General features: G+C 32.4%; 2 protein-coding genes and 3 long non-coding RNA genes across 6 annotated transcripts in view; 1 reads left to right on the top strand and 4 right to left on the bottom strand.

Moving 5' to 3' along the window:
* The window catches only part of LOC127874066 (uncharacterized), a 5,415-nt gene extending 4,350 nt beyond the window's left edge, over positions 1–1,065 (top strand). Inside the window, exon 4 of the long non-coding RNA XR_008046602.1 lies at positions 1–1,065. This exon is cut by the window's left edge and continues 412 nt beyond it. This is a non-coding gene — a long non-coding RNA (uncharacterized LOC127874066).
* Positions 1,066–17,339: 16,274 nt separating this feature from the next.
* Positions 17,340–23,313, bottom strand: LOC127874064 (uncharacterized). 2 transcript variants are annotated; one of them, XM_052418177.1, is made up of 6 exons: positions 23,170–23,313; positions 22,383–22,493; positions 20,655–20,778; positions 19,559–19,703; positions 18,415–18,733; positions 17,340–18,122 (listed from the first exon to the last, which is right to left on the bottom strand). In XM_052418177.1, exons 2-5 carry the CDS (start codon positions 22,440–22,442, stop codon positions 18,418–18,420), a joined length of 645 nt encoding a protein of 214 aa, XP_052274137.1. In that variant the 5' UTR covers positions 22,443–22,493; positions 23,170–23,313; the 3' UTR covers positions 17,340–18,122; positions 18,415–18,417. The 2 variants fall into 2 exon arrangements, with proteins under 2 accessions (XP_052274137.1, XP_052274136.1); XM_052418176.1 differs by lacking the exon at positions 17,340–18,122 and having other exon boundaries at positions 18,149–18,733.
* A 2,259-nt stretch (positions 23,314–25,572) lies between these two features.
* Positions 25,573–27,278, bottom strand: LOC127874068 (uncharacterized). Its single transcript, XR_008046604.1, has 3 exons — positions 27,148–27,278; positions 26,286–26,399; positions 25,573–25,665 (listed from the first exon to the last, which is right to left on the bottom strand). It is a non-coding gene; the product is annotated as an uncharacterized LOC127874068 (long non-coding RNA).
* Positions 27,279–29,175: 1,897 nt separating this feature from the next.
* LOC127874070 (uncharacterized) lies at positions 29,176–31,801 on the bottom strand. Its single transcript, XR_008046607.1, has 3 exons — positions 31,678–31,801; positions 30,899–30,991; positions 29,176–29,226 (listed from the first exon to the last, which is right to left on the bottom strand). It is a non-coding gene; the product is annotated as an uncharacterized LOC127874070 (long non-coding RNA).
* Positions 31,802–32,200: 399 nt separating this feature from the next.
* Positions 32,201–69,287, bottom strand: LOC127872203 (uncharacterized). Its single transcript, XM_052415532.1, has 32 exons — positions 69,170–69,287; positions 68,502–68,645; positions 67,148–67,258; positions 66,811–66,843; positions 65,669–65,701; positions 64,562–64,684; positions 63,895–64,038; positions 62,540–62,650; positions 61,156–61,188; positions 60,605–60,637; positions 59,961–59,990; positions 59,363–59,389; positions 58,997–59,029; positions 58,295–58,324; positions 55,482–55,508; positions 55,115–55,147; positions 54,408–54,437; positions 49,191–49,217; positions 46,983–47,009; positions 45,909–45,938; positions 45,286–45,312; positions 40,002–40,137; positions 38,844–38,991; positions 38,289–38,372; positions 37,601–37,765; positions 37,077–37,280; positions 35,710–35,795; positions 35,230–35,293; positions 34,313–34,489; positions 33,562–33,812; positions 33,031–33,190; positions 32,201–32,386 (listed from the first exon to the last, which is right to left on the bottom strand). Exons 1-32 carry the CDS (start codon positions 69,285–69,287, stop codon positions 32,201–32,203), a joined length of 2,865 nt encoding a protein of 954 aa, XP_052271492.1.
* Between the last annotated feature and the right edge of the window lie 2,802 nt (positions 69,288–72,089).

Raw genomic sequence — 72,089 nt, 5'->3', positions numbered from 1 at the left:
TTGTGTGTGGGGGAAACAGAAAAGTCACTTGTATGTGATTAAACGTTGAACAGGTTCAAATATGAGCATAATATATATCGTTTATTACATAGTTTGTGTGTTGTCGTTAGCTGTTAGCCTGACACCTGATTCTTTGGAGCATATTTCATTATGCTATTAATCACCAGTATGATATGTATTGCGTGTCGTAATTGAAATGCTAAGCCTACGGGATTGAACTTTTGGTCATTTCTATACTTTTGTTGTTTACTGAATTTATAAATGTTTTTCGAGTGTTTTGCACTACATTTCACATTATGTATATCTACATTTTCAGAAGTGAATATAATAGTAGTAGTGGACATTATTTATCTAGATCACTCATGATAAAGTGCTCAAATAGTCATAGCTGCGTAAATCATATTTATATATTGATGAACTTCATCAGTATCCAACATGAATCCTTGCAAAAAATAATGTAACATTTATTAGTATAAGAACACTATTAGATATAATTAAAGTCGCGAATCGGCAATTTTGTGAATAAATCATGACTTATAGATTAACGAACGATACAGCAATCAGTATTACATATATAACATGACTTTGTAATGACAACATATTTGTTTACTTAATATAGCCTGTGGGTAAATGCATATGTCCTTGTAATGTTCAAGCTACGCTAATCTGTTAACACAGTGTGGGGTGGAGAAGCGTTTAATAGAGCATAGCTAACAGCAAACTTTTTGCGATTATATAATAATACACATTTCGGTCGTAAGTGGACAGCATTCCGTATAATTGCATTACGTATGTTACATTTGTAAGCAGATATCATTCATTTTATGTCTACGTAACTTAATTAATATTGCGTTTTGATAAATGTTATTTATTATTGTAAACCCTTAACATGTTATGTTGTTCCTGACACTGGTTATCTGTGTGCATATTTTCATTCCGCTTAAAATGTATAGTTATATTGCATTGTATTTTTAATGTGTAGTATTGCTGTTTTGATTATGTGTCATGTTTTTTATATATGTCGTGTTTAGAATATGAGTTAATAAAATATATGTATGATTTAAACGAAGACTTTGATCAAAAGTTGCACCTGATCACCATTACAAGACATATCACTTAACCAAATTTTCTCAAATACAGAAGAGAATAAGCAAACCTAAAAATAATAATAGTATAATAATCAGTTATTCATGCAAACATTGTGCGAGTATAATATTCATAGCAAATGAACAAAGTTTCCATATCGGCGCATACATGATATTTAAAGATATCAGCAAAAAACCAACAACCAACGTGCATACATTGTTCGGAATAATGAATTGAAATTCAACATGTTTTAAATACTATGAAAGTAGACTAAGGAGAACGGAATCAGAATGTGTGATACACATAAGCCAGTATATGATACGTTATACGTAATACACCAATAGTTTATATATAAACTCTTGTAGCCACCATTTAAACTTAAATCCCGGCTATAATTGACATTATGATACATCATTCTTTATTGTCAATGAGATAACAACGTTAAAACGCTATTTGGTATGACAGAAATATGCGCACTATTAAATAATTGTATTGATGCCTGAACCGCAAAATTACTTGAGCGCTCGTTTCATAAGAATAGCATTATAGAAATAGGAATGCGGAAACCAATCTGCAATCAAATTGAGACAAATTCCACCTGCAGCAATGTTGTTTTTTTTTTAATCGCAAGCTTTGGTTTAAGTTAAACATATTAATAATACCATTCTCGTTGGAGTTTGTATTCTTCTGGTGTCTTTTAAATATATTTCTGAAAGAAACTCAAACTTTTAATTTTGTCATTGTGAGGCTTGAATGTATATTGTTCATCATATCGGCAGCTGGTTTGTATTGCTCATTAAATAAATAAATCTGTTTTAAATTTAAAGTGATTAAAACTCTCTAAGGCAAATGTAAAACATTGACAGTAATTTGAGTGCAACTGTAGTAACTTGTTTGAAATATGACATATAGATCATCATAATGTAAATTAATCAAAACACAACAAATTACGTTCACATCATTGAACTGATAAATGCTTCCCTTATATTAAGTAATCCCAGTGTGCCGATGACAAAGTATTTTGTTTATATAAATTTTTGTATAACCATACCACTGGATCGTGTGCTCTAATTGTATTTTATTAAAATGATCCAGTTACTAAGCTATTCGCTAACCTATACCAATGTATCTTCTCGTTTGTTTCTTGTCATATATGCATAATTCAATAACAATAATCCATCAACATCATTCATTAAAAAAGCAGGTCTTTTGCTTAGGAAAGATGTAATAGTATGTTTCGATCATAAATTTCATATCTTGGTATGTCGTGTCATAAGTTATGCTACGCATTCCGTCTTCTCACGTAATATGTTTTAATTTCTCAAAACCATTGTGCAATTACGAATACAAGGTTCCTAGAATTAGCAAGTCTCTTTAGAAGAAGTTTGCTCAAACAGTTTCAAGTAGACGAATATATTAAACTTCAAGATATAGATAGTAGTGGTATTTTGTTGGTGTTTTTCTGCCAATAAACAATATTTTGTAGTTCTCGTACATTATTATTTGAGACACAGACTCCTTAACCGTATTGCTACTTGTAATCATATATAAAAAATCACACAGAAAATAAATTCATGTTCATATAAATGTTCATTATTGCAGTACTGAGTAGGTATTAACATTTTGAACATTAACGATAACATCTATTTAGTTAAATAGTATAACCCTACATCGGTGTTAAGAGCAGGCTGGATTCAGAGCTCGAAGGAGCACAGTGGAACAGATTTTCAACTGCAGAAGCATCATTAAGAAACACCTACAACACCAACGTGAGCTCTTCCACAACTTCATTGACTTGAAAATAGCTTTCGACCGCGTGTGGCATGACGGCCTATAGAATGTTATGAGAGGATTCAACATTGACGAAAGAATGGTGAAAGTCATTCAATAACTTTACGGAAACGCCAGCAGCGCAATACTTCTCAACGGACAACAGGGGGACTTTGTCAGGTCATCAGTGGGCGTCCGTCAGGGATATCTGCTCTCTCCCGGCCTGTTTAACATTTTCATTGAGAAGATAACGCAGGAGACTCTCTATGACCACCACACCTCTATTTCCATCGGTGGAAGACCCATATCCAACTTGAGATTTGCTGATGAAATTAACCTCATGGGTTGCTGCAGCAGTGAACGTCAAGATCTCACCAAGAAACTATTTGAAGGAGCAGGAGCATATGGGATGGAGGTCAGCACAAAGAAGTCCAAGATCATGGTAAACAGCACGACCAACACCAGTGCAGACATCACAATGAACGGCGAAAAGCTAGAAGAAGTTATCAGCTTCAAGTACTTGGGCGCAACCAAGGATGGTACCAGTACCGCTGAGGTCCAAATAAGAATAGCCATGGCGACCGCAGCGATGACCAGACTGAGCAGGTTGTGGACAAGCAGTTCCATCAGCTTCCCCACCGAGTACAGGCTCTACAAGTCCCTCGTAGAATCCATCCTACTCTACGGCTGCGAGACCTGGTCGCTTCACGTGGACAAAGAGCGCAGGATACAGGCATTAAAACATAAATGTCTCCGAAATCTGCGCCGCATCTCATACACGGAGCACAAGACCAACGAGTACGTCCGAAACATGACTGCAACACTTGTTGATCCACAACAGCCCCTACTGGCGACCGTCAAACGACGAAAGCTGACTTGTTTGGACATCTCACCAGGTACGACTCTCTGTGCAAGACTGTTTTCCACGGAACGCTAGAGGGGGGTAGACGTCGAGGCTGTCAGAGAAAAAAGTGGATGGACAATGTAAAAGAGTGGACATTCCTACCCACGAATGTATTACTCTCAGCAACACACAGCATACCTGACTGGAGGAGGACTGCTTTATCGTCGTCCCTCATTTCCCCTCAATAGCCAAACCGGTCAAGGGATTGATGATGATGACAACGGTGTTTATAGTAATCGAATTTGCAATGTCTTAACATGTGTACATTTCATTATGTAGTACATATGAACTAATGAACAAAAAATTACGATATTGATGAAATATGTACCGATAATTAATATTTAAATAAGATATGTATATCATGATGGATTACAACCCCTCTAAGTAAAGTACTAAGTCTAGCTTATAATTGAATAACTTATCACTATCCCTAAAATATCCACCAAACAAGCAGTTTTCAACTTCACCGGTAGTGTTAATTGACAAACATCATGGAGGCAAAAGCTTCAAAGATGTATTACAGATGAATTTAATTTAATATTATGTATTATTGGGAATGCATTGATCAAAATAAGATGTAGCTCATATTTAGTAGACTCTTTCTGTACGAGGCATACAGCTGCTAAGTTAATTATAGCAAGAGGTACATCGTGTGATTGATAAAAACGCAACGAGTTTAGGAGTGGATTTATGTGCGGTTATATATATATACACGGACTTGTAATTGCTTTCCAAACACATTTGGGTGTTTACGTTGAAAAATTATCATAATTTATTTCAAGAATATATGTAATGGTATGCACCAAACATGTTAACATTGACAATTCGGGAGTAGAACGTCGCTTGGAGTCGTTTTGCAAGCGTCCTTCAGACTACATCAATTGATCTAACATTTCTACACATCAGACGTTACATACCCGCTCCCGTTCTTGTCAGTCGTTACCAGAATTAAAGAATGTAAAATTTTGTAAACGCACTGTACAGGGCACAAGTTCTGACGATGGTTATCGTTCTTTAAAGTGCACAAAATCCGACAATATTTATCGCACTGTATAGTGTACAAGATATTTGAATATTAAACACATTGTATAGTGCGAACGATCTGATAATATTTGTCGTTTTTGGACACGATCTGATAATATTTATTCTATTGTAAAGCGAACAAGATGTGACCAATTTTGTCCTGATAATGTTAAGTGTACCACTTCTTGTAATATCTATCGCAGTGTGCTCAGGATCTGACAGTATTTTTCGAGTTGTTAAGCTCACATAGATTTGAAAAAATATATCCTCAAAATGACGTCGACTAAAAAGGCAATTCGTTATATTTGTAATTATATTATCTGGTGATGATGAAAAAGTAGTAAATTGCCTTCTCGAAAACAATTATTTTCAGATTAAATAAAATTGCAAAAATACACAATTGATATTAAATTGACTAGGTGAACGAGTATCAATTTTACGACGATATGCAAATAAGTATAATCAGTTTAGGTTTTGGATGTAACTCGTGAAATGTGTATTGTGGAATACATGAACTATTGAAAGCTATTGTATGCACATTTTGGAAGTACTTTGATATTTTGTAATTAATAAAAATATTGTTTTATAATGATGTATTGCCAACATGTCAAAGTTTGTCTAATTCACGTAATTAATAACCAATTTATCTCGCATTTCACTGCGGACGCTTGCTTGGTAGATGCTACCATTAGCGTAGTTCATCTTAATCACAACTGTAGACATTTTTTACCTTTAACAAATCTTAATAAAACAAATGCTTTATGTATGCAAATGGAACTCATGTTAATGGTAATGTCAAACATGGTAAAATAAATGAAAAACAAAAATCTGAATGAAACGTAAAAAGATATAATCAGAACGTCTCAGAAGTCACGGTTTTCTAAGGATGCAATGGGCTACTTGAACGAACACATTCCTGGATGGTAAAACAACTTCAACCGAAGGCTTATCTTCGAAAAGAAAACGCCATACAGAGCAATTGAAACAGCAGAACACTTGTGTCGTACGTTTAATTTGGCATTTTAGTAATTGAAATAATAACTATCGTATACGTACAAATAATAACTACCATATAAGTAAAATAATAACTATCACATAATACAAATATTAACTATCATATAAATACATTAATAATTATCTTATAAAAAAATATATTACAAGTAAAATAATAAATTTCATGTTGATACAATAATAACTATTCTGTAAAAACAATAATAAATATCGTATACGAATACTATTGCAAGATTCCTATAAGTGCAATAATAAATGTACTTTAAGTACAATAATACATATATTTTATGTACACTTATAACTAATCTTATATGTACGATAATAACTATTGTATAAGTACATTATACACTTATTTCATGGATGCGCGGTGAACAGTCAAAACTGTTTCCCAAGGTATCAGGGATGACTTTGGTACTGTTGTCCGAGGCCGATAGGCCGAGGGCAACAGTTCCAAATGTCAGCCCTGATACCGAGGGACAACAGTTATGACTGTTCACCAAGCATCCATGAAATAAGTGTTTTATTACATGATCAAATTTCCAACATAGAAATAACAGCAAACTAAATTTTTATTTACACACAACAGTAATCGATATAATAAATAATTTTGACTGTTTAACTGTAAAATGACGTCAATTTTTCGACGAAATGACGTCATTATTCCAGCGGGCAACAGTATACACTTATTTCATGGATGCGTGGTGAACAGTCAAAAGTGTTTCCCAAGGTATAAGGGATGACTTTGGTACTGTTGCCCGAGGCCTATCGGCCTCGGGCAACAGTTCCAAATGTCAGCCCTGATACCGAGGGACAACAGTTTTGACTGTTCACCAAGCATCCATGAAATAAGTGTTTATTACCTGATCAAATTTCCAACATAGAAATAACAGCAAACAATATTTTTATTAACACACAACAGTAATCGATAAAATAAATAAGTTTGATTGTTTAACTGAAAAATGACGTCATTTTTTCGACGAAATGACGTCATTATTCCAGCGGGCAACTGTTCAAACTGTTGACCGGTCAACAGTTCGATATTCACCGGTAACAGTTTAAAACATTGCAAATTTCTTTTTCGACGAGGAAATAGCAAAAAATAATTAATTATCATTTATATAAGACATCAGGTAATAATTCAAACTGTTGACCGGTCAACAGTTCGATATTCACCGGTAACAGTTTAAAACATTGCAAATTTCTTGTTGACGAGAAAATAGCAAAAAATAATTAATAATCATTTATATAAGACATCAGGTGATAATAAAAACTATTGTATAAGTTCAATAATAACTATCCTAAAAGTACAATAATAAATATCCTATACGTACATTAACAGCTATCCTAAAAGTACACTAGTATAAATTATACGTACAATAATAAATTACATATGAGTACAACAATAAATATCATGATTGTTATCATTAAAACGTTCTGCGAATGATATAAATATAACTACTAGAAATAATATAATGCATCATTCAGTGATATTTGAAATGAAACAGTAATATATGACCTTTTAATTATGCTTAACATGCTTATCGCATTGCCTTATGTCATACCATCAGTCATACATGTTAAATTGTAATGACGAGGTAATAATTCACATTATTATCATGAACGCCCAGCGGAAATGGTGTTCGACATTGTTGAAATTTTTATTGCATTCTAGAACTGAATTAAAAAGAACCTCAAGACATGAGTTGATTAACTGTAGCAATATATATTCACTCATGTTTTTTTCTTCAAATTGGTTGCTGTAATTGTTTATGTCTTCCAAACTGAAATGACCAAATAACTTGCTATGTTTTCCTTTTTAACTTGTCGTTCTTACAATACATTCGTGGTAATATATCTTAATATGATTCAACAGAATAACTTTTCCGTAACTTTCAGATAATCTTCTCATTTCCGATTTGATTTTGTTGTGTACATTTAAAACAAATCAGACAGTGTCACTGTACATTCGATTCGATTGATCCCCACTTTATACAAAATATTATAAGCTTGAATTAGGTACATCTCACAGCATTAAGAAGACGCTCGCAATATGAGTATTTGTTAAGAATCAACTTAGTTTTATTTTAAGCGTAAACGCGGTGACCTAGTCATTTACCTCCATTTACCAGATTTTCACAAGGCCTAGATATTGTAAAAATTATAAATCTGACCTAGTTTCATCAAAATTTCGTCACAATTGTGTCGTGAAGAGTTTGTTCTAACGATTTGGTCTTGTTTTTGAACAACCTGAATCGGATCCGAACTTTGCCTGTAGGTTGAAAAGATTAAATGTTAACACATTTTGAAAATGGTTGAATCATCAATGTGGCTTCTAGAGAGGCAACTAATTTGTTCTATAAAGTTGATCTAGTTACCTAGTTACTGATTCCAAGTTACCCGGATTTAAACATGCCCTAGATATTGTCAATAAAAACATACTGAACAAGTCTCATGAAGTTTTGTTAAATGTGTACTCTAAAGTGATTACGAGTTTACACAATTACGATAACAGGTTTATCTAAAAATTAACCTAGTGACCTAGTTGTGATCCCAATTAACCCAATTCGAATAAGGATATAATTGAAATCAGTCAAATCGCTACGGGGAGTTTGGCAGATAAGCATTTAAAGTCATAGAAATACAAAAGAATATTATATTATCTTTACATCTCCCTAATATGTAATGTACAATTACTTAAAATGCAAAATATAAATAAACAATTAATTAAGTTAATTCGTTTGTTATTGAACCATAGGTGTATTAACATACCAAAGACGGTGATGATGTAGTAGTAGTAAGATGTGTTTTATGACCGTTGTTTAGACAAAATTAACAAAAAAAAGGTAGCCATACACGCATATTATTTCGACAGTTTGGTTATTTGTAAAACATAGAAATGTGACTTTAACTTCAAATGTAGTCAGTATATAGTATATGATAGAGGATTTTCATGCGTCATAATCTTTTAAATCATTTCATGTTATTAATTATCATTTAAACGTATGTATATATCCACATCTTCTCCTGGAACTGGAAGTAGTTCATATATATCTGACTCATACAAACATTTATATAAATAATTAAAAAAGGCTCACTGAGTATTACATATAACACATATGTTAAAAAGCCCGCGACTTATAACTTAAGTTCCCCGTTGTCAAGCCTTTGTTTACATTAAACATAACTCATGACTACATTGTGCTCTTTCCTTGCAGCACTCTCTACAAACTTCCGCCTCCTTTGGTGACTTTAAGGCCGAATCAAGTACCGAGTCCGGAAGCTCATACATGCGAGGCACTTCTTATTCAAGCAAACAGAGTAAGAGTGTTTACTCCTTAAGATCGAACGATAAATACCACACGGATATAGACGATGAAACCTATTCAAGATTTCGAATAAATTATTCGTCAGGTCGTTCAGAAGATTCTTATAATTTCAGACGACCGTCTCCTCAGACTAAAATGAAGCAGTCTAAAACCAGTCTACACTCTCGTTTTGACTCTAACTCGAGCATGAGCGGCTGTGTACCCGCAAAGAAAGTGTCCAGTTTTGACAATAAGAAGAAATAAATCGGCAAAATGAACTCAAATAAATGTTCTCACAAGGAGAAAATAAGCACGCCGACCATTTGAAATGTTTCAGTGAAAGTAAATAACAATGTGAACTATGAGCCAAATGATCCATTTTCCTTTATTCAACAGGTGGAGGTTCCGTTTTATGAGAAGGTTGGACAAATTGCTGCTGTTTTGTTACTGGTGATATTAGCTGGTTCTGTTTGGGCCACTATTTACTTCGGTTCAGTTCTTTAAGGTATGTGCCCTTTTTCCACACAGGGCTTGCAACAGCAAACCAAACTAATATATACCTTTTATAAAGTGTGTGATTTATTATAATTGTTACAGTAAGTGTTCGTTGTAATGCCATGCATTGTAAAGTTAATTGTCCGCTAACTAGTTACCTATACATATTAGCGTATGAAACATATAATGAGCCTTCTTATATGTTTTTGATGTATCGTTCGCCATATGTTGATATGCGTAAGAAATGAATGTGCTTGATATAAAACTTGAGTTTTATCATTTGACAACTGTCATTTGTCGATGAGAATTATCGATATAGTTAGCATTTAAATTTTAATTAATGGGTTCAAATAAAAACACAAGCGAAACAAATTGGTTGGCGTTTGGATACTTAAAACAATCAAAGTTGTTTTATGTTAATGGTTGTCTAGACCAGTAAAGAATGTTTTGATTGATTTTTATTGAATGGTGAGTGTCACATTTATTTAATATTCTTTTATTAATGGGGTCGAACTTGATCAATATTAAAGCATTTTTAAGCTCAACCAAGAAGTAAGGATTTAAGAAAACATGGTTAACTTATTATCACATTTATGGAACATAACTAATGCTGTAGACAACCTATACATTTACAAACCTGTATCACTGCAGGATTTGAAGAGACTCTACAAGTATCGTATTACTCTTTTCATATGTGATTATATGTCCATCATTGAACGTAAACTGCTGTTATAGACACTACAAATTCGTGTTTATTTATCAAATTGTACGGATATATTTGTTCAATTCCTAACTGTGCAACTTTTTTTCTTTTTAAGTCGTGAGATCATGATCATGTATAGACAAATCTTCGACAATTGCAGTTATGTTTTACATTATCACTGATATTCTTCGCGATAACAGAGCAGTGAAAATAAGGAATATTGAGAGTATAGATAATATCACTGTACTCAGGTACAATATATGTATAAAACAGATTTGACCATGTTAATCTTACCAATTTTCTTTTCAGATGGACCGATGCATTACAAAGCACTTTCAGAAATTGCGTTGGGGTCGCTATTAGGTGAGTAACAAACACATGTACATTAATAAACCTTACCTCTGATTGTGATATATTTCGTTGTTGGTGATGTTCATAAGATGTCTTTTCATTGACAGTACTTACTTCACACTCCCTTTTAAACTTAGATATTAGGGACAAGTTATATTGACAACTGATTCAAACTTAAAGGGACGGTAAACCATGAATAACGAAAAAAGAAAAGTTCTAAAACACCATATTTTTTACAATTATTAGTTTCTATTGATTAAAATATCACGACTGGTATATAACATTACTTGAAAAAAGTTCATATTTTCAGTATATTCGGTAATAAAATTTCACTTCGCGATGTGAAATCGAAAGTACATCGCGAAAATAGGTGACATAACGATATACAAATAAATAACGCAAGTAGATTGATCATTTTATAAATAAAAAATATACAATTCACTACGCATTCACAATTTGCATTCCTGGATTTACCACGTGACGATGATGATCAATCTACTTGCGTTATTTATAGTTAACTGGTAGTTACCTGGTATGCATACCCAGTTAAAATTAATAAATACAAATATAAAGTAAAAATAAAAAACAACTTTTTTCAACTCATGTTATATACCAGTCGTTATATTTTAATCAATATAAACTAATAATTGTTAAAAATACGGTATTTTAGAACTTTTCTTTTTTCGTCATTCGTGGTGTACAGTCCCTTTAAGTTTTGGATAAACATGTAAAACTTTTGCAGGTTTATAAAACCAAAACGTCATATACACACGTCCACACATTTTCCGTTCAAGAATAAAACTGAATAAAAAATTCAAGTGACAATTAATATTATTAAATTCGCTAACGCAATCATATCTAAATATTGAATTAAAATAGCTGTGGTTAATGTAAGAGTTTACCGGAAATGTCATCTCTTAACTGTAAACTCATATTAAACAATCGTATCACATCACCTTTGTTATTATTATTGACAGTTTTAAAATATTTTTTACCAGAATGCCATAAATGACGGATGAGGCTGAAGATTTACAATGTTCATAGTTTAATATCAAGAATGTATATCCAAGGAGTAATTAATAATAATTATAATCATTAATTAATAAAATAACTGGTTACTGCAGAGGCTTTCCAAATTATTACACATTGTTTTTCAAAATGCATAACTTACATGCACCTGTTGCAAATTGTTATAGACAATGGACTTGACAAGTCAAGCCTAAAACAGTATTATGCATGAACGTTTGTCTATAAAATTAATCATTCTTGCGTCAAATTGCAAGAACGGCGAACAATTATCTTGCGACATTGGCAGCATCGACATAGATTGCATCGACATATTGGCCGTAAACAAAATTAGAGAAGTGGGTCATACAAACGTTGTTACAATACATTAATTATGTTCCTCTTTTATAAGAATTTAATGAGGCCAATATTCTAAACATCCAAGCAGCATTCTTCTTTATGTAAAATTTAGTTTTGCAAATATGATTGAGTTTAACAAACATAATCGAAAACTTAACCTAAAATACTATAAAAGGTACGTTTCGTTTCGTAATGAAAAAATAGGATCGGTCGATTTAATCGAGAGAAAAAAGCCTAATGTATCTCATCGCATGAATATTTTGTTATTTTCAAAAACCACTTTATAAACTTCACCTTGTTTTGTTGTGTAAAAAAGGCCACCACCACATCATCGGCGGATAAGAAAACCGAGGCCAAGACGCTAGCTGTCGTTGGCAAATTTGCGCTGGAATTGAAAGACGTGGTGATAACAATGGACCATCGAATGTAACCCTAGACGTTTGACAAGAAAACAGGAAACATTGCTACTTCAACGACTACGGTTAAACCAGCAGCTGGGCTTTAATATGCATTATTCTTCATATATAACCTCGATGTTAATAAATATTCCAGTTTGATATATCACCGAGTTGTCAATAATTATTAAAGGCATCACGAGTGAATAAATATAATAAACCAAAGAATTTTAATAAATAGTTTATCTGAATATATAATCATTATGTTTATAATATGTTATAATAGCGCATATAGCTTTCAGTGTGTACCGGGGTTTATAATGTGTTCCACGAAATTGATTAACTCACATATTAGTAGTCATATGAGCCTAATTAAGGGTGAACACTATTCAATATTCTATACCGACTTAAACAGATAAATGAAAGTTTTAGTTTACATTGAAGTATTGATACTCCAATACTAGTTGTATGTGCCGTACGCATTTATTGTTTTCTTAATGATTGACATCTGTATAATTTTTATTAGATGACTTACTAGTTGTGAACAGATTTAGGTATCGTTGATGCTTTTAAAATCAGAGTTCTTTTTTTTATATCATTTATATATGATTCACAAAACCTACATGCACTCATTCTTGGTTCATAATTAATTTAGATTCTGTGTTATTATCTATCTTTATTATTTAACGCCTGATCTGATTATTTTTAAATTCAGTATACTTAAATCATGTACAAGTTGAACGCAGTTCATATTTACGAGCAAATAGTCTATGACGCCCAGACCATATGGTAATATAAAGTATATTGACCGATTTTAGCGTTTTTAAATCGTCAGTTCGCAATAACGTGATTGGTTGATTTACACGGAGAAATTTATTTGTGTCCGTGGTTATCTATTTCTTTATCAAGGTTTTAACGTAAACGCAAATTGTCAATATTTTCGTTTTATTACACACAGTCTCCCGTCACATTTTAAGTACATATCATAGTTTATAAAAGCTGACATAGTTCAATTTATGTCACTCAAGGAACCAACAATACAAGTCATGCCAAACGGTAAATAATGTTCTATATCTGTTCGATTGCTTCAAAAATACATCCGGAAAAATAGTTACTTATAACCGAAACTTAAAAATACATGTGTTTGTGTTCGACAATTGAAACGATATCCACAGTCTTCGGTCAAACATTAAACAAGTGAACAGTTATAAGTCATGCCAAATGTTATAACAAGTTATGAGACATTAATATGTTAATAATCATAATGGTCGATATTTAAAAAAAATAAATTCTTATCTCGTTATAATTAATAATTACTGAAGATCAAACAACGCAATTGCATATGATACATGAAACATTTTCTAACACTTTTCCTAACAAATAAAATAAATGAACGCGATGCATCATAATTTGTTACATTTTACACATAAAATGTATGATTTAATTTCCACCATACGCCCTATTGACATCTTTCTATTAAACAAAAAACACGGTATTTTTTGTTTAAACGATTCATTTCCAAATCATAAAATTTATTTTAAAATACCATAGATGAAACCGCAAATTTGTTGAAAATGTATACTTTAATCATTAAAAGTTTATGGTCGTAAGCGAGTAATTAACTGTTACAGAATTAATATGTTTCATTTTATAAACGAATGCCAAACAAATAAAAACTACACAAAGTTTAATACTTATTTAAAGTAACATTTAATATCAAGTTTTCTACTGTTCCTCGCATGCATTACACGTAAGTGTGTCCATGCGACTAAAGTAAACGTTCAAACATTTGACCTTATGATGATGATTGTGATGATGATTGATTATTGTGGTGGTGGTGGTGGTGGTGGTGATAATGATGGTGATGATGATTGATGGTGGTTGATGATGGTGATGATGATGGTGATGATGATGATGGTGATGATGATGATGATATTGATGATGATGATGAGGGTGATGATGATGATGAAGAAGATGATGATGATGATGATGATGATGATGATGATGATGATGATGATGATGATGATGATGATGATGATGATGATGTGAATGATGATGATGATGACCATACGAGCACATGAACCCGGCATGTGCTTTCGCGCAAAAACATATTTTGTTTCGGAATTTTTCGACATCACCGGAGTTATTGCCTCCTTTTAGCATAATTGGCATATTTAATTTGCGCGGCTCATTGGCGGCTGTTTGATTGATAAAACTTTACGAACAAATTAACCAGCATGTGACACAGAATACCTTCATAATTTGGTTTGAATGTTTTCCTTCGACACCGGTCTTGTTGTATTGTATTAGATTCAAATCCAAAGTAAAAAACGGTTTCAAGAAGTTTTCAGGCATATATGAAAAGATTTACAATGTTAAACCGACTGGGGAATTATTCTCCCGTTATATACAGACGAAACAAATGATTAGCCGCAATGCTGTTCCTGCGTTATAATGTTTCTGAAAAAATGAATTAAATTTATTGGATAGTATCTGGACAATGTTCTAAACAATGCAGTACTATCAAATTGCATGTTAGATACCAACACATTTGATTTAATAAATGTTTAGTCTAAAATAAGTATAAATATAACAGTTACTATATTATTGCGTCGTTATCGGCGACCACACGGTATGTCCAAATGCATTTTAAGTGTATATATTAAAGTTTCTTCTACTGGATACGTGCATTTTTTCTATAAAAAAAACAACGTCATGTGCCTGATACGTTTTTTTATCAAAAGTAAACAAGTTCAATAATTGTTATACAATTTTTGTATCGTCATATGTATTGTGTATTTAAGACAACGTTGTACACGTTTCGCTTTTGTTACAAGTGCATGGTTGGTTTAGCATATAATCATCCTTGTGATTAGGTTACTGTAGATGATTTAAAAGGAACAGAAACGCAACAGACATTGTTTGGTTGTCGTTTTATTTCCAAGTCCGCTGCAGAGAACTGCATTTCAAAAACGCTAATATAAAAATTATGATGTTACGTTTTCATGAAATTGAAAACCTCTTCGTTCAAATGTATTTATATAAGTTGTTTAATCCCAAACGATGCATTATAATTTACAGTCGCATAATGCTAGAAAACTACAATTATATCTTGTATAGCGATTTGCTTTCCATAAAAAGTGTATATAAACATCGTTCTGATTTCAAGTAAATATATGTACATGTTCATTTCTCTAGACACGTTTATTTTCTACAATGTAGAACACAGCGTGCTTGTGTTTACGCGGGACTTGGAAATATACAACGTATTATATGAAAGAAAACACACACACACACAATTTGATATAGGTGAGTATTAAAAGTCTAAAGGTATAAAAATCAATATAAAAATTCTCGACAAAACATGATGGAGCGACGATGTACATTCATATGCTTAATTTACATAACTCATTTATAAATTGGCTGCAATTAATTACCATGGTTTTGCATATTTGAATTTTTTGTTTCAACATTTACGTGTACAATCCAGTAAAATTATTAATGATTCCATCATGCTCAAAATTCATCATACGCTATATCAAAATTGCAGAAAAATAACGATGAAAGGTCACACACATTTTATTTTATTTTTCTCTAAAAATAGAGGCATATGAGTCATTGCATGCTAACTAACACTTTGGTTCCATTACATGCACCTTAGATTTGTCTAACTCTTAACATTCTTGAATAATGAGGATTATTATTATTATTATTATAATCGTTATTTTGGTCTCTTCTTTAAGGTTTTGCATCACCATTCCAAAACTACCTTATATTCCGTTAAACTGATGTGATCCTTTTAAATGCTTACACAGAAAGGAACAAATATGTTAGACAAAAAATATTCAACACAATACATAATATGCTAAATACTCAACTTAACAATATAGCAAATAAAAGGTAAATAGAAGTTACAAGCAAATTGTGGTTTTTAATGTTGTTGTTGTTGACAATGTTGTTTATGTTCTCAAACTCAAAGTTTTCATCGTACTACCATATATTTTTTATGTTGCTGTTATTGAATGCCGTGTCAATGTTATTTAGATTTCTATAATTGTCGACTTCATAAACTATTATCAAATGTTATTATAATAAAAAAATGGATTGGACATCAAGGAAACAAAACAAAATAACGTCAACAAATTTACAATGACAAAAATACATACAATATTACAGAGCAAAATTGTAAATTGTGGCGTGTTCTGAGAAAACTGGGCAAAATGAATGTGCGTAAAGTGTCATCCCAGATTAGCCTGTGCAGTCCGCACAGGCTAATTAAGGACGACACTTTCCGCCTGAATTGGATTTTTGCTAAGAAGAGACTTCGTTTAAACAAAAAATGTCATAAAGCGTAAATTGTCGTCACTGATTAGCCTGTGCGGACTGCACAGGCTTATCTGGGATAACAATTTACGCACAAGCATTTTGCCCAGTTTTGTCAGAACACGACACATATTCCATTACATTCAGTAAAGACATCAAAACAACGTTTATGTATCCAATATAATATGTAACAAAAATCTAACATAGTTTTAAACTATTTACATAAAATTTTAACACAACAAAAGATTGTGTCGATGTTGTATTTGTTTGTGTTTGTATTATTATATTTTAGTATGTTGTGTCAAGTGTTTCTAGAGTTTATACACTGTTGTGTTATATATCTTTCTTATAATTCATTCCAATGTCTCATAGAACTTTTCTATATGTTAATTGACCAAAACCGTAAGCATTAAAACGTTAATCAAGATTTGTTGTAAAACAAATATAATAAAATATAACTTATCTATTGATTTCATCTTTCGTCTGAAGAACACTTCATTTACCGACTTTTAAAAATGTTAATCGATTTACATTGCCAAAAGAGTAATTCCTTTTTTACCGTACGAAAGTGGTTTCCGACTTTCGTTCAAATATTATCCTTCCAAATTCTATATTATAAAAATGTTATTGGACTTTCCTTTTTTATGTATATCACTTCTCATACCAAGTTTATATTCGTAATAGAATTCGTTTAACATTAGTCTTTCGTATTCCAAAGTTGTTTCATCGGCTTTCGTTTCGAAAGTTATTCTACTTTTAGCTACGTCATTAAAGTGTTTAACGACTTTTGTTTCCAAAACAAACTTTCGTTTCACTATGTCATTATCGACTTATGTAAAAATGTTCTTCCTTAACAAGAACCATTGTGGAGCATCACGCCTCGAAAACGAAACTTATTAAGGTACAGGACCAGCCTGTAAACATATCAGGGTGAAAGATAGAGAAACATATAAAGCATAGAAAAGTTGAATATAAAGGTGATTACATTAAGCTAGGTTGTTTCAAAGGCGCTGGGACACAAAATGGGTGACAAAATGAAAAGAACTAAGATTAATATTATACAGCAGTGGTGATATACGTAAGAACCGTTTGAATTAGTCTGAAAAAGGTCATCATACGAATTGTGACCAAGTATCTGTTAATTTATACAGTATTACGCGATAAGAGTTATATTATTAAAAAACAGTCAACAAAAAATGAGTAATCAGTTACTGCAAAAAGGTTAAAACGAACGATGGAGAATTATTTTTAAAAGGATAATACAACATGGGTAACAACAATCATATATACTGAAAACAAAATAATAAAACTTTAATACATTGTTCAGTCAAATTTGGTTGTGTCATCACAGTTTTAGCTTTGGTCTCCGGCTTCGTGAAATATCTCCATCTCTGTAAAGTTAAATAAGAAAAAAAGAGGAAAAATTATGGTGGGGAACAACACACATCAATATATAAAAAAATGCTAAAACTATAATATATTTTTTTAGTCAAATTCGGTAGTTTCATCACAGTGTAAGCTTTGGTTTCGTCGGCAAGGCTTAACATAGTGTTGGAGTGGCCGTAAAAGAAGTCATAGTCAAAGAAAAAGATGAAATAACATGGGGAAGAACAAGCATAGATATCGAAAAGAAAATTATAAAACTATAATATATTGTTCAATCAATTTGAGTTGTTTCATCACTTTTCATTCTTTGGTTTCGTCGGCAAGGCTCAACATAATGTTGGAGCGGCCGGCGCTGGACATTTGTTGCGCCGGGAAAGTGGCTCCAATGGTAGGCACCGTCGGCATTTTAGGGGCCGCGATAGGCGTCAGATTCAACAGGGTTGTCTGGTCGTCGGAGTACAGATTGTCCGGGCTACTGTTCAGTTTGTCCGGGTTAACTTCATCTTTCGGGAGGTTGTAGGGCGTTGCGGGAATCACCGGATCATAGGGTGTGGGCGTGACGCGTGTTCGAAAACGACCGTTCTTTGGTGTTTCGTCGTACAAACTGCCATTCATCCTAAAAAGATTCAATATGCTTTTGATTGAGATTATTTTTGTATTTAAGTATACATCCATTATTTGCACATTTATGATCGCGGAGGTTTAAAGCAGATTTCCCATGCAGAGCATTTATAAATTGCAATAGTTGTACTAGGATGAAACACTGTCAACAAAACATTGACTATTGCTTGGAACAAACTTTAAATAAGCCAAGTCAAAATGTTGGATGGGCCTAACATATGGAACCTAGACACAAAATAAAAACAGTCTGGCTAACATAGAAGATCTACAATGTTTCAGCATTCGCACTATACACAAACACGACTTAGTCATGGTTAAAGAATATTTCAAAGCACATTCTCTTTATATATGCTAAGAAAGTTGCAAAATGCCTCACAATGATTGAATCTTTTAAAACAAATATGGAATCCGAAAATCTCATCGGAAATAAGAAATCGATCTTTAACCGACTATTGTTGGTTAAGTCAAAACCAAACACGGCTTTGCATATGGTCTTCGACATAACCTATTTTAATACATATCTTATTCTTAGGACTAATGTCTAAGTCTATAGAGACGCCATATTACCGCATTTAAAATTCGTGCCATTCAATATTCAACGTGCTAAATATTTCGCCAATTGTATTAAGTGAGGCATCGCCAATTGTATTAAGTAAGGCATGTGTATTTTTTAGTTCATGAACTTTCAGTAAAAGATAGCGGACATAAAAATACAAGAACTATTTCTACGGTGCAAAAGCAAGTACATTTCATTTGCAAATTTAGTCGCTCGAAAACACTCACTAAAGATATCATCTCAGAGGGAAATTACAGCCCGTACCTTGCATCCATTATCTTTTTCGTCTGCATTTTCTTGTAGATGAAGATTCCAGTGGCGATACCTCCCACCAACACCAGAATGGGGACGATCACAGCGGCCGCGATGATTCCTCCAGATACACCGGCTTTTTCTTTAGATTGGCATTCTGAGGCGAAACAATATCTTTTTTTTAAGTTACTTTGCTGATGGAAACGGATTTTAATTTTTCTGAGTGCTGTATTAGTTCAGTAAAAATTAGCATGTATCATTAACGACGCTACACTCATAACACAGGTGTGTATTATTTGCTGTAGCTTGAACTTTTCTATTGAAAACTAAACTAGCAAAGATACACATTTAATACTGTCAAGTTAAGATATACACATCTTGACATTCTGATAGAAGTAATCCGTTTGTAACAATGTTGACATTCTCGTGGACAAAAGCGACATTTTAATATACAAGACAATATCAGTTTGTAGCAAGAGTTGATATAATGATGGGAAAAATTTGATTGCCATTAAAATTTGCCATTATAATGTAAAACAAGTTTGTAGTGACATGAACCATCATGCTGAAGAACAAATAATTTTAGTCTGAAATCAAAGTTACGATTATGATGGCGAACAATATTATTTTTTAGCAAATGTGACGATTTGGTTGGAGAGTATTAATTTGTAACAAAGGTTGACATTCTGGCATTCTCGTTTTTTTGCACGAAACTGTATCTGTTCGTGTAACAAGTTTTAAGCACTGCACATTGCTTTCATAATTAAAGCAAACGCTGAAACGTTTATTTAAGAAAGAAATTACTTTTGTAACGCAAAATATATAAACGTGAATCAGTTGAGCCTCGTTCTGGGAAAACTGAGCTTTATGCATTTGCATACGGTGTCGTCCCAGATTAACCTGTGCAGTTTGCATGGGCTAATCAGGGACTACACTTTCCTCCAGAACTGGATTTGTGTTTAGAAGATTATTCCTTTAAACGGAACATTCCGTACGCGGACAACACAGGATTACTTGGGTTGACATTTTACCAACATGCATTAAGCCCAGTTTGTAAAGAACGAGGCTCAATAAATGAACACACATTTTTAAACTTTCGTATCCTCACCTGTTTTGTTCGTATAAGTCTGCCAGTCGCTGGTAGAGTTTTTGGAGTCACAATACAGACAACCGTTCGATGGATTATCGGCCTTGTCGCTATAGCAACCATCCGAAATAAAGCAGGTGTCGTCCTGTTTATGAAAAAAAAGTAATATAAACTACAATAATAAATACCGAGATATTTAAAACACGTACGGTATATTTATCACACAATATAAACAATGGCATATATCGTTAAGCATATATTCTAATAGTTGTTTGCTACATGCTCAGTTATCATTTCAAGTATACATCTTAACATCAGGATGTTCCGTCAGAAGACCTTCTGTTTTCTCAAATACTATATTATTGTTGATGGAAGTTATATTCAGGGAAAACGTGATATAAATATCGTGTATTTTAATTATAAGATGTTTAAACAAAAAAATAGTAAAACGCCTATCGCGAAACGCACAAAGAGAAAAACTTTCATGGACAGGAGTTTCGGAGTTGTTGGTCCGAAACTGTGGAATGACCTTCCATCAAGAATCCGGACTTCCGCATCAATAAACATTTTCAAAAGGAATTTGAAAACGATTCTCTTCAAAGACTTTTACAACCTATTTTAATTTGAATACCTGTGATTAAAAAAATATTTATTGTACAAGTGACTGGTAACCAAGAATCATTAGGGCTTCTTTGCTCAATGATTGAGGTACATCAACCAGCTGTCTTTTAGTCATGCTTAGGCCTTCTAGCTGTGTCTTATAGTCACGCTGTAATTTTAACCTTCAAGTTGTGTCTTGTAGTCACACTTGGTCAGTCTATTTGTGACTTGTAGTCACGATAGTTCAAATAAGGTTAAAACCCAAAAGAAGTGTCCTTAAGTATGACAAGTGACCGGTAGCTGTGGGATCCGACAGCCATAGTGCAGAAATATCCTTTTACGTATCCTTTTAGTTAATGAAATACAGTGTCTTTATGTTGCCAAATATTTGCTCATATTATCATTATAATTATTGTTTTAACTCTAGTTATATCAATTTATTACATAATATTTTACTTTTACTGTGTTTTAATAGTGTAGCCGGTATCGTTTTATTGCTTAAGTTCCGAGCATTATTATTTATATCACACATTTTAAGATCATTAATCCTTTAATTAATGCTGCATAATATTATCAATACCTCTTATGTTAATCAATTTTATGTACATATATATGTTTTGTACAACGCCATTGAATATAATTATATAAATAGGCGTTTCATCAAATTAGCAAGTTTAAGTTTAAGTTTAATTCGAAACTTATTTAGCCTCTTTCTGGTAAAACCGCGCTGAATGCGTGTGCGTAAAGTATATTCCCAAATTATAATGTGCAGTCTTAACAGACTTATCAGTTGTGACACTCTTCGATTTAAACACTTTTCACAAGAAAGGAGAACGGACACTACAAATATATTATCCTGGCGAAGGTCTGGGCCAAGACGTACTTCGATAATAATGAACATTGTTACTTTAAAGTAACATTATCATTGATAATAATAATAATAATAATGATAGCTAAACGACTAAAGACGAAATTAAACGTTCCAAATATAACAATATTTAGCGTCGCTCTGGGAAAACGAGGCTTTGTTGTTCCAAATTATCCTGTGCATACTGTACAGACTAATCTGGCGAAGTACTTTTCACGCATACATTAACAACCGATTTCCCATAGCAAGGCTTATTTGTAGAAATGTCTTCAGTATCCAACCTTCATTGTCCATGACGTAGCTGTTTTGCCAGTGTTGCAATACCGGCAGGGTGTTGCCATATCGAATCCGTTGTTATTATAACATTGATTATCGATGACACATGTATCAGCCTGAAATAGTGTAAAGAATAACATAAAGGCATGTCGTTCGTCTGCTTTGGTCAATCAAATCATTGACCTATCGTAATAATTTCACTTAGGTTCTCGATTGAGAATTTCAACTAATGATTTTCCCATCGTAAAACAGCATAATATATATTCATTCATTTTCTATGACATTAAATTTCGTGGATTAATCGTTTGATCTCAAATTATTTGATTTGTTTACATTGTTTGATATAAGACTTCGATCTTGAACATTCGTTGCACATTTTATTTCGTGGTTGAGAGGACTCACTGAAATCTAAGACATGTATACTCCGACGAATGCTATTGGTTTGACAGTTAAAGTACTGAGGCTCGTAATAGGTTTTTCCAACAAGTGGATTGAACCACCATTATATGACCCACGTCATGCGAAAATGAGTATTCTGTAATATTCGGGAAGCGTAGCTTCAGACAACAGTTGTTCAGTAGTAACGCTGTTCGCTAATGAAACCTCGATACCATGCGTGACTTTTAAGCGGACAGGGTAGCTCCTGATCAGACTGGGCAGCTGTGAACAACACAATTTAAGTGCATAAATTGAGTTCACAAGAATGAGGTTTGGGTGTATGTTTTATAGCAATATATAGTCATCGTAACAAGACAATCTTAATTGAAGAGGAAAAACATAAGATTTACATACAGTTCGTGGACAAGGTGCATTTCTTCAGAATACATTTGACAATTAAATATAGGCTAAGTAGAAGGTAGAACAATATGTCTCATAAAACATTCCATATATCAACATTTGCAGAGTTATATTGTGTATTCCCTTGTGTTTGACTAATGAAAAGGGAAACTACTCTAACTAACCGTCTGGGTGAACTCTGTTTGACTAATGAAAAGGGAAGCTACTCTAACTAACCGTCTGAGTGAACTCTGTTTGACTAATGAAAAGGGAAACTACTCTAACTAACCGTCTGAGTGAACTCTGTTTGACTAATGAAAAAGGAAACTACTCCAACTAACCGTCTGAGTGAACTCTCTTAAGGTCAAAATATACTAAATAGTTTCCTAATATGTTTCAATGTAAAAGCGACAACTTTGACCGAAAATAAATACAACAATTTGCACATAGAGACCCCCATAACCATACCTTTTCTTAACGGGCATTCTTAGCTGAATCGATTTAAGCAATAAAAAAAAATATGTCATGTTCAAACCAAAAAAAAAAATCGACTCAAATCAAAATCGACTGTTTTTGCACCTTCTTTTTGTTCTGTCGTTTTCTAGTGGATTGTAACCTTTTTCAGTGCCAATTTTTACTTTAATCTCTAACTTCATCCTATTTCAGAGATTTAGTAGTGAACACCTATGCTTACCCTAGCAATATCTCCAGACGATAAAACCAGAACAACAGCCTAAAGTGAAAAACATGCCTTCGAGGAAAATATGATGTGTTTTTTTAGAGAGAGTACAGCCCTTCATGACTCGATTATTAAGTATAGTGTAACCTATTAGACAGCCTGAACTGTTAAAATTGCGTAAAATATGCACTTCTGAATAATAATTTACCTATTTTCAATGTGCATGCCAAATTTCAGATCGATCTTTCAACAAGAAATGCTTGAAAATGCATTTTATAATAACGCCTTATAAGCCATCTGGCTTGTGCTGTCGTTGCTTTGATTTATAAAGGGCGTTCAAGAGCAAAAACACACACCTAAATAATACAAATCAATCAAAATACTGAAATATGTGTATATGCTATGTCGACGAAGAAATAAACTTTTTGTTGTTTTTTTCCACTGAAATATCTGTTGTTTTTTTCTTAAAAATTCGAAATTCTCGTTAAATTCACGCCACAAAACGCACTTATTCCGTGAAACTTACAACAACGCACGAAACCCCGCACAGAAAATGGTGATTTTTTGAAAATACTGATCCTTTGTGACGGGGCCTGTTTTGCGTTTAGGTCAAAATATACTAAATAGTTTCCTTATATGTTTCAATGTAAAAGCGACAACTTTGACCAAAAATAAATACAACATTTTGCACATAGAGACCCCCATAACCAAACCTTTTCTTAACGGGCATTCTTATCTGAATCGATTTAAGCAATAAAAAAGATATGTCATGTTCAAAACAAAAAGAATTCGACTCAAATCAAAATCGACTGTTTTTGCACCTTCTTTTTTTCTGCCGTTTTCTAGTGGATTGTAACCTTTTTCAGTACCAATTTTTACTTTAATCTCTAACTTTATCCTATTTCAGAGATTTAGTAGTGAACACATATGCTTACCCTTGCAATATCTCCAGACGATAAAACCAGAACAACAGCCTAAATTGTAAAACATGCCTTCGAAAAAAATATGATGGTTTTTTTAGAGAGTACAGCCCTTCATGACTCGATTATTTAGTATATTGTAACCTATTAGATAATGAAAAGGGAAACTACTCTAACTAACCGTCTGGGTGAACTCTGTTTGACTTATCAAAAGGGAAACTACTCTAACTAACCTTTTGAGTGAACTCTGTTAGCAAAGGAAAAGAGAAGCTACTCTAACTAACCGTCTGTGTGAACTCTGTTTGACTCGTTGTTGGTACGCAGGTGAGGCATGATAGGGCTAAAGATTTAGCGTTGAACGTTTGGTAACAAATACCACCAATCTCGCAGAAACCAATCTGTAACAATTTGTAGATAGAATTTTCTCATTTAACAATTGTAATTAAACTTCATTTCTCTCATGATAATGGTTTTGAAGTGTCAATATAATATAAAAATGATCTTTGAAATCGAGATTTTTAACTGGAATAAAAGGTGTTTTCTCGTTATTACGATTTTTATAAACAGTGACTTATCAGGTATAATGTAATTATATACTAATAGTAAATTAGTGTTTTCACATATATATATATAGCCATTCATTGCAATATCAATCGATACTAATGAACATATAACATATTAATTGCTTTACTATATTCTGCGTTGAAATCATGTATTTCATCTTTATAAACAAACTTAAAATCACGCGCATAAAAAGTGTAATATTATAAATTGCAAAAAACCAACAATAAGTCAAACGTTACTTACAGATATTGTCCATTTAAATCTGTTGGCCATATCACAGGTATAACAACCATTATTTGATGTGCTCGCAGTAGCATAGCACACGCCGTCAATGAGACAGTATTCAGCCTTAAAAATAGAAATTTTCCCTGCTCTAAGAAATGCTTAATGTATGTGCCTAAAGTGTCGTCACAGATTAGCCTGTTTTGACACCGACGATACTTTTTGCTTTTATAAAATTCTCGTTTAAAGAAAGTTTCTTTTTAGCGAAAATTCAGTTAAGGCGGAAAAGTTCGTCCCTGAGTCTCGCCGTGTTCACGGAGCAAGACTCAAATAGTTGTTTAACACAAAATTAACATGTAACACATATGGGTACTTAAATTGTTAAATATCAATTTAAGGAATACAATGCACTAAAGATATGTAACGGTTTTTTCTGGCTGTTTGGTGCTACAATATAAAACTGAAAGGGGAATAGTGAAGTATTATTCTAAAACTCTAATTCACATGTGAAGGCGTAAATAATAAAAAGGAAATTTAACGATTGATGATAACATTTTATAGTAGTTATTGGTAGTAATTGTAGTATGACTTTTGAACAAGAAACAAATGCACATGTCTTCGAATAGCACTGGGAAATTATAATGTATACCAAATCCCGAGGCACAACATAAACATATACCGCAAATTATGGCTTATATTGTAATAAGGAAATTGTACTGCATTTAGGTCAATATAACATAACCTACGGCGAGCACAAAGTTTGTTCCATCGCTTGTGATGCAAGTGCTGTCCAGAATTATATTCACGGAGGACGCTGAGTCACTGTATGTACTGCCGTCATTGCTGACTGCGACGCCAACCTTTACAGAAAACGAGAAACCACAATTAAACCGCCTTTAGATTTGTTTTTACGTCAACTATATGCGCTAACTCCAGCGAACAACAGTGGGATATTCAGTGGCATTTTACAATGCAACTCAACAAAACAAATAACACTAGGTTTCTGAAAGACGTATACGTGTTCAATCTTATTTCGTAAATGGATTAGTCATTTGTTATCTTATACTGATCACTAATATCGTACAAAGTCTACAAGGTAACGCTCATTGCGTCATTGTCGACCTGAAATGGCTTGAAGTCACCCGGGGGTGACTACATGTAGAAGCCGATTCATGTGACTTCAAGCCGACGCTAGTCACCCTAGGGTGACTTCAAGCCGCTTTATGTCACCCAGGGAATCGGCTTCTAGTCACCCCGGGTGACTTCAAGCCATTTCAGGTCGACAATGACCCAATGAGCCATACTAGCATTCACAATACCGAAATCACTGCGCGATTACATTAGTATTGATGTCAATGTATGGTATAATGTATGCTAACTGAAAATAGGTTCATTTAAATAAAGTTCGCAAACATTACACCCAATACTCGTTCTTTAAAATATCACATACTAGTGGACAATCTGTTAAAAAGATATCACAATGAAACCTTACTATCACTATTTTGTAAAAAGGTTTTCGGGGTGCCAAAAGAGTCACTCTACCTGGCTTCTAATCAAATAGACAGTAAAATATAAGACAGTTTTGTAGATGAAAGCCAACAATAATACCGTTGTTCCAAGAGACGCAGTGTCACTGGATCGACGTCTACGGACACCTGTAAAGGCACTGACGTCATACTCGACATCAAAACCGTTACTACATGTACAGGATTGCTCCTTTTCTGAAGATACTTTTGTTCCATCACTGTAGTGCTATGAAATTCATACAAAATACAAGCATGTGAAATGTCCCTTTACTTGGGTTTATTGACATCTATGAGTTGTTTTATCTAACAAAACACATTCATTTTAGCAGGCAAGTTTGCCTTGACGGAATTAATACAACTGTGTATAACCAAATTGCTTGCCGTGAACTTCCCTTGAAGATGATTTTTTTAATTGTATGTTTCATATTGTGATCGTGTATACGTGTTATTTTGGTAAATTGCCATACAATATCAAGGTCAATTTAATTCTTATAAATGTGACGCATCGATATCAGGTTTTTTAGATTGCAATAAGCGTGTAGCGATTTAGAAAATATAAATTAATAATCAAATGCATCTATATTGCATATAGAATAACGATTTTATCGTAAAACCATTAACCCTTAAACAAATATTTAACAGAAAATCGATGCTTACCGTGGTAACATTCGTTTTGCATTTGCTTAAGGACGTACATCCGCTTGTGGCGATGGTAAACGCGTTGCAGCCGGTCTTCTTCCGGTCACACTTGCCGTCCTTGAGCCCACCACCGCTCAGGCCCGACAGGGTGGGCTTCTGACTGCGGCTCAGGGAGCAGTTCGTCAGCGGGTCGTAGTCCCCGGTGCAGTCGCAGGCGCCTTTGTCTGTACGAGGGTTTAATTAAAAAAATTATCTCCAATTGCACTAGTAGGTTTGGCATATAAATCTTTATAACCATTCATTATCAAAATCATTATAGGTAATTATTTGTTTATGCATAAAATGCGTTACAACACTCTCAAATCAACACAATTACATGTTGTTCGTTTTATTTTATAATCGGTGTGAAGCCAATTATTTATCAAAGGGAAGGGAGGCAACTATAATGTGTATCATGGTTCCCCATTGTAATTATGGAATTTGTTCCCCTTACTGCGATGATTCTTTTCTTTTAAAATGACTTGTTCACAGATGATCGTATTATTTTACAAATGTCATTAAATAAATCCACGAATAAAACTGTAATATTCAGACTAGTCTGAAAGTATAATAACACGGAATTGTGTTTCTCTACCTGGGGTTAGACCCTGAGCATTTTCAATGCAAAAGCTAACCCCCAACCAGTACACTCCGCAGGTTTTTTAATCTAGAGGGTTATGTCAACGGTATGTTGGTAGACAACTTGTTTGCTAAATTTTCGATGAAAAGCATAACACATACTTAAACAAATTTGGCATTCGATTTACGATTATTCATTAACAATTTATAACAAACAAATATTTTTAATTAATATTAATCTTAGAAAGGTGTTTTTACTTGCATTTTTGGAAGTAATGCATATTGTTTTCGAATGTATAAATGTTTTTCAAAATTGTCTTTTTGTCAAACTATGAACAAGTCTGCCTTTAAAGCATTTTGATTTGAATGGTGTTGCTTTTCAATATAAATCACTCAAATGTTATGTTTATAAGTCTGTGCCCAGTTTGTTGTTTAGACTTAATAAAACAGGCTCTTACCCTTAATTACTTTAATTTACCTTTAACAATAGTTCGTTTTTATGAGTGTTTGTTTTGTGGTTTTGTCCTTCATGCTGCGTAAAATTGTTTTGCATGTGTTCATTGGCAATAAATATAGGTACTCCGCTAACAAGACGATTGTCTCTTCTATAAAAAAACTGGAGTTTCACATTGTTTATGTTCCATTCCTCCACTTAATGTATGATTTACCTCGCAAGTAACGCCATATCATGCTGGTAACCTTATTTAGACTTAACATTAAAATGCGTTTGATAAAAATATGTTGCACCGTTACCCCCTTTATAAAAGAAAATGTAGTAAATAACAAACCATTGCATTTCCCATGCCCGTTACATAGTAAATAACAAACCATTGCATTTCCCATGCCCGTTACAGTCGTCGATGCACATTTTCGTTGCCTTATCGAATTGTTCTTTGTATACCTCCTGTAAAACATAAAAAGGAATATATGTAGCGTGTTCTGAGAAAACTGGGCAAAATGCTTGTGCTAAAAGTGTCATCCCAGACTAGCCTGTGCAGTCCGCACAGGCTAATCCTGGACGACACTTTCCGCCTAAACTGGATTTTCGCTAAGAAGAGACATCATTTAAACCAAGAATTCCATAAAATCGGAAATTGTCGTCCCTGATTAGCCTGTGCGGACGGCACAGGCTAATCTGGGATGACAATTAACGCACAAGCATTTTGCCCAGTTTTCTCAGAACACGCCACATATATGTTTCATAGCGTCTGTTTTATGCCAATTGCCAAAGAGAGAGACAGTATCTTTAATTGTGTACACAAGTGTTGAAATGGAACCCAGTTATATTAGTGTCACTGCTTCATGTCAAGAAAGCATCAGCACGTGTTTTAAATGACCAATCCTAATAGAAACGGTTGAATAAATCGTCCATAAAGTTACGGTATCAATTAGGCAAGGTAAAGGATGTTAATAATATTATCTTGAAAACGTTGGCAAATTGATAATTTTTTAAAAACTGTTTAGCATAACTTCTCTAAAGAACTTGGATAGTATAACAGGCACAACATCGCGCATAACTTATAAACATATAGGTTTCCGTTTACATGTATATGAAAATGTATGAGTAAGTGCTTTATCGCATAATTGGTCAACAGGTACCTTTATTTATTTTATGCTTTCCGGTGGTGTGAAGATATATATCAGTGAATAAAAACTGATAATTCACTGTTTCAAACAGTGAAAAATTACAGTAAAAAGGATCAATAATTTCCACTGTTTTACTGTTAAATTACGTCATTTCTTTTTACAAATGACGTCATTATTCCAGCGAAATTCTCAAGTTAAACTCTTTGACAATGTCAATTAAGGGTGGAAAATGCATAAAATAAAACGAAAAATGTGTTGGATTCAGTGAAATGCCAATTTTAATTCACTCGTGATCATAGAAAATATTTGTTGTCTATGATCACTTGTCAATTAAAATCGATATTCCACCAAATCCAAACAATATCCTCTATATCTTAGTAACCATAATTAAGTGATTACCAACTTTTATAAGTAAGTAAGTAATTTAGTCGAAAACAGTTCCCGTTTTGCGTTGACATAACCGTAAAATAGTAACCATAATACTTATTTATAAATCATTAAGAGTGAACAGGAACGATAATAATTAACAAAAATAGTAAAACGTTAATATAAATCGTTTTGCTTTAGCAGTAGCCGTATATACTTAAATAGTAACATTTGATCGTTAAAAATAAGCGTAATACATTAACACTCACCGTATATACATAAACATCAACCTTTTTAAGTTAAAAGTAACTGTAATTCGTTTACAGTAACCGTATATACGTTAACAATATCCGGATGCAGTTTACCAGTCAATATAATATGTTAACAAACACGATAAGTTAACAGTGGCCATAATAGGGCAACAGTAACCGTATATACTTAAGATATATCCGTAACATGTTTAAAGTAATCTAGATACATTAACATTTACCAAAATGCGTTAACTGTTTCTGTAATAGGTTCACAGTAACCGCGATTTGTTAACAATACTCGTAATACGTCAACGGTAAGAGTATATATGTGAACATGCAACCGTAATATGGTAAAATTAACCGATATAATACCTGCGCTTCCTTGTCCTTTACAAAGGTGGTGACTATTGTGGTCTTCACGGCCCGACAGCTGCCTTGCTGGGCATCGGAAGCGTTTGGATTCAGCTGCAAAGTAAGCAACAGCGTTCTTGTTACGGGTTTCTTTCGTGGTAGATCGTCATTTCAATACAAATGGATATATATATATATATATATATATATATATATATATATATATATATATATATATATATATATATATATATATATATATATCTACTGTGTATATACTAAAACCGTATATATATTTTAGAACTGCAACGTTAAAGTAGAGGCGAAAACTATATTATGTTTTCTTCTTCTGAAATTGTATTATTATTGTACATTTTCAAATATATTAATGCATTTAATGCAAATACTATGCATCTTGAATGTTTACGTTAAAAAGTTGTTGCTTATTTGTACCAACACTTTACATGCTTTATATATATATATATTTACCTATTGTAAAATGTTCTAAAATACCCCTGTTGCATAATACACACAATTAAATATACAACTATCGTTTCATCATTTAATATATGATAGGTCGCCGTTCATAGTGGTCATGGTGTCCGTCTAGCGACCAAGAGGTAATGGTTCGATCTCCACTGTGAGAACATTCTTGAGATTTCCCTAAAATACACCAAGTACTGGTTCTACCAAGGAAACGGACCATTTTAATAAGCCTAAGGTTTTATATGCAATCGAGATAAAATATATAGGTTTAAACTAATTTACGATTATCCAATTGTTCATTCCCATGTCCATACCACAAGATCTCTGGCGCAGTCCAAAGAGCTTTTCTCTGTCTTATTTCCAAGTATTGTGATGCCATCCATGCATTCATCTTTTAAGTATGCCTCGCATTTAGCTTTAGCATCGTCTATTTGTGCGGTGGTGTAGTTGGATGGCGTTGCCCTCTACAAAATACGTGGACTGTTAAAACGGATGGTCGAATATTTTTGTTACAAATACAAGCTACTGATCAAGCAACTGAATGACAGCATCCGTATACACATAGCTGCATGTTTGCAAACAAAAAATGTTTTTCAACACGGAATGGGCACACAATATGACAACTCTATTACTGACTAATTACACAAAATAAATGATAAGGTTAAGTATATCAGTTTGTAACTTGTTGGTATGTATTCAACCATATTGCGATGTATTAATTGTTATCCATTGTACACTGCTCATATACACACCAATCATCAATACTAAAAACCGCTCAGCCTTTTCTTATTAAAAATATTTGCATGCATTTAATACTGCAACACGTATCAATAAGCGTCATCGTAGCACTGTTTTTTCACAGGGCGATCTACATCTAATATTGTTCACCTTTTTGCGCTGCAGTTTGTTCATCTCCCTCATTCTACCCAACATCCCCAATCGTTCCGCAATGTCGTCCATGTGCTGGCTATCCACGGACCGCTTCGTCTCTCCAATGATCACCTTCTCCTTGCCAGCGTAGACCTATGGTTTATACACAATATATGTATTGATACAGTACTATACCATAATATATTAAACGGAAAACTTTGACTGTGTCACAAGAACAAAACCTTAGCATTGCACATAAGTGTCCATTTATAACATAACAACACATTAAAGGTCAAATTTATTAACGAAGAATAAACTGAAAACACTGCTACACCTGGAAAAAGAATTATAATTATCGCTTGGTCCTTTATTAATGGTTCATGATTTAAAATAATAATAATAAAAAAAAATGTTTAGAAGCTTCTTAGAGTTGCGATAAACATTTGGAGGATGTGTTTATTAGGCACGGGTTTTAAACTATGTTGGTCGGTCTATAAGAAGCATATTATTACGCTGAAAAACCAAACCATATAAAACAAAACTCGATATTAAAATAAGTAAGAACGTTTTCTTTTAAATTGCTGTGGATATGTAAGTCATGAAAATACGTACACGGTATGCATGATTGAAATAGTTAAGCTATCCGTTACTGGAATAAGTATGTTCACTTAGTACCGGTAAACTACGTAACCCAGAGCATGTTGAAGTAAGGAGTAAGGTAACTAGCCGCCCTCATAAACTGAAATATAAGTTAATGACAAATCCAAACAAGCTTATGAAAGGAACAATCCAAAGACCTTTGACTTTGTGCACGTCTTGTCTTCCTTCCTGTGGCACATTGGTTGACGCAATCCACCCACCAGTGGGCACACGCAGTACTTGGCATTATCGTCCCATGGATTAAGAACGTTATCAAGATTACCATCTTGGGCCAATTTTAATAACGGAATTTCCTCTCTGAAACGACATATGTTAGTTCGCAAAATGCGGCATGTGTGTGTCAATGCAATTGGCTGGATTTCAACAATAAGCTGCGGAAATTATTTTGAACTCAATCACTAATTGTGTGCAAAGGGTATAATGCTTATATGTTCCAAATTCTTCTAAAATGTACGTTCATCTTTTAAACAAAAACAAAACAATTTAAACATGTAAACACGTGAACACATATTTACTATATTGTGATAAGTATGTGTCTTTGTTTTCTCTCCATAATAATAAAACATAAAACAAAATCCATGTTTCGCTTATTTATATATTAAAAGTACTATTTTTTCCTACATTTCACTAAAAACAATAAATCAATTCGAGCCAGAAATATAACCCACCTCCATGACTCGCTGAAATCGTTCGGGTCTTCGAATGAGAAGAACCAATCCCAGTACCTTTCTCCCTTTGGCACGGTGACAGTACCGTTCCTGTGGGTAAAGTCGTCCTTCCAATCATTGTTGAAGTTACCACAAAGTCCTTCGGTGTCGTCCATGTCGTCAGGAGACGGGAAGATCTGAACGTTCATCGTCTTCCAGAACACGCCCACGTGGTAGTCCACGTTAATCATGGTGCCTTGTGGAAGGTAGAACTAAACAACGGAATGAATGATAAGTGTGACATTCACGCAATTCCACTCAGATTCGTGTTTAACGGTAGGTATAACTAAACACAGCAATGAGTGATACAATGTACTTTCAAGCAAAGATTTCCAAGTATATTCGAATCAATGACATCTTATCCTCATGTCTAGCAGCAGGTGGAACTAAATAACATAATGTGTGATAAGTTCGAATATACATATATGGTAAGTGTGGCATGTTGATATTTTCACCTCGGATATTGCTATATAAATTAAGTAATTTCTGGCACAACGTATCTTGTTGTATGCATCATTCCATAAGGGAATGTGTGATAATTATTACTTCCCACAACTTTAATTGGTATTCAATATTATGTATTTTGAATCATTCGCAATGTTAGATGTCCAAGAAAATTACTGAATGAGTGAATTCATAAGTATTCATACAACACTAATTAGTGAAAAGTCGTTCTTATACAGTTTCTCTGAGTAAATGATCCTTCACTTACAGTATGCATGTACCCCGGGAGTTCCCTAACACTCATGATCTTCTCTGTGTTCTGGATCGTCTTGATCATGTGGTATCCCCCACAGTGGTTGATAGCGAACACGTCTTTGCCCGCATTCACCGTCACACCGCATGTACAAGCGCCTACCCCATTGCATATCTCGGTTTCTATTTCGACCTGACAGAGACAAACAATTGAAAATAATCATTATCAAGAACATGCAAAATATATATTTCTTAAAATCTAGATTTTTATAACTAGCTCAACCTTAACCGTTTTTATAAACCCTTTGTACATATGCAGTGCGGCTTCTTCAATTGTTAGACCAGTTTCAGAAACAAAGATCGCCGTTCGTTTTTTTTCACTTAAAGATTTGAATTGAATTGATTGGATAACTAAACTTGCTGTCGTTTTTCACCATTTCACCTTTGGACTCAAGCCCGTTGGCTTATTTGTCAGCAACTTATAAGTTGCGACTAATATTAAAACAACTTCACATTGAACCTTTTCTGTTTCAACTCGCTATAGCCTTTATACATTTTATAATGTATATACTCTCTTTGTTTTATTAGTATAGTTTCAAACTCTATTTGACATGCACATATCGCTGTGACATATCGCGTAGCAACATAAAAATCATACAACAAATAAGGAAATCACAGATAAATAGACATGATTTTAATGTTCACCCATAAGAACTGTTAATATTGCAATTTATCATAAGATACTTGAACTGCAAACCATTAATTTAATTATACAATTTTGTATTCCAGTAATATGTAGTCACGTTTTTTTTCTTCGGTTATAACCGGCGTATAGAACAGAAATATCGGGTTTTCAATAAACCAGAAGTCGTTGAGGATGAAACAAAATAAGATGACGAAACATGTAAACTAAATTAAGTTGGTATGCATTACCCGAATGGGAAGAGTTTTGTGTTTGTACAGCGTATAGTTCCCTGCCATGTTCAAGCTGAAGTATCTGGAAATGTAAATTTTAGGAAATAATGTATAGTAATATTTTTACTTTTCGTCATTATTTGCAAAAAAAAAATCATGTGTTATTTTCAATTTAATATAGTTTATGAAATAGTGAGCGGTTATGGTAAATAAACCAAGGGATAATATCATATTTAACATTTTCTGGTCTTTTTTGAAAATCAGCGCAACGCATATACACATATTATAACTTGAAGAATCATATAAGAACAGCATATAAAAATATGTGTTGTCCTAAACAGTTTATTCATTTGGTTTTATCTTGCACGAAACCCATTATTTTTCATAGAACAAGTCACTTGCATTGTAAGCAAATAATTAATAATATTGTTTAAATCAGAGAAACAAACGAATGATTCGTTACTAGCACAATGGTTTTTAAATTATAAGTAAACTTACGCCCCGTCGAAGGTTCCAATTCTGGGATCGTTATTTGCGTAACAGTAGTTATGCATCCAGTAGTTTTTGTAGTCTTCGACATGGACCTATCAAACAATGAACTATATTGACTGAATACATTGTAACTAGTTATTGCTTATCTTACAAGTATAATCTTAACAATTAAGTTAAGTACTTTTTGTTGAAATGTGGCGTCCGCTGAACTTCTAACGAAAGAAAAAACACTGATCGGAACTTATACAACTACACAAACATAAACCTGGTGTTTTAATAAAACTGTTATCCAATTCTAAACAGCGATAACATTATTGACTCAAATAGTAACTCATGCATTTGATTGCAATCATCTCAAGATGTGATATTACGGTGGACAGTTTTATACTTAAACCCTAAACATAAAAGTCTTAAACAAATGCGTTTTAATAAAAAAAGTATAAACCGCATACTTTGGCGTTTATTATATATTCATTAATGCACTGCACTAGGTGTCGTTTCAAAGCTATTCAAACATGCAATCGCAATCCGTCTGACACGGCCGATTATAAATACGTTTGAAAAATATTTTTTACCTACAAAAGGGCATGTCTTTAACGGTTATAATACTTTTAGGAACTTACTGTTGCTCCTGACATTTTTTTAATTAAGGTGCATAGATCATCAATCATTTTTTCATACAAATTGAATACGATTCTCGTTTTATGAACGTTCTTAATATAACTACATGGAGATACACTAACTGTATAAAGATTATATATCATTTAATCCAATGCAATTTAAGATGCCAGTAGTAAGTTCATACATCACTACATGACTGGTTGACCTAATGTGTCGTGTTCTGAGAAAACTGGGCATAACGCTTGTGCGTAAATTGTCATCCCAGATTAGCCTGTGAAGTCCGAACAGGCTAATCAGTGACGACAATTTCCGCTTTTATGCAATTTCTCGTTTAAATGATGTCTCGTCTTAGCGAAAATCCAGTTTAGGCACAGGCTAATCTGGAATGACACTTTTCGCACAAGCATTATGCCCTGTTTTCTCAGAACACGACACTAATTGGTTTGATTCCTCGACAAAGGGCTAATATTACTAAGATTGAGTAAGTGTCGGAAAAAAACGTGTTTTGCGTATATATTTATAAAAGAAAATCTCAACGTTGAAAATAACATATTATGATTTTATCAGCAGAAATATTTTACATTTAAAGGCGCATTTATAGATTCATATAAAACGTATCACCAAGCGTCAACATGTAAACAAAATATAGCAATCTTCTTGATGTCAAGGCTGTATTTAAGATACAACTAAAGTCCCCGTTTTAAGCATTTTGTCAGTTATTGTGTTCATTGTCAATATGAACGAATTAATACCTTGACTTTCGTATCAAGTTTACAGTTGTCCCAAAATTCATCTACTGTTCCAAAGCCTTCAACCTCCATGGTAAGCGTAAAGTTGTCCTTGAGCTCAAACCAGTTGTTGTTCTTTGTGGTTATCTTGATCGAATTCGTCGAACTGTTTGTTAATTTCGTTGTAGCATTGGCACCCGAAACGACATCTCCGCACATTTTTGTGTGCTGAAAGAAGGAAAATATAATTTCATTAAAATAATTTATTTAGATTATAAGTTTGTAAACGTAAAGGTGGCTTAATTGGATTTTACTGTTCGTTTTATTGTACTGGTTTAGTTCTTATGTTTTAGTTTACATGATTTCTATTTACGTTCCAATGTCAGATACTCGATTGGAAAACATTCTCAACCTTAGAAATACGCTGCTTCTTTGGTTGACTAGGGTCTTACGAGAAGTTGAATAAGATGAAATTAAAAAAAAATACACATGCTTTTATTGGCCGTTTATTTTTCGAAAAAGAAATATCTGTAGACAATGACGCTTACCCGCACGGCAACGGTCGAGTTTTCGCATTTGTAGTCGTCACTTTCATCATACACTTTTACGTTGATTCCACATTGTTTATCGGGTTGACACAGGATAGGAACGTTGACGGAATATTGGATTTCCGCACTTGCCCCTCGGTTCATAGTTACGTAAGTGGTTTCAATCTACAATAAATAACAAAAAGATATACAAGCATAATGCCTGTTTGTGCGATAATTAGAAACGTGGTTATAATTTTTGTTGTTCGGCGTTACTTCTATGTCAGAAAAGTCCTTTATAGGAGGAGTTTCGGTAAGTACTTTTTAAAAATAAATTTAATACGAAGACCAAATAATAACTTGCATCGTAAAACAGTTGTTAAACTCAATATAAATTCCATCACGGTCTACACATTCAAATGGGTTTGGTAAACAGCTAATTGTTTAATGTTAAATTAACGTGAATTTCTGTGTATTGATGCCGTTAATTACTAAAGTGCATGCTAAAACCAGGTTACACTGATTCAAAATATGAATATACCACGATCTATTCATTTACATGGGTTTGTTTCAAGACTAAGGATGTTTCATGCAAATGACGTTTTCTATGTATTGAAGCAGTTTCTTAAGGAAACTTAAGTGACTGAGTCATTTAGATACTCACTAAATATTCTCTATGGCAAACAATACAGACTAAAACGCAATCTACCTTAATGATGTCCTCATGTTTGCTGGCTACTGCAGGAAGAAGAGCCTTTCCGGTGGAATCAACAACAGTCACTGCACATTTCCACTGAAAAGTAAGTATTTAGTCATTCTTTAGGCCCATCAAATATCCTAGCGGTGGCTCTACAGTCAGCGTTCAATACAGGTTCATGTCAAATGAGTACACTGTTTCGTTAAGTTTATGGGCATATTTACGACTGCATGTTAACCATTTTTTAAGACATCCGCGACATTCCAAGTCAATGTGAAAGTTACTGATTCCACATATTTCTTTATGAAGTAAAGCTGAACCAAAATATAATTTTTCCAAGATTTTCATAATTAACACTTGATTACTGCGCTTTACCGCTGCAAATTTGATGTACTAATACAATACGATATTATTAAGAACTGTCAAATATAACGTTTTTTACAGTCATGTAGTCAAATATTGCTCAAATAACACTGTCATATTCAATATTGTGTATAATATAATGATGAAACGGGTTATATTGGGTTTTTAAAATCGGAAGTAGAAAACAATTATACGTGAACGTACCCTGCGATTAATTGCACATGTTTGAGATAACGTTGACGTTGCGCGATAGGCGACAATAAGAGTGGACACGGATACAGCGTTGAAGCCTGCAACGTTTGCCTTGGATATGCCTGTCTTGTATACCGGGGTTGATACGGCATCCACGTACCTATACCACACACACACACGTATATTATAAAGTAAATGACAAAACGTTTTTGATCAAACGTTGATTGGACTGCCACTTTGAGAAAGGAAACATGTGTCAATACATAAATAAATTAAGGACTTTGTACTAAATAACATTCTTACGTTTTAACTAGTACGTTACATTAAACTATTGTTTTGCGTGAATTTGATCAAGACATGGCAAGAAATATTGATACCATATTGAAAAATTTTGATCAGCCAAAATATAAAACGTACTAATAACATGTCAACTGTCATTTAATATTTGTTCTAAAAAAAACTTGTTCGAATGTGATGCATTTAAATTTCATAAACAAATTAATGTAAACAAATAGTTTAAACTATAGATTGAAAACTTTATTGTTATCATGTCTAAATTTCAAACAATGATACTAGACATAGGTAGGCAGGACATATTCGTTGGATAAAATAGCCAGATATATAATAAACTGGCATCTAGCTATATTAAAACGAGTATATACGATTTCATATAAACATTTAAGTCTCGAAACTTTAAACAGCATATGAATACGGCCGAAGAATATTAAAACTATAATTAAAAGATTGTTATATGTCATCGAAACAATCAATTACTGTCTACTTCATTGACATTTTAACGATAAGTTAGCGCCTACACCGACACGTTGACTAGTATTTGTTTAAGAACCAAAAGTGTGTCTGTGTATCGTATGACCGAATCGGCATAGACTGAACGGCTATTCCAAACATTGCACATGTCTTGTGTACGCGAAGGAATTTTCATTTGTAAATCAAAAAGTAATTTGCAAATAAATAAAACATTTGTCGTTTATTTTCTGCAATTACTTTTTCTGAACTTGCAGTCTAGTATATGTTTTAAAAAAAGTAATTAGATCGCATATACTCGCTTTAATTTCCAGCTAATAACAATTTGTATATTGATCAGGTTGGTTAGATGTTCACATATTTAGTAAATAAAATGTCATTAACATAAATTAATCAGATACACACCATCCCACAAAATAGTACTGCGTTTCATTCTTGTTTTCAAACAGGCATTCTGCAAACGACTTGTACGATCCATCAGTTTGCTGTTTGTAGGTCCATTCAAGATCGACATCCACCGGGGAAATCGGAACCGGTATACCTGACAAGTAACATCATATTCTTAAAACATTCGGCCCAATATTTAAACTTGGATATATCACCTCTACTGACATCATTATTCATGTAGAACATTGTAATCTTTAGTGTAAGAATGGGTTGATGAAAAAGGGCCCTGATGTTTTCTTTAATATTTCGAAACAAAAGATTTCAAGATGGTTATCTGAGTTTCCACAAGAAACATTTTCTTCGACCATTATAATGATGCATCATGTCACAATTGCAAATGTAACGCCTTTCTTAGAGACCCTCTCAAAATTCATTTAAGTGCAAAGATATTTTAATAAAGTTTGTAGTATCACCTTTTCATACTCACCTTAACACGACAAATAAGAAAATTCATGCGAAATTCTAGTAAACACTCACACACATAGTACTTAATATTACTTACAACAAACATTACAATTGAAAGCCTGCATTGTAGACAAAATATTTATTCATCAAGACTACACAGCACGTCTGAATCGAATTTATGTAAATAAAGTATTATGAATATAACAAAAAACACAGCACACCAGCATTTATAAGTAATGTATATTACTTATAAAGAGTATGTATTACTTAGGTTTATATTGTGTAAGCCGTATGAGTACATCGAAGATAACTTTCATACAGAAATAGTTCAGATCTTTGTTTTAATATTCAAAATTATGCAGTTCTGGAATAAAACATATATTGTTCAAATGTGTTAAACGGGCTATAACCTACGTGGGAACTGAAATAGCTCCCACAGTTTATGGTCAATTTTGTTAACAGATTATTTGAATTTAAAAAAACGATTGTCTATGGATTAATTTTCATTACTTATAATACTTATGTATTATTTGGGAACTTATATTTTGTAAAGCATACCAGTAAATTGTTTTGTTTTAACATATGGCGTTTTCTGTACAATTCTACACAAACGTGTTCAAGATGTTCTTCCGATTTTCACAAGAACAATTTTCTTCGTCTCTGAGTATGCATGTCACATGACACAATTACAAAGTTTACAAACACAAGTGTGCCTGTCCTAGAGACCCTCTCAAATTTCTTTAAAGGGAATCAATACGTTAATTAAATTTGTAGTTTCAACCTTTTCAAAGAAGAATTAACGCGACGAATAAGTAAATGTGTTTTTGAAGAAACATACATTTTATTCGTGTTTGGTTTGTATATTAGAACGATTCCGTTATTACTTTATTTATTTTAACAGTTAAAGTTTACATTAAACGTGTCATATTTACCTGTCATAGTCGGTACGGGTGTCCAGCCTGAAAACAGGAAAATCATCATCAGCATTATATCAAGTACTATCCCAAGTATCAAATAGTTAATTTTAATGTTATGATGATTTTTAGTTGTTAATTCGTATTCATGCAAAATTACAGTAAACACTCACACACATAGTACTTCATATTAATTGCAAGAGAATTGTGGGTCAGCATTGTGGACAAGATATTTATTTATCAACAATACACGGTAAGTCTGTATATAATTAATATAAATACATTGTTAGGAATATCAACAAAACATGGTAAATCTCACTCTGTATATAATAATTAATGAACAATACTTATAATGAGTATGTTTTACTATGGTAGATATTTTTGTTAGCCATAGAAGTAAATCGAAGATTACTTTCATACAGAAAAATATCAGAAATTTGTTTTTATATGCAACATTATGCAGTTCTTGAATAAAAGATAAATGGTTCAAATATGTTTATCGGGCAATTACCTACGTGGGAACTGTTATAGCTACCATAGTTTATGGTCAATCGTTTACATAATTGTTTAATATCAGAAATATCCGAAGGTAAATGGATGTATCATACAATAAATGTTAACTGTAAACGTATTATCGTTACCTGTCATATTTGATCCGTCTGTCCAATTGCCTGCAAAATAATGGGTAAATCATAATCAGCATTATCTCAAGTTCTATCCTACGTCTGAAGTATCTTAATGTCATGATAATTGTTCGTTTTCAAATCATCAACAAGCAAAAGTCTAGTTTATACTCATACAAATAATACTTTCTAATACTTACAAAAACAAATTGAATGTTGGACTTGCATTGTAGACAAGAGATAGATTTTTCAATATTACAGGGCATGTCTGTAAAAAATTAATGTTCATTACTTATAATACTTATGAATTACTTGGGTACTTATTTTTTGTAAAGCATTCCAGTAAATTGTATTGTTTTAACATACGTCGTTTTCTGAAAATGTCTATACAAACGTGTTCAAGATGTTATTTTGAGTTTTCACAATAAACATGTTCTTTGTCCCTATGTATGCATGCAAAATTTCACAATTACAAAGTTTACACATCAAATTGTGTCTGTCCTAGAGACCCTCTCAAAATGTCTTTCAGAAAATCGATACTTTAATAAAGTTTGTACTATCACCTATTTATACAAGAATTAAAAAGACAAATACGTTAATGTGTTTGTGAGGAAATATTCATTTTGTTTCGTTTGTGGTTTGTATTTAGAACGATTCAATTATCACTTTCCTCTTTACTATATTTCTTTAACAATGAAAGTTTACTTTAAACGTGTTATTTTTACCAGTCATATTTGTTCCGGGTGTCGTCCAATTGCCTGTAAACAGTCAAATCATCATCATCATTATATCAAGTACTATCACAATATCAAGTATCTTAATTGTATGATAATTGTTAGTTTGGAATTCGTATTAATGCGAAATTCTAGTTAACACTCACACACATAGAACTTAATATTACTTACGAAATACATTCGAATTAAAGGCCTGCATTGTAGGCAAGATATTTATTCATCAACAATACAAGTACGTCTGTATAAAATAAATATAAATAAATTGTTAGGAATATCAACAAAGTATGGTATGTCTGTTAATGAATAATGTACATTATTAACTTTAAGTATGTATTTACATTAAACGTGTCATATTTACCTGTCATATTCGGTCCGGGTGTCCAGCCTGAAAACAGAAAAATCGTAATCAGCATTATATCAGGTACTATCCCAAGTATCAAGTATCTTAATGTTATGATGAGTGTTAGTTCTGAATTCATATTCATACGAAATGCAAGTAAACACTCACCCACATAGTGCTTTCTATTACTTACAAACTACATTACATTTGTGGTCCAGCATTGTGGACAATATATTTATTTATCAACAAATCACGGTACGTCCGTATATAATTAATATAAACACATTGTAAGGAATATCAACAAAACATGGTATGTATGTTTATAATTAATGTACATTATTAACAATGAGTATGTATTACTAAGGTATATATGTTTGAAAGCCATATGATTAATCGAAGATTGCTTTCATACAGAAATAGTTAAGATGTTTTTTTAATATGCAAAATTATGCAGCATTCGAAAAAGATAGATAGTATTCAATCGCGTTAAACGGCCTATTACCTACTGTGAAACCACAGTTCATGGACAATTGTTTACAGATTATTTTTTTTTTGCTTGTAAATGGATTTATCATAAAATGAATGTTAACTGTAAACGTGTTATCGTTACCTGTCATATTTGATCCATATGTCCAATTGCCTACAAACAATGAGCAAATCATAATCGGCATGATCTTAAGTTCTTTCCCAAGTCACAAGTAGCTTAATGTTATGATAATTGTTCGTTTTCAAATCACCAAACTGCAAAATTATAGTTGACACCCATACTAATACTACTTTCTAATACTTAAAAAATGCATTTGAATGTTTGACCTGCATTGTAGGCAAGATATTTATTTATAAACATTACACGGTGTGTATAATTTATGTTCATTATAACAATACTTAGGTATTATCTAGGTACATGTGTTTTATAAAGCATACCAGTAAATTGTATTGTTTTAACAGATGGCGTGTTCTTTACATTTATACACAAGCATGTTCAAGATGTTATTTGGAGTTTCCTCAGGAAATATTTTCTTCGTCCGTATGTTTGCACGTAACATGTAAATGGATTTATCATACAAATTATGTTAACTGTAAACGTGCTATCTTTACCTGTCATATTTTGTTTGTGGTTTGTATTTTAGAACGATTCCGATATCACTTTCCGATAAACCATATTTCTTTTAACAGTGAAAGTTTACTTAAAACGTGTTATCTTTACCTGTCATATTAGGTCCGGGAGTCGTCCAATTGCCTGTAAATAGGCAAATCAGTATCAGCATTATATCAAGTACTATCCAAAGTGTCAAGTTTCTAAATTTTATGATAATTGTTAGTTTTTGTTTCTTCATATTCATGCGAAATTCTAGTAAACACTCACACACATAGTACTTAATATTACTTACTACAAACATTAGAATTGAAAGCCTGCATTGTAGACAAAATATTTATTCATCAAGACTACACAGCACGTCTGTATCGAATTTATGTAAATAAAGTATTATGAATATAACATAAAACACAGCACATCAGTATTTATAAGTAATGTATATTACTTATAAAGAGTATGTATTACTTAGGTTTATATTGTGTAAGCCGTATGAGTACATCGAAAATAACTTTCATACAGAAATAGTTCAGAACTTTGTTTTAATATTCAAAATTATGCAGTTCTTGAATAAATCATATATTGTTCAAATGTGTTAAACGGGCTATAACCTACGTGGGAACTGAAATAGCTCCCACAGTTTATGGTCAATTTTGTTAACAGATTATTTGAATTTAAAAAAACGATTGTCTATGGATTAATTTTCATTACTTATAATACTTATGTATTATTTGGGAACTTATATTTTGTAAAGCATACCAGTAAATTGTTTTGTTTTAACATATGGCGTTTTCTGTACAATTCTACACAAACGTGTTCAAGATGTTCTTCCGATTTTCACAAGAACAATTTTCTTCGTCTCTGAGTATGCATGTCACATGACACAATTACAAAGTTTACAAACACAAGTGTGCCTGTCCTAGAGACCCTCTCAAATTTCTTTAAAGGGAATCAATACGTTAATTAAATTTGTAGTTTCAACCTTTTCAAACAAGAATTAACGCGACGAATAAGTAAATGTGTTTTTGAAGAAACATACATTTTTATCGTGTTTGGTTTGTATATTAGAACGATTCCGTTATTACTTTATTTATTTTAACAGTTAAAGTTTACATTAAACGTGTCATATTTACCTGTCATAGTCGGTCCGGGTGTCCAGCCTGAAAACAGGAAAATCATCATCAGCATTATATCAAGTACTATCCCAAGTATCAAATAGTTAATCGTAATGTTATGATGATTTTTAGTTGTTAATTCGTATTCATGCAAAATTACAGTAAACACTCACACACATAGTACTTAATATTAATTGCAAGAGAATTGTGGGTCAGCATTGTGGACAAGATATTTATTTATCAACAATACACGGTAAGTCTGTATATAATTAATATAAATACATTGTTAGGAATATCAACAAAACATGGTAAATCTCACTATGTATATAATAATTAATGAACAATACTTATAATGAGTATGTTTTACTATGGTAGATATTTTTGTTAGCCATAGAAGTAAATCGATGATTACTTTCATACAGAAAAAGTTCAGAAATTTGTTTTTATATGCAACATTATGCAGTTCTTGAATAAAAGATAAATGGTTCAAATATGTTTATCGGGCAATTACCTACGTGGGAACTGTTATAGCTACCATAGTTTATGGTCAATCGTTTACATAATTGTTTAATATCAGAAATATCCGAAGGTAAATGGATGTATCATACAATAAATGTTAACTGTAAACGTATTATCGTTACCTGTCATATTTGATCCGTCTGTCCAATTGCCTGCAAAATAATGGGTAAATCATAATCAGCATTATCTCAAGTTCTATCCTACGTCTGAAGTATCTTAATGTCATGATAATTGTTCGTTTTCAAATCATCAACAAGCAAAAGTCTAGTTTATACTCATACAAATAATACTTTCTAATACTTACAAAAACAAATTGAATGTTGGACTTGCATTGTAGACAAGAGATAGATTTTTCAATATTACAGGGCATGTCTGTAAAAAATTAATGTTCATTACTTATAATACTTATGAATTACTTGGGTACTTATTTTTTGTAAAGCATTCCAGTAAATTGTATTGTTTTAACATACGTCGTTTTCTGAAAATGTCTATACAAACGTGTTCAAGATGTTATTTTGAGTTTTCACAATAAACATGTTCTTTGTCCCTATGTATGCATGCAAAATTTCACAATTACAAAGTTTACACATCAAATTGTGTCTGTCCTAGAGACCCTCTCAAAATGTCTTTCAGAAAATCGATACTTTAATAAAGTTTGTACTATCACCTATTTATACAAGAATTAAAAAGACAAATACGTTAATGTGTTTGTGAGGAAATATTCATTTTGTTTCGTTTGTGGTTTGTATTTAGAACGATTCAATTATCACTTTCCTCTTTACTATATTTCTTTAACAATGAAAGTTTACTTTAAACGTGTTATTTTTACCAGTCATATTTGTTCCGGGTGTCGTCCAATTGCCTGTAAACAGTCAAATCATCATCATCATTATATCAAGTACTATCACAATATCAAGTATCTTAATTGTATGATAATTGTTAGTTTGGAATTCGTATTCATGCGAAATTCTAGTTAACACTCACACACATAGAACTTAATATTACTTACGAAATACATTCGAATTAAAGGCCTGCATTGTAGGCAAGATATTTATTCATCAACAATACAAGTACGTCTGTATAAAATAAATATAAATAAATTGTTAGGAATATCAACAAAGTATGGTATGTCTGTTAATGAATAATGTACATTATTAACTTTAAGTATGTATTTACATTAAACGTGTCATATTTACCTGTCATATTCGGTCCGGGTGTCCAGCCTGAAAACAGAAAAATCGTAATCAGCATTATATCAGGTACTATCCCAAGTATCAAGTATCTTAATGTTATGATGAGTGTTAGTTCTGAATTCATATTCATACGAAATGCAAGTAAACACTCACCCACATAGTGCTTTCTATTACTTACAAACTACATTACATTTGTGGTCCAGCATTGTGGACAATATATTTATTTATCAACAAATCACGGTACGTCCGTATATAATTAATATAAACACATTGTAAGGAATATCAACAAAACATGGTATGTATGTTTATAATTAATGTACATTATTAACAATGAGTATGTATTACTAAGGTATATATGTTTGAAAGCCATATGATTAATCGAAGATTGCTTTCATACAGAAATAGTTAAGATGTTTTTTTAATATGCAAAATTATGCAGCATTCGAAAAAGATAGATAGTATTCAATCGCGTTAAACGGCCTATTACCTACTGTGAAACCACAGTTCATGGACAATTGTTTACAGATTATTTTTTTTTTGCTTGTAAATGGATTTATCATAAAATGAATGTTAACTGTAAACGTGTTATCGTTACCTGTCATATTTGATCCATATGTCCAATTGCCTACAAACAATGAGCAAATCATAATCGGCATGATCTTAAGTTCTTTCCCAAGTCACAAGTAGCTTAATGTTATGATAATTGTTCGTTTTCAAATCACCAAACTGCAAAATTATAGTTGACACCCATACTAATACTACTTTCTAATACTTAAAAAATGCATTTGAATGTTTGACCTGCATTGTAGGCAAGATATTTATTTATAAACATTACACGGTGTGTATAATTTATGTTCATTATAACAATACTTAGGTATTATCTAGGTACATGTGTTTTATAAAGCATACCAGTAAATTGTATTGTTTTAACAGATGGCGTGTTCTTTACATTTATACACAAGCATGTTCAAGATGTTATTTGGAGTTTCCTCAGGAAATATTTTCTTCGTCCGTATGTTTGCACGTAACATGTAAATGGATTTATCATACAAATTATGTTAACTGTAAACGTGCTATCTTTACCTGTCATATTTTGTTTGTGGTTTGTATTTTAGAACGATTCCGATATCACTTTCCGATAAACCATATTTCTTTTAACAGTGAAAGTTTACTTAAAACGTGTTATCTTTACCTGTCATATTAGGTCCGGGAGTCGTCCAATTGCCTGTAAATAGGCAAATCAGTATCAGCATTATATCAAGTACTATCCAAAGTGTCAAGTTTCTAAATTTTATGATAATTGTTAGTTTTTGTTTCTTCATATTCATGCGAAATTCTAGTAAACACTCACACACATAGTACTTAATATTACTTACTACAAACATTAGAATTGAAAGCCTGCATTGTAGACAAAATATTTATTCATCAAGACTACACAGCACGTCTGTATCGAATTTATGTAAATAAAGTATTATGAATATAACATAAAACACAGCACATCAGTATTTATAAGTAATGTATATTACTTATAAAGAGTATGTATTACTTAGGTTTATATTGTGTAAGCCGTATGAGTACATCGAAAATAACTTTCATACAGAAATAGTTCAGAACTTTGTTTTAATATTCAAAATTATGCAGTTCTTGAATAAATCATATATTGTTCAAATGTGTTAAACGGGCTATAACCTACGTGGGAACTGAAATAGCTCCCACAGTTTATGGTCAATTTTGTTAACAGATTATTTGAATTTAAAAAAACGATTGTCTATGGATTAATTTTCATTACTTATAATACTTATGTATTATTTGGGAACTTATATTTTGTAAAGCATACCAGTAAATTGTTTTGTTTTAACATATGGCGTTTTCTGTACAATTCTACACAAACGTGTTCAAGATGTTCTTCCGATTTTCACAAGAACAATTTTCTTCGTCTCTGAGTATGCATGTCACATGACACAATTACAAAGTTTACAAACACAAGTGTGCCTGTCCTAGAGACCCTCTCAAATTTCTTTAAAGGGAATCAATACGTTAATTAAATTTGTAGTTTCAACCTTTTCAAACAAGAATTAACGCGACGAATAAGTAAATGTGTTTTTGAAGAAACATACATTTTTATCGTGTTTGGTTTGTATATTAGAACGATTCCGTTATTACTTTATTTATTTTAACAGTTAAAGTTTACATTAAACGTGTCATATTTACCTGTCATAGTCGGTCCGGGTGTCCAGCCTGAAAACAGGAAAATCATCATCAGCATTATATCAAGTACTATCCCAAGTATCAAATAGTTAATCGTAATGTTATGATGATTTTTAGTTGTTAATTCGTATTCATGCAAAATTACAGTAAACACTCACACACATAGTACTTAATATTAATTGCAAGAGAATTGTGGGTCAGCATTGTGGACAAGATATTTATTTATCAACAATACACGGTAAGTCTGTATATAATTAATATAAATACATTGTTAGGAATATCAACAAAACATGGTAAATCTCACTATGTATATAATAATTAATGAACAATACTTATAATGAGTATGTTTTACTATGGTAGATATTTTTGTTAGCCATAGAAGTAAATCGATGATTACTTTCATACAGAAAAAGTTCAGAAATTTGTTTTTATATGCAACATTATGCAGTTCTTGAATAAAAGATAAATGGTTCAAATATGTTTATCGGGCAATTACCTACGTGGGAACTGTTATAGCTACCATAGTTTATGGTCAATCGTTTACATAATTGTTTAATATCAGAAATATCCGAAGGTAAATGGATGTATCATACAATAAATGTTAACTGTAAACGTATTATCGTTACCTGTCATATTTGATCCGTCTGTCCAATTGCCTGCAAAATAATGGGTAAATCATAATCAGCATTATCTCAAGTTCTATCCTACGTCTGAAGTATCTTAATGTCATGATAATTGTTCGTTTTCAAATCATCAACAAGCAAAAGTCTAGTTTATACTCATACAAATAATACTTTCTAATACTTACAAAAACAAATTGAATGTTGGACTTGCATTGTAGACAAGAGATAGATTTTTCAATATTACAGGGCATGTCTGTAAAAAATTAATGTTCATTACTTATAATACTTATGAATTACTTGGGTACTTATTTTTTGTAAAGCATTCCAGTTAATTGTATTGTTTTAACATACGTCTTTTTCTGAAAATATCTATACAAACGTGTTCAAGATGTTATTTTGAGTTTTCACAATAAACTTGTTCTTTGTCCCTACGTATGCATGCAGAATTTCACAATTACAAAGTTTACACATCAAATTGTGTCTGTCCTAGAGACCCTCTCAAAATGTCTTTCAGGAAATCGATACTTTAATAAAGTTTGTACTATCACCTATTTATACAAGAATTAAAAAGACAAATACGTTAATGTGTTTGTGAGGAAATATTCATTTTGTTTCGTTTGTGGTTTGTATTTAGAACGATTCAATTATCACTTTCCTCTTTACTATATTTCTTTAACAATGAAAGTGTACTTTAAACGTGTTATTTTTACCAGTCATATTTGTTCCGGGTGTCGTCCAATTGCCTGTAAACAGTCAAATCATCATCATCATTATATCAAGTACTATCACAATATCAAGTATCTTAATTGTATGATAATTGTTAGTTTGGAATTCGTATTCATGCGAAATTCTAGTTAACACTCACACACATAGAACTTAATATTACTTACGAAATACATTCGAATTAAAGGCCTGCATTGTAGGCAAGATATTTATTCATCAACAATACAAGCACGTCTGTATAAAATACATATAAATAAATTGTTAGGAATATCAACAAAGTATGGTATGTCTGTTAATGAATAATGTACATTATTAACTTTAAGTATGTATTTACATTAAACGTGTCATATTTACCTGTCATATTCGGTCCGGGTGTCCAGCCTGAAAACAGAAAAATCGTAATCAGCATTATATCAGGTACTATCCCAAGTATCAAGTATCTTAATGTTATGATGAGTGTTAGTTCTGAATTCATATTCATACGAAATGCAAGTAAACACTCACCCACATAGTGCTTTCTATTACTTACAAACTGCATTACATTTGTGGTCCAGCATTGTGGACAAGATATTTATTTATCAACAATACACGGTAAGTCTGTATATAATTAATATAAATACATTGTTAGTAATATCAACAAAACATGGTCAATCTCACTATGTATATATTTATTAATGAACAATACTTATAATTGGTATGTTTTTCTAAGGTAGATATTTTTGTTAGCCATAGGAGTAAATCGAAGATTATTTTCATACAGAAAAAGTTCAGAAATTTGTTTTTATATGCAACATTATGCAGTTCTTAAATAAAATATAAATTGTTCAAATATGTTTATCGGGCAATTACCTACGTGGGAACTGTTATAGCTACCATAGTTTATGGTCAATCGTTTACATAATTGTTTACTATCAGAAATATCCGAAGGTAAATGGATGTATCATACAATAAATAATAACTGTAAACGTATTATCGTTACCTGTCATATTTGATCCGTCTGTCCAATTGCCTGCAAAATAATGGGTAAATCATAATCAGCATTATCTCAAGTTCTATCCTACGTCTGAAGTATCTTAATGTCATGATAATTGTTCGTTTTCAAATCATCAACAAGCAAAAGTCTAGTTTACACTCATACAAATAGTACTTTCTAATACTTACAAAAACAAATTGAATGTTGGACTGGCATTGTAGACAAGAGACAGATTTTTCAATATTACAGGGCATGTCTGTAAATAATTAATGTTCATTACTTTATAATACTTATGAATTACTTGGGTACTTATTTTTTGTAAAGCATACCAGTAAATTGTATTGTTTTAACATACGTTTTTTTTCTGAAAATATCTATACAAACGTGTTCAAGATGTTATTCTGAGTTTTCACAATAAACATGTTCTGTGTCCCTATGTATGCATGCAAAATTTCACAATTACAAAGTTTACACATCAAATTGTTTCTGTCCTAGAGACCCTCTAAAATGTCTTTCAGGAAATCGATAATTTAATAAAGTTTGTACTATCAACTATTTATACAAGAATTAAAAAGACAAATACGTTAATGTGTTTGTGAGGAAATATTCATTTTTTTCGTTTGTGGTTTGTATTTAGAACGATTCAGTTATCACTTTCCACTTTACTATATTTCTTTAACAATGAAAGTGTACTTTAAACGTGTTATCTTTACCTGTCATATTTGTTCCGGGTGTCGTCCAATCGCCTGTAAACAGTCAAATCATCATCATCATTATATCAAGTTCTATCACAATATCAAGTATCTTAATTGTATGATGATTGTTAGTTTTGAATTCGTATTCATGCGAAATTCTAGTAAACACTCACACACATAGAACTTAATATTACTTACGAAATACTTTCGAATTAAAGGCCTGCATTGTAGGCAAGATATTTATTCATCAACAATACAAGCACGTCCGTATAAAATACATATAAATAAATTGTTAGGAATATCAACAATGTATGGTATGTCTGTTAATAAATAATGTACATAGTTAACTATAAGTATGTATTTAAATTAAACGTGTCATATTTACCTGTCATATTCGGTCCGGGTGTCCAGCCTTAAACAGAAAAATCGTAATCAGCAATATATCAGGTACTATCCCAAGTATCACGTATCTTAATGTTATGATGAGTGTTAGTTCTGAATTCATATTCATACGGAATGCTAGTAAACACTCACCCACATAGTGCTTTCTATTACTTACAAACTACATTACATTTGTGGTCCAGCATTGTGGACAAGATATTTATTTATCAACAAATCACGGTACGTCCGTATATAATTAATATAAACACATTGTTAGGAATATCAACAAAACATGGTATGTATGTTTATAATTAATGTACATTATTAACAATGAGTATGTATTACTAAGGTATATATGTTTGAAAGCCATATGAGTAAATCGAAGATTGCTTTCATACAGAAATAGTTAAGATGTTTTTTAATGTGCAAAATTATGCAGCGTTCGAAAAAGATAGATAGTATTCAATCGTGTTAAACGGCCTATTATCTACTGTGAAACCATAGTTCATGGACAATTGTTTACAGATTTTTTTATTACTTTTTTGCTTGTAAATGGATTTATCATAAAATGAATGTTAACTGTAAACGTGTTATCGTTACCTGTCATATTTGATCCATATGTCCAATTGCCTACAAACAATGAGCAAATCATAATCGACATGATCTTAAGTTCTTTCCCAAGTCACAAGTAGCTTAATGTTATGATAATTGTTCGTTTTCAAATCACCAAACTGCAAAATTATAGTTGACACCCATACTAATACTACTTTCTAATACTTAAAAATGCATTTGAATGTTTGACCTGCATTGTAGGCAAGATATTTATTTATAAACATTACATGGTATGTATGTATATAATTTATGTTCATTATAACAATACTTAGGTATTATCTAGGTACATGTGTTTTATAAAGCATACCAGTAAATTGTATTGTTTTAACATATGGCGTGTTCTTTACATTTATACACAAGCATGTTCAAGATGTTATTTGGAGTTTCCTCAGGAAATATTTTCTTCGTCCGTATGTATGCACGTAACATGCCAATGGATTTATCATACAAATTATGTTAACTGTAAACGTACTATCTTTACCTGTCATATTTCGTTTGTGGTTTGTATTTTAGAACGATTCCGTTATCACTTTCCGCTAAACCATATTTCTTTTTACAGTGAAAGTTTACTTTAAACGTGTTATCTTTACCTGTCATATTCGGTCCGGGTGTCCAGCCTGAAAACAGGAGAATCATCATCAGCATTATATCAAGTACTATCCCAAGTATCAAATAGTTAATCTTAATGTTATGATGATTTTTAGTTGTTAATTCGTATTCATGCAAAATTACAGTAAACACTCACACACATAGTACTTAATATTAATTGCAAGAGAATTGTGGGTCAGCATTGTGGACAAGATATTTATTTATCAACAATACACGGTAAGTCTGTATATAATTAATATAAATACATTGTTAGGAATATCAACAAAACATGGTAAATCTCACTCTGTATATAATAATTAATAAACAAAACTTATAATGAGTATGTTTTACTCAGGTAGATATTTTTGTTAGCCATAGGAGTAAATCGAAGATTACTTTCAAAGAGAAAAAGTTCAGAAATTTGTTTTTATATGCAACATTATGCAGTTCTTGAATAAAAGATATATTGTTCAAATATGTTTATCGGGCAATTACCTACGTGGGAACTGTTATAGCTACCATAGTTTATGGTCAATCGTTTACATAATTGTTTAATATCAGAAATATCCGATGGTAAATGGATGTATCATACAATAAATGTTAGCTGTAAACGTATTATCGTTACCTGTCATATCTGATCCGTCTGTCCAATTGCCTGCAAAATAATGGGTAAATCATAATCAGCATTATCTCAAGTTTTATCCTAAGTCTGAAGTATCTTAATGTCATGATAATTGTTCGTTTTCAAATCATCAACAAGCAAAAGTCTAGTTTACACTCATACAAATATAACTTTCTAATACTTACAAAAACAAATTGAATGTTGGACATGCATTGTAGACAAGAGATAGATTTTTCAATATTACAGGGCATGTCTGTAAATAATTAATGTTCATTACTTATAATACTTATGAATTACTTGGGTACTTATTTTTTGTAAAGCATTCCAGTAAATTGTATTGTTTTAACATACGTCGTTTTCTGAAAATATCTATACAAACGTGTTCAAGATATTATTTTGAGTTTTCACAATAAACATGTTCTTTGTCCCTATGTATGCATGCAAAATTTCACAATTACAAAGTTTACACATCAAATTGTGTCTGTCCTAGAGACCCTCTCAAAATGTCTTTCAGGAAATCGATAATTTAATAAAGTTTGTACTATCACCTATTTATACAAGAATTAAAAAGACAAATACGTTAATGTGTTTGTGAGGAAATATTCATTTTGTTTCGTTTGTGGTTTGTATTTAGAACGATTCAGTTATCACTTTCCTCTTTACTATATTTCTTTAACAATGAAAGTGTACTTTAAACGTGTTATCTTTACCTGTCATATTTGTTCCGGGTGTCGTCCAATTGCCTGTAAACAGTCAAATCATCATCATCATTATATCAAGTACTATCACAATATCAAGTATCTTAATTGTATGATAATTGTTAGTTTGGAATTCGTATTCATGCGAAATTCTAGTTAACACTCACACACATAGAACTTAATATTACTTACGAAATACATTCGAATTAAAGGCCTGCATTGTAGGCAAGATATTTATTCATCAACAATACAAGCACGTCTGTATAAAATACATATAAATAAAGTGTTAGGAATATCAACAAAGTATGGTATGTCTGTTAATGAATAATGTACATTATTAACTTTAAGTATGTATTTACATTAAACGTGTCATATTTACCTGTCATATTCGGTCCGGGTGTCCAGCCTGAAAACAGAAAAATCGTAATCAGCAATTTATCAGGTACTATCCCAAGTATCAAGTATCTTAATGTTATGATGAGTGTTAGTTCTGAATTCATATTCATACGAAATGCAAGTAAACACTCACCCACATAGTGCTTTCTATTACTTACAAACTACATTACATTTGTGGTCCAGCATTGTGGACAAGATATTTATTTATCTACAAATCACGGTACGTCCGTATATAATTAATATAAACACATTGTTAGGAATATCAACAAAACATGGTATGTATGTTTATAATTAATGTACATTATTAACAATGAATATTTATTACTAAGGTATATATGTTTGAAAGCCATATGATTAATCGAAGATTGCTTTCATACAGAAATAGTTAAGATGTTTTTTTAATATGCAAAATTATGCAGCTTTCGAAAAAGATAGATAGTATTCAATCGCGTTAAACGGCCTATTATCTACTGTGAAACCACAGTTCATGGACAATTGTTTACAGATTTATTTATTTTTTTGCTTGTAAATGGATTTATCATAAAATGAATGTTAACTGTAAACGTGTTATCGTTACCTGTCATATTTGAGCCATATGTCCAATTGCCTACAAACAATGAGCAAATCATAATCGGCATGATCTTAAGTTCTTTCCCAAGTCACAAGTAGCTTAATGTTATGATAATTGTTCGTTTTCAAATCACCAAACTGCAAAATTATAGTTGACACCCATACTAATACTACTTTCTAATACTTAAAACATGCATTTGAATGTTTGACCTGCATTGTAGGCAAGATATTTATTTATAAACATTACACGGTGTGTCTGTATATAATTTATGTTCATTATAACAATACTTAGGTATTATCTAGGTACATGTGTTTAATAAAGCATACCAGTAAATTGTATTGTTTTAACAGATGGCGTGTTCTTTACATTTATACACAAGCATGTTCAAGATGTTATTTGGAGTTTCCTCAGGAAATATTTTCTTCGTCCGTATGTTTGCACGTAACATGTCAATGGATTTATCATACAAATTATGTTCACTGTAAACGTGCTATCTTTACCTGTCATATTTCGTTTGTGGATTGTATTTTAGAACGATTCCGATATCACTTTCCGATAAACCATATTTCTTTTAACAGTGAAAGTTTACTTAAAACGTGTTATCTTTACCTGTCATATTAGGTCCGGGAGTCGTCCAATTGCCTGTAAATAGGCAAATCAGTATCAGCATTATATCAAGTACTATCCAAAGTGTCAAGTTTCTAAATTTTATGATAATTGTTAGTTTTTGTTTCTTCGCATTCATGCGAAATTCTAGTAAACACTCACACACATAGTACTAAATATTACTTACTACAAACATTAGAATTGAAAGCCTGCATTGTAGACAAAATATTTATTCATCAAGACTACACAGCACGTCTGTATCGAATTTATGTAAATAAAGTATTATGAATATAACATAAAACACAGCACATCAGTATTTATAAGTAATGTATATTACTTATAAAGAGTATGTATTACTTAGGTTTATATTGTGTAAGCCGTATGAGTACATCGAAAATAACTTTCATACAGAAATAGTTCAGAACTTTGTTTTAATATTCAAAATTATGCAGTTCTTGAATAAAATATATATTGTTCAAATGTGTTAAACGGGCTATAACCTACGTGGGAACTGAAATAGCTCCCACAGTTTATGGTCAATTGTTAACAGATTATTTGAATTTAAAAAAGACGATTGTATATGGATTAATTTTCATTACTTATAATACTTATGTATTATTTGGGAACTTATTTTTTGTAAAGCATACCAGTAAATTGTTTTGTTTTAACATATGGCGTTTTCTGTACAATTCTACACAAACGTGTTCAAGATGTTCTTCCGATTTTCACATGAACAATTTTATTCGTCGCTGAGTATGCATGTCAGATGACACAATTTCAAAGTTTACACACACAAGTGTGCCTGTCCTAGAGACCCTCTCAAAATTCTTTAAAGGGAATCAATACGTTAATTACAAGAATTAACGCGACGAATAAATAAATGTGTTTTTGAAGAAACATACATTTTTTTCGTGTTTGGTTTGTATATTAGAACGATTCCGTTATTACTTTATTTATTTTAACAGTTAAAGTTTACATTAAACGTGTCATATTAACCAGTCATAGTCGGTCCGGGTGTCCAGCCTGAAAATAGGAAAATCATCATCAGCATTATATCAAGTACTATCCCAAGTATCAAATAGTTTATCTTAATGTTATGATGATTTTTAGTTGTTAATTCGTATTCATGCAAAATTACAGTAAACACTCACACACTTAGTAATTCATATTACTTGCAAGAGAATTGTGGGCCAGCATTTTGGACAAGATATTTATTTATCAGCAATACACGGCAAGTCTGTATATAATTAATATAAATACATTGTTAGGAATATCAACAAAACATGGTAAATCTCACTCTGTATATAATAATTAATGAACAATACTTATAATGGGTATGTTTTACTAAGGTAGATATTTTTGTTAGCCATAGGAGTAAATCGAAGATTACTTTCATACAGAAAAAGTTCAGAAATTTGTTTTTATATGCAAAATTATGCAGTTCTTGACTAAAAGATAAATTGTTCAAATATGTTTATCGGGCAATTACCTACATGGGAACTGTTATAGCTACCATAGTTTATGGTCAATCGTTTACATAATTGTTTAATATCAGAAATATCAGAAGGTAAATGGATGTATCATACAATAAATGTTAACTGTAAACGTATTATAGTTACCTGTCATATTTGATCCGTCTGTCCAATTGCCTGCAAAATAATGGGTAAATCATAATCAGCATTATCTCAAGTTCTATCCAACGTCTGAAGTATCTTAATGTCATGATAAGTTTTCGTTTTCAAATCATCAACAAGCAAAAGTCTAGTTTACACTCATACAAATAGTACTTTGTAATACTTACAAAAACAAATTGAATGTTGGACATGCATTGTAGACAAGGGATAGAATTTTCAATATTACAGGGCACGGCTGTAAATAATTAATGTTCATTACTTATAATAAATTACTTGGGTACTTATTTTTTTGTAAAGCATACCAGTAAATTGTATTGTTTTAACATACGTAGTTTTCTGAAAATTTCTATACAAACGTGTTCAAGATGTTATTCTGAGTTTTCACAATAAACATGTTCTTTGTCCCTATGTATGCATGCAAAATTTCACAATTACAAAGTTTACACATCAAATTGTGTCTGTCCTAGAGACCCTCTCAAAATGTCTTTTAGAAAGTCGATAATTTAATAAAGTTTGTACTATCACCTATTTATACAAGAATTAAAAAGACAAATACGTTAATGTGTTTGTGAGGAATTATTCATTTTATTTCGTTTGTGGTTTGTATTTAGAACGATTCAGTTATGACTTTCAGCTTTACTATATTTCTTTAACAATGAAAGTGTACTTTAAACGTGTTATCTTTACCTGTCATATTTGTTCCGGGTGTCGTCCAATCGCCTGTAAACAGTCAAATCATCATCATTATTATATCAAGTACTATCACAATATCAAGTATCTTAATTGTATGATGATTGTTAGTTTTGAATTCGTATTCATGCGAAATTCTAGTAAACACTCACACACATAGAACTTAATACTACTTACGAAATACATTCGAATTAAAGGCCTGCATTGTAGGCAAGATATTTATTCATCAACAATACAAGCACGTCTGTATAAAATACAGATAAATAAATTGTTAGGAATATCAACAAAGTATGGTATGTCTGTTAATAAATAATGTACATTTTAACTATAACTATATATTTAAATTAAACGTGTCATATTTACCTGTCATATTCGGTCCGGGTGTCCAGCCTGAAACAGAAAAATCGTAATCAGCATTATATCAGGTACTATCCCAAGTATCAAGTATCTTAATGTTATGATGAGTGTTAGTTTTGAATTCATATTCATACGAAATGCAAGTAAACACTCACCCACATAGTGCTTTCTATTACTTACAAACTGCATTACATTTGTGGTCCAGAATTGTGGACAAGATATTTATTTATCAACAAATCACGGTACGTCCATATATAATTAATATAAACACATTGTTAGGAATATCAACAAAACATGATATATATGTTTATAATTAATGTACAGTATTAACAATGCGAATGTATTACTAAGGTATATATGTTTGAAAGCCATATGAGTAAATCAAAGATTGCTTTCATACAGAAATAGTTAAGATGTTTTTTCAATGTGCAAAATTATGCAGCGTTCGAAAAAGATAGATAGTATTCAATCGTGTTAAACGGCGTATTATCTACTGTGAAACCACAGTTCATGGACAATTGTTTACAGATTTTTTTATCATTTTTTTTTCTTGTAAATGGATTTATCATAAAATGAATGTTAACTGTAAACGTGTTATCGTTACCTGTCATATTTGATCCGTATGTCCAATCGCCTACAAACAATGAGCAAATCATAATCGGCATGATCTCAAGTTCTTTCCCAAGTCACAAGTAGCTTAATGTTATGATAATTGTTCGTTTTCAAATCACCAACCTGCAAAATTATAGTTGACACCCATACAAATACTACTTTCTAATACTTACAAAATGCATTTGAATGTTTGACCTGCATTGTAGGCAAGTTATTAATTTATAAACATTACACGGTATGTCTGTATATAATTTATGTTCATTAAAACAATACTTAGGTATTATCTAGGTATATGTGTTTCATAAAGCATACCAGTAAATTGTATTGTTTTAACATATGGCGTGTTCTTTACATTTATACACAGGCATGTTCAAGATGTTATTTGGAGTTTCCTCAGGAAATATTTTCTTCGTCCGTATGTATGCACGTAACATGTCACAAATAGATATTTTAATAAAGTTTGTAGTATCCCCTCATCATGCTAGAATTAACGCGACAAATAAGAAAATGTGTTTTTTAGGTAATATACATTTTATTTCGTTTAAAGTTTGTATTTTAGAACGATTCCGTTATCACTTTCCGCTGTACTATATTTCTTTTGAAGGTTACAGTTTACTTTAAACGTGTTATCTTTACCTGTCATATTTGGTCCGGGTGTCGTCCAATTGCCTGTAAACATGCAAATCATCATTAGCATTATACTATCTATTAAGTACTATCTATTAAGTACTATCTATTAAGTACTATCTATTAAGTACTATCTATTAAGTACTATCTATTAAGTGCTATCTAATCAACGTAAATAAATCATGAATATCACCAAAACATGACACGTCTGTATAAAATAAATGAACATTACTAATAATGAGTATGTATTACTAAGGTATATAATGGGTAAGCAGTTTTGTAATACAATATATTGTTGAAATGTCTTTGACGGGCTAATACCAACGTGGGAACTGTTATAGCTCCTACAGTTTATGATAAATTGTTAAGAGATTTAAGAATTTGAAAAAATATCGGCTTGTCAATGGATTTATCATACAAATTATGTTAACTGTAAACGTGCTATCTTTACCTGTCATATTTCGTTTGTGGTTTGTATTTTAGAACGATTCCGTTATCTTTTTCCGCTAAACCATATTTCTTTTAACAGTGAAAGTTTACTTAAAACGTATTATCTTTACCTGTCATATTAGGTCCGGGTGTCGTCCAATTGCCTGTAAATAGGCAAATCAGTATCATCATTATATCAAGTACTATCCCAAGTGTCAAGTTTCTAAATTTTATGATAATTGTTAGTTTTTATTTCTTCGTATTCATGCGAAATTCTAGTAAACACTCACGCACATAGTACTTAATATTACTTACAACAAACATTAGAATTGAAAGCCTGCATTGTAGACAAAATATTTATTCATCAAGACTACACAGCACGTCTGTATCGAATTAATGTAAATAAAGTCTGTATCGAATTAATGTAAAAAAAGTATTATGAATATATCATAAAACACGACACATCAGTATATATTAGTAATGTATATTACTTTTAAAGAGTATGTATTACTTAGGTTTATATTGTGTAAGCCGTATGAGTACATCGAAGATAACTTTCATGCAGAAATAGTTCAGAACTTTGTTTTAATATTCAAAATTATGCAGTTCTTGAATAAAACATATATTGTTCAAATGTGTTAAACGGGCTATAACCTACGTGGGAACTGTAATAGTTCCCACAGTTAATGGTCATATTGTTGTATTTTTGTATATGCAATTAGTTTTACGACAAGATTAAATGACACTGAATTAGAAAAAAAGGAATACTCGAAGACACAAGACATTATCAGGAATATCACTTATAACCAACAGAAAGTCTTTTATTTGAGGCGCATGACAAATTGCCTACACGAAACAGGACAATACACCCGTCCAAAAGAATCAATATACATTTAATTTTAAACTGGTGTCATCGCGATTGAACGGCAATTGCAAATGTATGAGTGATAAAATCATTCTTCAGGCATGTTTATTCTCTTTGTTTTATATGACTGAATTGACGGATTGACGAACATGCAGACATACTCAACCTGTTTTACCGTTATAACTAACATAATAGGCGTAAAAACTTACATCGTCATGTTTAAATTAATATTACTATTCATACACGTAATGGTGACTTGCAGACTAGTATTCCAAAATAATTATGTTCAGAAGCATACGGAATATCACTTTACCTGTGTTGTTAAATTCTCCATTCGTCCAGTTACCTGAAAAAAGTATTGTTTTAGTTTTTATATCGACAATGCCAATGGTATAGAATTGAACACTTCACAGTGTTTGCTGATCGTTAAATAAAGAAAATCTACAAGATTGGTTTAAGTCGATTTCTAAAGGCTCGATTTGTAGGATACTATATTTACCACATGTTATGTGATTGTTTGAAAAATTATCCGACATGATATATGATTCGTAAAAGACGTATACATATTATATCAAATAGGTTGGTTCTTTTTGATCAACTTTACTTAATAAATCAGACATGACAGGATATTAAGCAAACGATAAATATACCTGTGTTGTTCATGTAGTTGTCGTCCATGCACATCATATTTCCGCTCCCCATATCTTGACACGTGGTTGGCGGCTTGCAATCTGTGTCCATGTCGCAGGCATCAAACCTTTCTGAAAATATAGATCAAGCATTTGATGATGATTGATTTAAGGCGTTATTCTGCGTTTAACCTTACGACTTCTTAGGTAGAATATAAGGACCCTTGTGCTAGGTAGGTCGAGTTAATAATGACATTGACGATGACGACGATAACAAAGATGATTATGATGATGATGATGATGGAGATGGGGTAGGTGATGTTGGGGATGACAAGAAGTGGATTGGCAATGGTCGCCTCTTGCATATAAAGTACATAGAATAACATGCAGAGTACTTCATTAAGGTCCCTCTAAATCTTTTAGATATTGTTTATCGTGCGATGTAAGTAAACTGAAAAAGTAAGCGTGATCATTAATCAGAACTAGTGCTTTTTATAGTATTAGTACAAACAAACGGATCGTTTAACAACCATACAAATTCACATTGACGTTATTCCATCGGTATTACAGCTCAGGTTTATTCGCTCTCCATTTTAAGATAGCTGTGTGTTTCAATATGACGTCATACCAAATGATACCGTTTGTGGAGTAAACAGACCTTCCTGTGCTGTTACTGGAAAACCAGATCGTTTGTATGAAGAAAGAGCATTTTTAAATATGATTCGTTGGATATTAAGTTAATACTGCGTTTTACCGTATCTATGCGTCAAACTGTGGTGGTTATACATACAGGAATACTTAAACTCTAGAAATACGATCAGGAGAGAAATGATTGTTACCATCGGCCATTATATTACAACAACGGACAAACTCTAAATAACAACACTAAAATCTGAATGACTAAAGCTTGGGTCACTTCCTAAGCGGTCAATGAAAATCATTTATGGTTCCAATAAAGGCTTGTTCATTGACACGTGTGTGTTCAATCGAGTGCTGTTCGGCATGTATATCAGTAAACTCCCGCTACCTATACAACCCACACCACATCAATATTAAGCATTGACCGTTCCAAGGACCACCGCTTAAATGTATTTTTGTTTTTTTATGTTGAATGTTGTGTTGTATATGGATTGTTCTGTATTGTATTAGAAATATCGCCTTAAACTATAGCAAAAAAAATATACAAACACCAAAAATTGTTCTTCTGATAATATTGTATTTTAAATATTTAATTAATTGTATATATACACAAATGAATATAGATTTCGTCACGAGCATCAATAAATGGTTGCATCTTACATTGCAAATATTGAGTTATTGCAAATGAGCCAATTAGAAAAATGAATTTATGCGTTATGAGCAACAGTGATTCTTACCTCGTTCCCTGCACCCTGATGCAGTATCAAACTTTTGAAACGCGTGTGGGCATGCACAAGTAGAAGTTTCGTTTCGATCAATGATGCACTGTGTATTGTTATAATAGTTGCAGTCCAAGGTTGAGCTGCACTGGATTCCCGAATCTTGAGTTCAAAGAAAATATACCGGTATATTAGGAGCAGGACAAGTAAAGTAAGGCTTATTGAATGCAATTCACTTTAATTTAGTTTAAACCTATTTATTTAAGCTCGATTGAATTGAAAGTACTTACTACTTATTTAAAACGCTCTCGAGTCCGTTTCCTGGGCCTAGACCAGTACTTGGTGTCTTTGGGGAGATCTAAAGAACGCTCCCACAATCGGGATCGAACCCGTGACCTGCGGTCGCTAGGCGGACACCATATCAATTACACCACGGCGACCAATTCACTTTAAATGGTTAAAACGCTGATATATAATAATGTGTTTGTCAGCTATCACTATGCGTAACCTTTCACTATTTTAAGAAACATTTTCACCTTCAATGATCGGTGCTTGATTAGGACAATCAATCCACATATAAATTATCGAAACTACAGCTGTCCAATGAAAAGAAATCATATGATTCGCTTTGTTGTTCCTTGATAACTATGTTATTGTCTCCAGCTTACGGGCCTATGTACGTTACCTCTGTCGCTCTGGCAACCGAATCCAGTGTATATCGTCTTGGAAGGGCATGAACACATCATAGAGATGCACACGTAGACTCCCTCGCAGTCCCAGTTATTCATGCAGTACGCGAACATTCCTCCTTATATTGTAAAACATGTGTATAATTGACAATTTATTATGTTTCAATCAAGGCTTGAGTAGAACAAAATTAAGTATATATTTCAGTAATGCGTTATACCTCACGGCTGTATAATCCAAACAAATTACATGAAATCATCGGACAAAAAGTAGTATACACACATACATGCGGAGTGTTCTATGTTTGCAGGAATTTTGTTGTTTTTATAATTTTTATAAACACGCCCAACGAGTTTTTGCGACCGCCAGATCATGTTTACAGATTTCGCATTACTTTTACTGATCTGTCTCTAACTAGTCCTATCTGTCGAGCTAGCTCAACGAATATATTAATATCATATACAGTGGAAGGTATAGTAAATATTGCACCATGAGGAGAGTGATGGGAAACAAGGCCGAATGTCAAAATTGACAATACCTTTCGGGTGGGTGTGGTACTTGTTATTTATATTTATTTTTCCAAACAAAAGTACTCAAATTCATTGTTAACAGTTACACGTGCCATGGAAAAACAAGCGCCCTTCGACACTGGTTACCACATATCAATTTTAATAAGCGATTACTGATAATTACCTGGTTTCGGAAAACCCATGATCCTATTTATCCCCGTTGGGTATATAAACAGAATAGCCTGATCGGGCTTTACCAGACTCCAACGTTATGTCATAATAAAATTATGCGTGGCCGACTATTTGGGAGTTAACAATAGGAAACGAAAGTGAGGTAGAATGTCTCGTGTCAAAAGGTATTTGTCCGTAACAAATATTTGAAGGTATATAACAGCCTACATTTGTATATACTTGTTTAAATGGTGAACACAGAGGTTTTTCTCAGACGTTAAGTAAAACTGTAACTGTTATCCAGTCGAAACTCATCAAATGCATATTGCGTTTACACGTCTTCAAATCTCCATAAACATAATTATCGATGTTTTAATTACACTGAATTGTACTAATTACTAACAATTTACTGATAACTGCTTTACCTGTATTGTTAAATCCACCATTTGTCCAGTTCCCTGAAAATATATTACATTTAATTAATTTAAAACATTTAATACATTGAATAAAGAACGTGTGTATTAGAATTTTGCACTCACTATTTGACCACAGCATATTTTAAAGGTTATTAAAATAGTTTATGGTATGTAAATATAACTTTAAAATACTACAAATACATTTATCTTTAGAAATATACAAAAATGCATTAACACATACAATTGTGTTTTTAATTTATCAACGTTTAGTTTAAATCGATAATAAATGTGCATTGAACGTTGTTAAATGAATGCCGAATACGAAATATAGGACATATATTGAACATTTTAAAAACTATATAGAATTTTTTTTATATTCTCGTTGTCAAATGTATTAATATTTTAAGTGAAACATGTGATTTTTGAATCAAAATAAGAAAACGTAAATGTGTAATTCGGCAAGGAAAAGTATTATGATTTTATTAGTATAATATGATATCTTTTAGGTCTTTGGGATGAATACGAGTGAAAGCGATAATGTTAGCTTAGGGAATTTGAATGGAAAAAGTCTAAAGTGATTGACTAAGTTGTGAGAAATAATTGGCTGCGCATTCCGCAATCAACATCTTAAACACTATTGAATATTGCACACACATACGTGTTGCTCTGTTGCAAACACATCTCAAATGTCCGATCCGAAATGAATGACACGTATATTATTACAATGTATCATGGTTGATTGCGGTTAAAAAGGAAAGGATTAAAACTTAATCATATAAACAAACACGTATGTGTTTATAGTAAACTGTTTACGATAGCGAGTCATGACATTGTATTTACATAATATTTGTAGCAATGACGTTTCCTAAATATATCAGGTACTTTTTCACATATGTTTAACTGTTTGCAATATTTCCCTGTTTCCTCGTTAGAACTATTGAAATAATCCCTCATTTAAATTTAATTAGTGTTTGTTTTACGAAGATCGTAATGGTGTTGTGGATATGGTTTCCGCCTAGCGACCGGCAGATCACGGGTTCGATCTCCACTGTGGGAGCGTTTCATAAAATACATTTCATAAAATAAATACTGACTTGTAGACTCGTATTCCAAAATAATTATGTTGAGAAGTATACTAAACATCACCTTACCTGTGTTGTTAAATCCTCCATTTGTCCAGTTGCCTGAAAATAAGTAATGTTTCAGTTTTCATATCGACAATGCCAATGGGATATAATTTAACACTTCAGAGTGTTTGCTGATCGTGAAATAAAGAACCTCTAAACGATTGGTTAAAGTTGAGTTCTAAAAGCTCTATTTGTATGATTATTTATACCACAATGTATGAAATTGTTTGAATAATTATCAAACGTGATACATGATTCGTAAAACACGTTAACATTATATATCAAACATGGTTGGTTCTTTTTGAGCAACTATACTTAGTATATCAGACATGACAGGATATTAAGCAAATGATAAATATACCTGTGTTGTTCATGTAGTTGTCGTCCATGCACATCATTCTTCCGCTCCCCATATCTTGACACGTGGTTGGCGGCTTGCAATCTGTGTCCATGTCGCAGGCATCAAACCTTTCTGAAAATATAGATCAAGCATTTGATGATGATTGATTTAAGGCGTTATTCTGCGTTTAACCTTACGGCTTCTTAGGTAGAATATAAGGACCCTTGTGCTAGGTAGGTCGAGTTAATAATGACATTGACGATGACGACGATGACAAAGATGATTGTGATGATGATGATGATGATGGAGATGGGGTAGGTGATGTTGGGGATGACAAGGAGTGGATTTGCAATGGTCGCCTCTAGCATATAAAGTACATAGAATAACATGTAGAGTACTACATTAAGGTCCCTCTAAATCTTTTAGATATTGTTTATCGTGCGATGTAAGTTAACTGAAAAAGTTAGCGTGATCATTAACCAGAACTAGTGCTTTTTATATTATTAGTACAAACAAACGGATCGTTTAACAACCATTCAAATTCACATTGACGTTATTCCATCGGTATTACAGCTCAGGTTTATTCGCTCTCCATATTAAGAAAGCTGTGTGTTTCAATATGACGTCATACCAAATGATACCGTTTGTGGAGTAAACAGACCTTCCCGTGCTGTTACTGGAAAACCAAATCGTTGTATGAAGAAAGAGCATTTTTAAATATGATTCGTTGGATATTAAGTTAATGCTGCGTTCTACCTTATCTATGCGTCAAACTGTGGTGGTTATACATACAGGAATACTTAAACTCTAGAAATACGATCAGGAGAGAAATGATTGTTACCATCGGCCATTATATTACAACAACGGACAAACGCTAAATAACAACACTAAAATCTGAATGACTAAAGCTTGGGTCACTTCCTAAGAGCGGTGAATGCAAATCATTTATGGTTCCACGAAAGGCTTGTTTATGGACACGTGGGTGTTTAATCGAGTACTGTTCGGCATGTATATCAGTAAACTCCCGCTACCTACACAACCCACACCACATCAATGTTAAGCATTGACCGTTCCAAGGACCACCGCTTAAATGTTTGTTTTTTTATGTTGAATGTTGTGTTGTATGGATTGTTCTGTATTGTATTAGAAATATCGCGTAAAACTATAGCAAAAAAAAAATATACAAACACCAAGAATTGTTCTCCTGATAATATTGTATTTTAAATATTCAATGAATTGTATATACACAAATGAATTTAGATTTCGTCACGAGCATCAATAAATGGTTGCATCTTACATTGCAAATATTGAGTTATTGCAAATGAGCCAATTAGAAAAAATGAATTTATACGTTATGAGCAACAGTGATTCTTACCTCGTTCCCTGCACCCTGATGCAGTATCAAACTTTTGAAACGCGTGTGGGCATGCACAAGTAGAAGTTCCGTTTTCATCAATGATGCACTGTGTATTGTTATAATAGTTGCAGTCCAAGGTTGAGCTGCACTGGATTCCCGAATCTTGAGTTCAAAGAAAATATACCGGTATATTAGGAGCAGGACAAGTAAAGTAAGGCGCATTGAATGCAATTCACTTTAATTTAGTTTAAACCTATTTTTTTAAGCTCGATTGAATTGAAAGTACTTACTACTTATTTAAAACGCTCTCGAGTCCGTTTCCTGGGCCTAGACCAGTACTTGGTGTCTTTGGGGAGATCTAAAGAACGCTCCCACAATCGGGATCGAACCCGTGACCTCCCGGTCGTTAGGCTGACACCATATCCATTACACCACGGCGACCAATTCACTTTAAAGGGTTAATACGCTGATATATAATAATGTGTTTGTAAGCTATCACTATGCGTTACATTTCACTTTTACAAGAAACATTTTCACCTTCAATGATCGGTGCTTGATCAAGACAATCAATCCACATATACATTATCGAAACTACAACTGTCCAATGAAAAGAAATCAAATGATTCGCTTTGTTGTTCGTTGATAACTATTTTATTGTCTCCAGCTTACGGGCCTATGTATGTTACCTCTGTCGCTCTGGCAACCGAATCCAGTGTATATCGTCTTGGAAGGGCATGAACACTTCATAGAGATGCACACGTAGACTCCCTCGCAGTCCCAGTTATTCATGCAGTACGCGTTCATTCCTCCTTATATTGTAAAACATGTGTATAACTGACCATTTATTATGTTTCAATCAAGGCTTGAGTTGAACAAAATTACGTATATATTTCAGTAATGCGTTATACCTCACGGCTGTATAATCAACACAAATTACATGAAATCATCGGACAAAGAGTAGTATACACACATACATGCGGAGTTTTCTATGTTTGCAGGAATTTTGTTGTTTTTATAACTTTTATAAATACGCCCAATGAGTTTTTGCGACCGCAAGATCATGTTTACAGATTTCGCATTACTTTTACTGATTAGTCTCTAACTAGTTCTATCGGTCGAGCTAGCTCAACGAATATATTAATATCATATACAGTGGAAGGTATAGTAAATATTGCACCATGAGGAGAGTGATGGGAAACAAGGCCGAATGTCAATATTGACAATACTTTTCGGGTGGGTGTGGTTGTTGTTATTTATTTTTATTTTTCCAAACAAAAGTACTCAAATTCACTGTTAACAGTTACACGTGCCATGGAAAAACAAGCGCCCTTCGACACTGGTTACCACATATCAATTTTAATAAGCGATTACTGATAATTACCTGGTTTCGGAAAACCCATGATCCTATTTATCCCCGTGGGGTATATAAACAGAATAGCCTGATCGGGCTTTACCAGACTCCAACGTTATGTCATAATAAAATTATGCGTGGCCGAGTATTTGGGAGTTAACAATAGGAAACGAAAGTGAGGTAGAATGTCTCGTGTCAAAAGGTATTTGTCCGTAACAAATATTTGAAGGTTTAAAACAGCCCTAGATTTGTATATCCTTGTTTAAATGATGAACACAGAGGTTTTTCTCAGACGTTAGGTAAAACAGTAACTGTTATCCAGTCGAAACTCATCAAATGTATATTGCGTTTTCACGTCTTCAAATCTCCATAAACATAATTATCGATGTTTTAATTACACTGAATTGTACTAATTACTAACAATTTACTGATCACTGCTTTACCTGTATTGTTAAATCCACCATTCGTCCAGTTCCCTGAAAATATATAACATTTAATTAATTTAAAACATTTAATACATTGAATAAAGAACGTGTGTATTAGAATTTTGCACTCACTATTTGACCACAGCATATTTTAAAGGTTATTAAGATAGTTTATGGCATGTAAATATAACTTTGAAATACTACAAATACATTTATCTTTAGAAATATACAAAATGCATTAACACATACAATTGCGTGTTTAATGTATCAACGTTTAGTTTAAATCGATAATAAATGTGCATTGAACGTTGTTAAATGAATGCCGAATACGAAATATAGGACATATATTGAACATTTTTAAATTATATAGATTTTTATTTGTTATATTCTCGTTGTCATATGTATTAATATGTTAAGTGAAACATGTGATTTTGAATCAAAATAAGAAAACGTAAATGTGTAATTCGACAAGGAAAAGTATTATGATTTTATTAGTATAATATGATATCTTTTAGGTCTTTGGGATGAATACGAGTGAAAGCGATAATTTTAGCCTAGGGAATTTGAATGGACAAAAGTCTAAAGTGATTGACTAAGTTGTGAGAAATTATTGGCTGCGCATTCCGCAATCAACATCTTAAACACTATTGAATATTGCACACACATACGTGTTACTCTGTTGCAAACACATCTCAAATTTCAGATCCAAAATGAATGACACATATATTATTACAATTTATCATGGTTGATTGCGGTTAAAAAGGAAAGGATTAAAACTTAATCATATAAACAAACACGTATGTGTTTATAGTAAACTGTTTACGATAGCGAGTCATGACATTGTATTTACATAATATTTGTAGCAATGACGTTTCCTAAATATATCAGGTACTTTTTTCACATATGTTTAACTGTTTGCAATATTTCCATGTTTCCTCGTTAGAACTATTGGAATAATCCCTCATTTAAAATTAATTAGTGTTTGTTTTACGAAGGTCGCAATGGTGTTGTGGATATGGTGTCCGCCTAGCGACCGGCAGATCACGGGTTCGATCTCCACTGTGGGAGCGTTTCATAAAATACAATTCATAAAATAAATACTGACTTTTAGACTCGTATTCCAAAATAATTATGTTGAGAAGCATACTAAACATCACCTTACCTGTGTTGTTAAATCCTCCATGTGTCCAGTTCCCTGAAAATAAGTATTGTTTCAGTTTTCATATCGACAATGCCAATGGGATATAATTTAACACTTCACAGAGTTTGCTGATCGTGAAATAAAGCACCTCTAAACGATTGGTTAAAGTTGAGTTCTAAAAGCTCTATTTGTATAATGTTATTTATACCACAATGTATGAAATTGTTTGAATAATTATCAAACGTGATACATGATTCGTAAAACACGTTAACATAATTTATCAAACATGGTTGTTTCTTTTTGAGCAACTATACTTAGTATATCAGACATGACAGGATATTAAGCAAATGATAAATAGTACCTGTGTTGTTCATGTAGTTGTCGTCCATGCACATCATACTTCCGCTCCCCATATCTTGACACGTGGTTGGCGGCTTGCAATCTGTGTCCATGTCGCAGGCATCAAACCTTTCTGAAAATATAGATCAAGCATTTGATGATGATTGATTTAAGGCGTTATTCTGCGTTTAACCTTACGACTTCTTAGGTAGAATATAAGGACCCTTGTGCTAGGTAGGTCGAGTTAATAATGACATTGACGATGACGACGATAACAAAGATGATTGTGATGATGATGATGATGATGATGATGATGATGATGGAGATGGGGTAGGTGATGTTGGGGATGA

The sequence above is a fragment of the Dreissena polymorpha genome, chromosome 3 (assembly GCF_020536995.1).
Source record: "Dreissena polymorpha isolate Duluth1 chromosome 3, UMN_Dpol_1.0, whole genome shotgun sequence".
In the NCBI taxonomy this organism is placed as follows: Eukaryota; Metazoa; Mollusca; class Bivalvia; order Myida; family Dreissenidae; genus Dreissena; species Dreissena polymorpha.
The sequence above is the reverse complement of the archived record's forward strand: the minus strand, read 5'-3'. Positions and strand labels throughout refer to the sequence as shown.

Coding starts and splice junctions, on each gene's coding strand:
- LOC127874064 (XM_052418177.1), bottom strand. CDS start 22,442: ATGGCAACACCCTGCCGGTATTGCAACACTGGCAAAACAGCTACGTCA. Junction 19,704..20,654: donor GACTTATACGAACAAAACAG/GTGAGGATACGA, acceptor GTTTCGCCTCAG/AATGCCAATCTAAAGAAAAA. Junction 18,734..19,558: donor AAAAAGATAATGGATGCAAG/GTACGGGCTGTA, acceptor GAATCTTTTTAG/GATGAATGGCAGTTTGTACG.
- LOC127872203 (XM_052415532.1), bottom strand. CDS start 69,287: ATGAACGCGTACTGCATGAATAACTGGGACTGCGAGGGAGTCTACGTG. Junction 66,844..67,147: donor CAACTACATGAACAACACAG/GTATATTTATCA, acceptor ACTTATTTTCAG/GCAACTGGACAAATGGAGGA. Junction 59,991..60,604: donor ACCCGGACCAAATATGACAG/GTAAAGATAACA, acceptor CATTGTTTGTAG/GCGATTGGACATACGGATCA.